At 29.5% G+C, this 53,042-nt stretch overlaps 3 protein-coding genes and 1 long non-coding RNA gene across 6 annotated transcripts; 3 read left to right on the forward strand and 1 right to left on the reverse strand.

The window, feature by feature from the left end:
• Positions 1–7,441: 7,441 nt before the first annotated feature.
• LOC114164343 (uncharacterized) lies at positions 7,442–10,252 on the forward strand. Its single transcript, XR_003599535.2, has 2 exons — positions 7,442–8,644; positions 8,805–10,252. It is a non-coding gene; the product is annotated as an uncharacterized LOC114164343 (long non-coding RNA).
• A 2,902-nt stretch (positions 10,253–13,154) lies between these two features.
• On the reverse strand, positions 13,155–22,154 carry TAF5 (TBP-associated factor 5). Of its 2 annotated transcripts, XM_028049130.2 has the most exons (19): positions 21,898–22,154; positions 21,716–21,797; positions 21,540–21,618; positions 21,340–21,437; positions 21,174–21,230; positions 19,573–19,660; positions 19,378–19,487; positions 19,099–19,206; positions 18,754–18,905; positions 16,914–17,024; positions 16,762–16,831; positions 16,617–16,656; positions 15,948–16,112; positions 15,780–15,856; positions 15,023–15,139; positions 14,370–14,635; positions 14,159–14,254; positions 13,602–13,674; positions 13,155–13,504 (listed from the first exon to the last, which is right to left on the reverse strand). In XM_028049130.2, the coding sequence occupies exons 1-19, from the start codon at positions 22,068–22,070 to the stop codon at positions 13,451–13,453; spliced, it is 2,016 nt and encodes a 671-aa protein (XP_027904931.2). In that variant the 5' UTR covers positions 22,071–22,154; the 3' UTR covers positions 13,155–13,450. The 2 variants fall into 2 exon arrangements, with proteins under 2 accessions (XP_027904931.2, XP_085523174.1); XM_085667048.1 differs by lacking the exon at positions 15,948–16,112.
• A 12,014-nt stretch (positions 22,155–34,168) lies between these two features.
• LOC114163924 (CBL-interacting serine/threonine-protein kinase 25-like) lies at positions 34,169–36,032 on the forward strand. Its single transcript, XM_028048316.2, has one exon. The coding sequence runs from the start codon at positions 34,460–34,462 to the stop codon at positions 35,804–35,806; it is 1,347 nt and encodes a 448-aa protein (XP_027904117.2). The 5' UTR covers positions 34,169–34,459; the 3' UTR covers positions 35,807–36,032.
• A 10,085-nt stretch (positions 36,033–46,117) lies between these two features.
• LOC114162480 (WRKY transcription factor 18-like) lies at positions 46,118–47,470 on the forward strand. 2 transcript variants are annotated; one of them, XM_085666313.1, is made up of 4 exons: positions 46,118–46,318; positions 46,431–46,757; positions 46,863–46,997; positions 47,077–47,470. In XM_085666313.1, the coding sequence occupies exons 1-4, from the start codon at positions 46,217–46,219 to the stop codon at positions 47,386–47,388; spliced, it is 876 nt and encodes a 291-aa protein (XP_085522439.1). In that variant the 5' UTR covers positions 46,118–46,216; the 3' UTR covers positions 47,389–47,470. The 2 variants fall into 2 exon arrangements, with proteins under 2 accessions (XP_085522439.1, XP_027902193.1); XM_028046392.1 differs by having other exon boundaries at positions 46,881–46,997.
• Positions 47,471–53,042: the final 5,572 nt, after the last annotated feature.

Genomic DNA, 53,042 nt, shown 5'->3' on the forward strand with positions numbered 1-53,042 from the left:
CGATAGTATCTCAAATTATTTCTAAAACACACATTTGTTAGTTTTTTAATATTTTTATTTATTGTTTTTATTTTCATCATGTAGAATAATATTTCGATATATTCTATCTAATTATTTTTTATTTTATAACTCATTATTAATCATAATATAATTTTTTCACTTTAAATTTTGTTTGAAGTGGTTAAAATTATATATATATATATATATATATATATATATATATATATAATTAATGATATTTAGGAATAGTATATGATAATTCACTACAAGAAAAACATGAAATGGTGACTGATTTAGTCAGTAACTCATATCAGTCACTATTTTTCGTCATTGGTGGTAGTAGTTGATTTATTGTCTGAATCAATGACTAAATTAGTGACTGATTCAATGATCAAATCGGTACTTGATTTAGTGACCAATTTAATTACTAATTTATTTGTAATTTAATGACAAATTTTTTGGTCACTAATGATATTTCTATTTATTTTTAAGGTTAAAATACCTTTTTGGTCCCAATTTTCGTCAAGTTTTTTGAAACAAGTCCTAATTTTGGTTTTGTGTTCAAATAAGTCCCAATTTTCGTCAATTTTGTTCAATTGGGTCCTTTTTTGCTAACACCGTTTAAATCATTAACGGCCATGAACAGTGACTGCCACGTGTCACTTCGTGGTTTTTTTGAATTTTTTTTTAATTTTTTTTAATTTTTTTTAATTTTTTTTAAATGTACACGTGTCAACCTAAGGGTGTGCCACGTGTCACTTTGTGGTTTTTTTGAATTTTTTTGAATTTTTTTAAAAAAAAATTTAAATTTTTTTTAAATTTTTTTTTAAATGTCCACGTGTCAACCCAATAGAGTGCCACGTGTCAAAGTCAATGTTCTAAATTCAATTTGGTCCCTATATTTGTTATTTTTGTTCAATTAGGTCCAAACATTAACCAATTTGGTCCCTCTCCAAATTAAAACCAAATTTAATTTTTATATTAAAATTCATATTTTTTATTAAATATCTTTATTTAATATATTAAAATTCACATCATTATAACTTTGATATAAAAATTAAATTTGGTCACATCTTCTATAGGGACCAAATTGGTTAATCTTAACAAAAATTAGGACCTAATTGAACAAAAATAACAAATATAGGGACCAAATTGAATATAGAATGTTAACTTTGACACGTGGCACACTACTAGATTGACACGTGGACATTTAAAAAATAATTCAAAAAAATAAAATAAAATAAAAAATAAAAAATTCAAAAAAACCACAAAGTGACACGTGGCACACTCCTGGGTTGACACGTGTATATTTAAAAAAAAATTCAAAAAAAATTCAAAAAAATAAAAATAAAAATAAAAAAAATTCAAAAAAACCACGAAGTGACACGTGGCAGTCACTATTCATGGCCGTTAATGATTTAAACGGTGTTAGCAAAAAAGGACCCAATTGACCAAAATTGACGAAAATTGGGACCTATTTGAACACAAAACCAAAATTAGGACTTGTTTCAAAAAACTTGACGAAAATTGGGACCAAAAAGGTATTTTAACCTATTTTTAACCACTTCAAACATAATTTAATAATTAGTTCTCTAAGGTTTTTTTCATTTTATCATACCTTAATTATACATTTGATTTCCTTTGTGCGATTTCTTTCGATAGTCTCTCAAATTATTTCTAAAACACACATTTGTTAGTTTTTTAATATTTTTATTTATTGTTTATTTTCATCATGTAGAATAATATTTTGATATATTCTATCTAATTATTTGTTATTTTATAACTCACTATTAATCATACTGTAATTTTTTTCACTTTAATTGTATAAATAACTTTTATTTATTACAATATAAAAATTTAATGTAATTTCTATGAATATTTTTTTGTCACTATCCAACATATATTGAAGTTCAAAAGATACAAAATCTATGTCAAAATTTTATTATTATGTTTATTATTTGTTCTTTGTGTCATTTTGATCAAGTGATGTATTATAACTTTTATTAGTGTATAAAAAAGAGATTCATTATAATTTAAAAAATTGAAGTAAACAAACATTTAAAATATATTTTAATTTGAATATTTGTTTTCCTTTTATTATTTGTTCTTTGTGTCATTTTGATCAAGTGATATATTATAACTTTTATTAGTGTATAAAAAAGAGATTCATTAGAATTTAAAAAATTGAAGTAAACAAACATTTAAAATATATTTTAATTTGAATATTTGTTTTCCTTTTATATTTTTTTGAAATATTTTTTAATTTTATCAACTAAGTTCGTCAATGTTGTAGTTTGCAAATTTAATAAATGTTTTAGTTCACATGAAATTTTATTTGGTATTCTAATATAAAATGTAAACAATTATAATTTATTTTAAGATATTTGGCATCGAAGAAAATCCTCCTAATATTGAATATTTCATAATATTATGTTTTCTTTACTGTAATTTTTTTTCTTTTATAAGAATTAATATTGAAGTAGTTAGAACACGGGTACGGGTATGGGTACGAGATTATACCCGTTACCCGATGGGGATGAGGATGAGAAAAAAGTTTGATACCCGTTGGATTTGGGTATGGGGATGGAGATGAATTTTTTATGCGGAGATGAGTATGGGAAAGCGAAACCCGTCCCCGCCCCGCCCCGTTGTCATCCCTAATAATAATACTATAAATTTGACTGAACTATTTTTTCCAATCTAATGAAAAATCTTGACTTAAAATAGGATTAAGAGAATCATTACATATAGCATTATTATGTTAGATGATGTATATAATCTGTCTACTCTTCATTCTCATTAATGAAATATTTTTCCACAGAAGATTTTTATGACTCAATAATTCACAAATCATTATAGTATGACATCATTTATTAAGGTGTCCCTTAATTAAAAAAAAATGGATATGAATTCTGGTGAACGTGGGTATTTAAGAGTAATGCCTGATTAAATTATCACTTATCTATTTATGCCATTTTTTTTCAATTAAGGAACAAATCATAACATTTTTTTTCTTCTCAATAACTGAAAAAAATTATTTAACATTTTTAGTTAACATCATCTTAATTGTTATATATATATTAGAGTAGTTAAAGTCTGTAATTCTATATGAATATTTTTTTAGTTTTTTTATTCAATACTTCTCATACCATTACTGTTTGAATATTTTTAGACACTTTGATCATCATAATTAATACATAGTTAAAATCAAATAAATTAAATAAGAAATATTATATGCATTGATAGTATAAAGGTTTTTTTTTCTTTATTTTCATTTGATCATAAATTGTTATTTGGGATAGTTTAATGACTTCTATAATAATTTTTTCAAAACTCACAGTAAAATTAATTTTCAATTAGTTGATAATACGGAACAATTTACATTAACAATACATATCTATTAAGCTATAACTTAAATTTATAAAATCTTTTAAATCATATTCAAAATATTATAATTATATTATTATACATCAACAATAAACAAACTTATATTTTATTCAGTAAAAGTTATGACCGGTGGTACGATAAAACTTTTAAATTTTAATTTTTATATATCGTGAATCCATTAAAAGTTATTTAAATATTAGTAGTTATTATAAAAATTAATAATCTCAACATATACACAATTTATAATAACATAATAAATTCAAATTAAGTAATTAGGTATCAAATTAAGAAATTTATTATCTTAAAAGTGATTGAGCCTTGTAAAATTAGTTATAAGTTGAGATTTGTACTTACTTTATATTTTGTAAACATATCTTTTTTTTCGGTTGATGTAAAATTTTCAACATACACTTCTTTCACACTAAAGCATATACATTGAATGTATGATTAGACATAATGGTGACATGATATATGTTCAACAAACAATAATTCTTCCATACAAAATAACATAATAAATCCAACAGATGACAAATATCTTTAGACTAGAGATTTTGAATGACTTTAATATCATCTTAGCATACTTTAAAATCTAATTTAATCCTAATGAAATAATTTATAAATGTTTGAGGTCATTTATATACTATAAATATCTTATTTTTAATATTGTAGAATCAATGTGTTCATATTAAGATTTTATGAATAATGGTCAAAATAATGAGATTAATTTAGAATATAAAAGTTTGGACAGAGAGAAAAGGGTAATAAATATGAGAGGAAATGCACATGGGGTTCCCTTTCATTCCTCCTTGTGTACGGATGTTAATGGATGGCAATTATGTTTGCACTCTTTTGCCATCAATTAATAGTGTCCCACACATCTCATCTTTTCTTTCTCTAAATTTACTTCTTCTTCCATATTTGAAGACTGCACCTGCTCATATTCATTGCACTCATGCAACTCTTGTTTTCAACTTGTCAGTTATGTTTCAAGTAACCATATTGTACAAGAGCTTTGGTAACATCACATAAATCAATTTCTATTCCATACTTGTTTCCTTTTAAGATTCTAAACAGTTTTTCTGATTTTGATCAAATCTACTTTAAAAATGTGTTTTGTTGTGTGTTGTACTCATATATTTAGTATATCCCACCAAACAAATCTATTGTTAGCTTTGTGCAAAGCAGCATATGTTGCTTTATGTCTCAACTTTTCTAAATTTTGGCTTACAGCATATATTTATATTGAATTTGAGGAAGGATATTAATGTCATAATCAAGAAAGATATGATAAAGTGAACGATAAGTTTGGGATTGATTGTCACAAGTTATATAAAATCAAATTTAGATTTTTATAACACAACTTGGTTACGTGCTAAATTTTCTATCACAATTTATGTATGTTTTCATCATACTATAGCTTAAAAAGTATATCCTTTTATACACACGACACCTTTACTTATGTGTGTGTGTATGTTCTGTCGTCAATGAAAATTTTGCTGTCATAAGGAACAATGTTCGTTGGTGTAGGGGCCTTGTTCACAACGTGTTGGTATGAGGTAGAGGGGTGTTCTCTAATTAGGTTTAGGGATGACTATGTTGTTCTATTGGAGTTTAACCTTATTGGTATTAGTGTTGATACACATTGAAACCAGTACAATTGACCTAGGTAGAAGTAGTCCTAAATTTTGTACATTTTACCTTTGTCAAAAACATGGAAACTCAATTGCACATGTATGGGTCTTCTTTGGCTCTTTGATCCTTAGCGACCAATGATAATTAGTTTAGAATTCTTTAGTTTCCTTTTAACTTGATTCAATATTTTGTCTAGTTATTATACTTTAAGTTGTAGTCTAAATTTAGTGTTACAGTTTTTTAGTTGCAAAATCGGATCCACCAAGCAGGGTTTCACGTTGATGCTCGTACAATTGATAGAAAAATTGAAAAGAAGGTAACTTGTTGAATTGTATTGAACTTTGAAAGTCTAAATTATGTTGATTTCAACAACAAATTGTATTGAGTTTTATAGTTCAATACATGTGTCATGTTTACATGGTCATGATTCTAAGAATTCGTGATTTGGGTTCTTAGAAATCAAGATTGGGAAAAATAATATTGGTAGAGTGTTTTTGTAACAAACAAAACTCTTAACAAAGACAACTCTTTTACAATTAAAACTCCTAATATAATGAAAGAACTTAATATCTTAATATCTTAAACTCAAATAAAAATAATATTATTCAAGTTTGTAGTATGTACTTGATTAAATATTTTTTTTTACTTTTTTAAATAATTTTTTATTTCTGACGAGAAGCTCTAATAACTCAATAAGACCTTCTTCTAATAGAGTCCAGAAATACTAAAAGAGAGGACGTAAATTCAAACATTAATTTCTCGATCCTTATTGTGTAATTAGAAGACATGTTGCCTGAATACGGAAACGGGTATGGATACAACACGGATACGAACACAAAAATACAATTAAATTGAAAAAAAGATAGGACACGGAATACGATATGTATATACATGTATATTTGAAACTGCTAAATAACATATTTTCAACTAACACAAAAATGAATTTAATCTATTTATCTATCTAATATCCAAAATGTCAAAAGTAATGATAATATAAAATTTGTTTCTTGTTTTAATAATTAAAATTATGTAAAAATAAAAGAAATATCTTTTAAATTGGACACAATATTCTAAAAGTATTGAATGAATGTTAGTGTCCGATAGATATTAAACATCGAACATATCATTTATGAGATGTGTCAGAGTATATGTATTAGAATTTGTATGATTGAAGTTAATTTAGTATGTATATTTGTGGGTGGTTGTTTGAAAAGGGGAGGGTAGCTGCGAGATTCATAAATTAGTAATGAATTGGGAGATTGATAAAGATTAGAATAAAGAAAATGATGGAATGAATGCATATTCAGGATTTGGATTAAAAAACATAAAGATAACGACTAAAGAAAAACGGTACAAAGTACCAAGGAACGGTCCCTGCTCCCTGCCTCTCCCTGCTACACTCTACGGCTAACATCATCATTATTATCATTTCTATTCTTTTTTTATTCATTCAATTAATAATATTAATAAATATATAAAATGGATGGCGCCTCAATTTTACTCCAAAGGCCAACCATTCCGTTTTGGGTCATCGTATCCTAGATTCGTAGTACATACACCTTTCATGTCTCTGTCTCTAATTAAATTAATTACTTTTTTATTTATTTCTAATTATCTCTCTTATAATAATAATAATAATAATAATAATAATAATATCACATTGCTTTCAACCTACCACCAAACATCTTCCTTAATTAAAAAGCGTCAACTTGTTCCACTCTTTATTATATAATTTGACTGCCATTTCAGTCAATGGATTATTTACTAAAATACTGAAAGGTGTTTGTAAGATCATGCTATTTTATTTTGTACCCTACTACTTCTTTTAATTCTTTATATAACTAGTACAAATATTAATGTAGTTTATTTCCTCAAAACATTAATTACTTTAAAACTCTCGTAAAAACTAAAACTAGTGTTTTAGTCGTCACAAATATTTATGTTATGATGCAAAATTATTTTATATTTGGTGATGAGGAGAGAAGGATAAAATACAACTCTTTATTTATTACGGTTCAGAAGATGGCCGTAAATAATGAAATTATTAAGGTAAGAAGATAAGATTGTGATGTAAAGTGAGAGTGCGAACAGCAGAGAGAATAGGAATAGGGTGAGTGAGGTGATGTTTGGGAAATGTTACAGTACGTGTGGTCGCAGTGAATCCTAATGGTTTTTTGTCTCCCCCAAATGTCGCAGGCCCAAAGTCCAATCAGCCCAATTTCCAATACCATCATTACCACCATAACAGCTTTGGTACCCACTCTGATCACACGGCAGGGAACGCCCCTTTCCTCATCAGACGCTCATCATTCCATCATATCATATCCAAACCTCTCTCTCTCTCTACTTTTATCGTGTCCTTCCTGTTCTCTTTGTCTTCTCCTAAAACGTCACATTCACTCCCCCATCACACACACTGGATTCATACAACACATAATAAAAGAAACATTTTTTTTTTAATAATTCTTTACTCTTATAAAATATATATGATGATAATAATCATAATCAGTTATGATGGTTAAAAAAATAAAAATACTCATTCATATTCATCTCTTATGTTGGCTTTGTCACACTCCAATCTTCCATCTCTGAATCAAAGAAAACTTAAAAATCTTATTATTACTAATATTAAGGTTGCTGTCTGGTAAATAATAATGATTTATGATGTTTTGGTTAGGGTGAAAAGATTGACAGATTTAGAAGGCAAAAAAGAAAAAAGAAAAAAAAAAAAAAAAGGAAATGAAGTCCAATGTCATTTGTGACATTTAACTATTTAAGAGTCTGTGTGTGCAGAGAAAAGCTGGTGTATGAGTTCCATTTTCTAGCTCTTCATCTTTGAAGAGAGTTAGATGCAGGTGTGTGTAACTATTCAAAGTTCAGAGTCTCTGAGGTGTGTGTGTGTGGGTTGGGATCTCATACGTGTCATTGGGACGTGTTGCATGAGTAAGGGCTTTCTCTTACCTTTCCCACAGTCTGTGCTTTCACCTTTCATCTTTCTTTTTTTTTTTTTTCTTTCTCCATTCCATCATGTTACTTTTCTTAACAAGTATTTTATATCAGTTAAAACATGTCTTTTTATTCTTTTACCTTTTAATTTAATACACCTGTTAGTTAGTTTTCCTTTTATAATTTTGAGATGTTCTTGATAGTTATGAATAATCAAACCCTAATGGATCTTCCAGTAATTGAATTGTGGATGAATAAGATGGTGTGTGGGAGGTGGCGTGGATCGTATATAACAGTCCTTGGTTTTTCCTTTAATGGGTGTCTCTCTATTCTTCCAGATCTGAATGAATTCAGATTTTTTTCCCCTTTTGATTGCTGAAATCCACTTTTCCTTTTCGTGAAGCTTTCCAAATTTGGTGAGTCATTTTGTTTTTCCGCTTTGTTTTTGTTTCTTGGAACATAGAAATTGACAGAAGAGAGTGAGCACACAGAGGCACCTGGTATAGTCATACACTGTTACTTTTGCGTGCTCACTTCTCTTTCTGTCAACTTCCAGTGCTGGAAATTACTTCCAATCTGGCTCTGCTTTGTTCCAATTCCCACCAAACAAACCCCAACTCAACCCCACACACCACCTCAACTCAACAACAACAACATCGTCATCCATGCCTCACAACAGGTTCGTCATTTATTAATTCATTATATCAAACAGTGAAAACCAGTGTCGTTTTTTCGGTTTCTTTGTTTCTTTGTTTCTTTCCCCTATTTCAATGTTTCACTTTCATGATTTTGTTATATATTACTCATGGTTCAATTTTATATTATCTGTAATGAAACAGAAAGCGTGACTTTTGATAGCGTGGCAGAACCAAGTCCCTCATCAACAGTGCAGGTTAATTAGCGGCAATTTTTTTAATAAGTATAGCATAGCATGGGACCATGGACCATTCACGTCATTTAGAATGGTCCTCACAGATTTTTTTCTTTTTCTAACATTGTCTTCCTGATTTCATGTTCATCATTCCCTATATTTTATAATTCTTCCACATGCGAACGAGGTTTATTAATTAAGAGTACTGATTCATGTTCACTAGTTTTTGTGCCCACCTCAGGTTATTAGCTAGATTCTAGTTTCGTGGACTTTTTTTCATGTGTGTGTGTTAACCGGTTTTGGTTGCTTTATCTGTTAAACCCTATCACCTTAACTGTAGTGTACGTTGTTTGTACTCAGCTACGACAAAGTTGTTTTTGAGAGTTTCCGAATGTCAACACTGTTTTGATTCCTTTTGCCTACTAACTATAACACTTTGATTCTCCCCTTCCTATATATGTCTTCAATATTTCGGAGATTTTCTTGTTAAGTTCTTTTTACTTTTGAACTTTGCAGTGTGTTTGAACAAGCTGCACCCTGATTTTTCTGAGTTTGATGCGGATTTAAACTTAGGCTTTCACCATTATTACTTCTTTGTAAAATGTTGGAAAAGAACCATGATTATGTTGTCTGTTAATTATTTGAAATAGGTTGTTCAAGCTAAAGCTGGTAGTTGTATGATATATCGTGAATGATGGAGAATTGAAGAGGTTAATGTTCAATCTCAGACATAGGCTAATCAACACCTTACTCCTGTCGTGTCTAATTAATGGAAATTCATTTCTATACATAAAATCAAATGATATTATAACTACTCTTGGTATAGTCTCCAACTACCACCTCTACATAGTGGTTTCTAATTCTACTATTCTGGATGTTAACAAATTTTCCCTTTTATTGGAAGTTGGAGATTACTCATCCATTTATTTCCTCCATGTTAAGGTTTTCGAAGAAAAAAAGAAAAAGTAATTTTATTTATATGAAGAAAAACTGTTTCGGTGATCTGGTTTATATTTATGTTAGTTTGTAAGCACTGGTATAATAATAATTATTATTATTATTTAGAATTTATAATGTTTAGTAAGGTTTTGCAGGTTTTAAATTGTAATTTTGTATATTTATTTAATAGTTTGAGAATTTATCTTTTATGGAGTTGTAACATGAAGCACCTATCCTTTTCACATTTATTTTGGTTTTCCTTTGATGGAGACAATATATATTCATTTGTGAAAAGAGAACATGGAATTGGTGGCTGTCTTAGAAGGAGTACGTCGTGGATATGCTTGCATTTCTATTTTATTTTATTTTATTTTCCTAAATTTCTTTAGATTCAATTGTATATTTATATTCTATATCTATATATATGATCTGAAAAATACGCTCCACAATTTCTATATATCACTACATTTATCACCACTTCTAAATATCTGTGATTCGATTTTACTTCTTGGTACTCAATTTTTTTGTCTTTCAATTTGCTTTGTAATTCTGAAGAAGTAAAGATTTGAGGGAAATGAAGTTATATTGTGAGCATTTGTTGTTTTATATAGCAGTGGTTTGATTCATTGAAAAACATTTGACTCATATACGCTATTGCTATTGTTTTTGTTTTTGTTTTTGTAGGTAATTGGTTACTACTCGTGATGTTTTTTGTCTTGTCATTACAGTATACAAAGTAATTGTTGTCTACCTAGGTCAGATAACCAAACATTTACGACCACCCCACAAGACTAATATATAAAAACCCTTTGGATTTGAGTAATGATAAGTGGACTCCATTTTTGTAGTGTATTGATGGAAAGAAGAAAAATAAAAGGAAACGTGATGAAATATGCGAGAAAGAAAAATGAAAGTTGATTTAAACGTTTTTTATTCCATGGCTTGAATTTTGCATAAGCCACAGAAATTTTGTTTTTAAGAGGTTAAAGATTGCACCAGTGAATCATTCTTGTATGTGGAAGCGTGTAAATTTCACTTTAAAATTGAAAGTCTGTTAGATTTCAGAAGGATTTCAATTTTTAACTTTTCAATTACAAAATTGACAGTCATGTTTACTTTTTTTTTTATACAATTTTGTGTAAATAGAAACTAAAATGGCATTTTTTTATTGGAAGTGAAAGTAGAAACCAAGTGGCCCTAAGTTTTAGTTAATTGGATTTCATTTTCAATTCAGAACTATAACTACATATTTTTATGTTTGGATTTTCCAAAGGGTTTCACTTCAAATTTGTTATTTTTTCTTATCAACTCCGAATCATGATAGCTCAAAGTGGTTGTTTCAATAATCTGTCCACTTATTTATGCTATTACAGTGTTCAGCTTCTGATTAGACATTCAAACAGTGATTGATAAGGCTAAAGTCTTAAATTCAATTGTCTAATTGTTTATACAAATGTTTAGGCTAATGATTCAGGCTTTAAAGTTTTGTTGTATTCTAAATCTTTTTCCAGTTAACAAAAAGTCTTTGTGGTTAAGCTTGCATCTTCATTTAACATTATATCCTTCCACGTTAACATTCTTTAGTGGAACTTTTCCAACAATTTAAGAGACTTTTAGAAGAGCTATTATACAAGCCTTGAGAGGTTACAAAGTGATTTATGTCATTTTACCTTATATTAATAAACATATCAGCTAAACTTGTAAAAAACAAGGATCAAATACAAACACATCCTGACACCATATGATACTCCAAAATGTGTTTGTATTTGATAGTTTTTCATGATCAACCATTTTCAAAGGACATTTTGGAGCTCAGTATCAAAAGTAATGAGCTTGTACGTAATTAGGAAAAAAATTGTATTCTTGACTTGTCTGCACTCGTCATCTTTATTGTTGTCCTAAGCTAGCAGAAGTTAATCATAGTGTGAGTGAGTTTTTATAAGTCATATACACAGTGTTTTGTTTTGGAGTTTGATTGACATGTAGTTAGCTTTGGGTGTGGTATAATGAAGAGGTGGATTCATCCTAATTACTAAATATGGATTGAGAATATTGTGATTTTAAATTTGTGTGTGAAAGCAAAAGGCAGCCTTGGATTGCAGTGGGGTAGCTGACAAAAGGCGAAACAAAGTACCTGTGCTCAACAAAAATCTGTTATCTGTTTATTATTATGTGAATTAACAAAACTAGTTGTGGTTTGGAAATAAATGAAAAGTTTCTTTGGTGATACAAAATACTTTAGTTGATAAGAAAAGAATCTTTCTTCCTAGGCGTTTACTTAGAAGCATGGTTTGTGGTTGTAATTGGTGTTCCATTCAAATGTCACTCACTGTACCATGAGACGGAGATATTTTTGGAACAACTAGTTTCAAGTTATGGTCAATATTAAACTACCAATCTTATTAGCCTCACTTTTAGGTTTCAGGAAGAAACTTAACAATACAGAAAGACTTGTAATATTAAATGCCTGCCTGCACAGACCTTATCGATCATCTTACTTCAAGCTCATGCTATTCATGTATGCCTTTTTCCTGTCAGATTCTGAAACTAAACTTTACGTTATAATTAATACAGGTTGAATCTAGTAAAAAAGATTATTCTCTTTTACGAACCAATATTTCAATTGTCTGTGTGTGTGTACATATACACACACCTGTGGATAACTTCAACACCACATGAAATCACTATTTAAACTAAAAAAGTTCCATCACTTATCACTTAATCTATACACATTTGGACCTTAAAATTGGCTTCAAATATTTCATGCATAATTTAACCATAAATGTCCTCTCGACGGTACGTGATTTGACAGAACTTTCTCCCTCGGTTGAGATATTTTTAGAATAAATTCAATGACAGCGTCTTCGTTTTATTAATAAAGTAATATATCCACTAATATATCAATTTATTTTTTCGCCAATATATCCCTTAACCGATAATCAGAGATTTGTTATTTCGAAATATAAAGATCACAACTACTTTCTGGCTCTTCGGACATAGATATATACATATATGTATATACATTCGCGCGTATATACATATATAAACAAATAAATAAATATATGCAAATTTCAATAAATTTGGGAGAGCTGCCGAGAATCAGGGTCATTTGATTATCTTTCTTGCAATTAAATTTTGACGCGTCAAGGCTCCTCCAACTACCACTCTTCGTGCGTCCGCCAAAAAAAAGTCTATCATTTCTCACTGATATATACATTGTACCTTGATTCATGAAGAGGTAAAAATATTGATGACAAAATTAACAGTAATATATAAAAAGGCCAGCATAGGAAATAATAATCAAAGGATTTTCTTATAAAATCCTTTTAATCATAAAACTTATGTTATCGAAAAACAATAAATATATTAGATCAATTCCTTACGTTCTCGTGAAAATATGGAAAGATTAATAGTAATAAGTGAAGTGGAAATACATCAATGAAATGAAAAGAGAATAATGTGTCAATAAATTTATGATTAACTATAAAAAATATACAAATAACTGACAAATTTAGTATCATTAAAATTTAACGGAACTTCTCAGCCCTTGTGAAGATTCCGTACATAAAGGACACGAGGGAGTACAAAACCACGATGCGCGTTGCTTTTTAGGCGATAAATTCAGCTACTACCACTTTGATCTGATCTATCTATTAGTAGACGTACTCAAATATATTAACCACTTTTTGATAGAGCCCCAGCCGCAAACAGAAGATTCCTTCGAGAAAACTGTTTCAAACAACACAATGCAAGCGTCAAAAACTTACATACATACATGATTGAATCCTACAAAATTATAACAACATTATTCATGAAGTCATCTTACCCGCAATGAGTAAACTGGGGTTGATTTGGTTGCCAGAGTTTTCAGCGACCTAAGTCTGTTAGCATTCCCACTTCTACCAACGTAACGGAAGATATGGAGTTCATGTTCAAAAATTCAACGGGGATCAATCAGAGTCAAAACAGTTTTAATACAACATTCATAGTATTAACAAAAATAAATTTATAAAAAAAAATAACATTACTGAAAATGCCATAAATATATCTGTTAGAATACCCAGCCACAAAAAAAAAAAAAAAAACGCTTCAAGAGCCAAACCAGTTATATATCTTAAAAAGTCGGTTTTCATAGTTTTTCCAATTTAACGGATTTTTATCCCGATTAAAATGAAATCCAGATTTTAAAATGTTTGACGTGGTAATTGAGTGTTAGTACAACTCTCAATGAGACTTCGTGGTAAATATATTATTTATTCCTGTAGAAGGTGAATACTAACCAGACACATTTTATAAATTTTCCCAAGAACTTGGATTAGTTAGAAATAAAAAACTTCCTATGACAAAAGATTCAAAAACAATTGTCACAATAGACGAACTTACTTTTCTTCAGCCCTTGAAACCTTGGTGCTCGTATTTACATCCCACAATTTTACAGTGCTATCAGCAGATCCAGATGCTAGAATAGAACCTTCAGAACTGATACATCCAACCATTATGAGTGGACCGTAAGTATTGTTACCAAATAGATAGCAACCTCAAAAACCTTTAATCCACTTCCTAATTGAGATAAAATATAGCAATAAGGGATCACCTGAATGCAAGGGACCAGACACAAGACGTGTGCCCAATCAAAGGTGTGAGACAGCGGCCACTAGAGAGGTCCCACATCATGATCGTGCCATCTTCATCCCCAGATGCCATATAGCGACCATCAGGAGACATTGCCAAAGACAAAATCATACCCCTGTGACCAACAAAAACCCGGACACACTCACCACTCTGCACATCCCATAGTCGAACTGTTTTGTCACTGGAACCAGTTGCGATGTAGTTGCAGTTGGCATGCCATTGTACACACTAAAAAAGAACACAAAATACGTAAGGATATTGGCTTAATACATAATGGTAAGAATAACTCAATTTTTACCTTCTAAGATTAGGTGGCAAAATATAGTTTTCTGAGACAAATACTTTGAACGTATATAACCAATTAGGAATTCAATTACACTATTATGAGTTAACAAGAGAAACAAAAGATAATTTCCCCTATTCAAAACAGACTTCACAAAAACCTGCTTGATCATAAACTTAAAGATGTACACCTAATTAAATCACGGGTATGAATCCGAAGCAATTAATATGTAAATATAAAACAAAATAAGCTAGAGGCAAATATGGATCTAAAAAAAGAACAAAATCTAAAAAAAACAGAAGCAACAAAGAATCTTGAATGCAATAACTTACATCAACATCAGACAAGTGCCCTGCCATTATTCTTAACGGCTGTATCCTGTCCATTGACCAAATCCTAGCAGTTCTGTCGTGTGAAGAGCTGGCAAAATAATGCCCTACAGGACTAAACTGCATCCACAAAAAGAAATAAATAACCCAGCCTTCCAGAATGTACATGCAGCCAAGAATGACGTCCGAAGGCAAGAAAAAAGGAATAAAGTATATTTGCACTAAAAAGCAGAATTCTACAAGCTGCAACTATTAATTTGAGGGTACAAAGCACAGCATTGACTCTTCAACAAATCCCATAGATGCATGCCCGTCATATACACAACTTTCTATTCGTAACAAACAAAAGTTCCATGACATCTTACCAGTAAAAACTGTGAAGTAATTTACAGAGGCAAAAATGGAAGAACTAGTTTGTATCATTTACATACTATACCACATTAAACAGGCAAGAAAATAAACAGGGTGGGATTGTATGTCCCTCACAAATATTATGCTCAAATGATAGGGGAGGCTTTGCTACATTGATGTCATTTGTTAGGCCACCTCTTTGCTTCAATCCTGTCTTGTTAAATTTATTTATTAAATAAAGTGGATCACATTAACAGACATTTGGAGCATATCTAACTTGCATATGCTATATTTGTTTAAGCAATTAAAGAAGTAGACATCATATTTTAATGCTTAAATTTTAAACTTTTATTCATGCAACTGGTACATTCACTATCAGAAAATAAAAGCTTGCAATAAATTGTTTTACCTGAACATCCCAGACAGGGTAATTGTGACCCTTATAACAAACAAGATTGGCATTAAGTTTGGTGCTCCATAACCGAACTGCATAAAGATTTAAGATACATAAGGTTCAGAATTGAAACTAATATTAAAGAAAAAAAAATAGATACGACACAAAAATGAGATAGTCTACTTGTTGAGTCTGCTGAGGATGAAAGAATAAAATCTCCAACGGGACTAAAAGAGGCTGCATAAACAGGTCCTGAATGACCTTGAAATAGTGTATACTGTCTTTTCCCAACCCCTAGCCCAAACATTTGATCATTTGGTGGTGTTTCATTCTCACCCTGCAAAAGAGCTAATGATAGCAAAATTGATAACTAGACTTTTACAGCAAGCAAAACCATTTGGTCATGGTCAAAATGCTCGTAAATTGCATGAGATTTCGTCCACCCAAGTTTGCCACGTTCATTCAACTCAAATCTCAATTTACTATTAGAGCCCGAAGTGCACTGGTGCCTATGCGGATCACATTCTTAAACCACCAAAACTTTATTTTTCTATGTGAATTAAATGCTCCTAGACTAACAAAGTCCAAGACAATAATTCCATCACTAGATGACTAGAAAGAGTGGTACTGCTAAGAACCTCTCTTCTCTTTATACATGAGGCAGTGAAAAGTATAACTGCTATACCACTGAATGCCTTGCTTAAATTAATTACAGGTTGATATCATCAGTGTATTCTTAAACTACATTTTCTCTGAACCATTGTACCTGATTGACTATATTCACATTTCTCACGCAATGATGCAACAGTAACAGTATGTCTAAACAAAAGAAATTTACAGATACAAACTTACAATTAGCAGCTGGTTGTCCAAGCTTTGCCATATCCCAAACCTGGGTATACAAATCAGAAATTACTTCAATCAATCTAGAACTCCATAGAAAGAGGGTTTTCTATTAAGAGGTGAATGGAAGAAGAAATATAGGGAAGAAAAAAACCTTGAGTGATGAGTCAGAAAATCCTCCAGCAATTAATGACCCATCATGGGATATCGATGAACAGCTTAAACTGAGATGGTATGCAAAAATGAATTCAACAACAGAAATCCAAACAATATATAGATAACAATAGTAAATGTGTCGGACAATACCCGTTATGTGTATTTATAAATGTGTAAAAGCTAACTGACGGCAATGCAACACTGCTGAGCTGTACACGGTTCCTTAAATCTTCAAGGATGGACTGTTCCACCTCAGTTGGGCTGCAAATTCAGCATTACAAGAATCAGTTAAATGAAGTTACAAAAAGTTCAATATTTTGGTGATTGAAATATTTACATCAATTAGTAATATTAATACTTTACATTACGTAGGTAGCATCATATGATAACAAAATATACAGAAGTGGAGAATTTAGAAAATTACGTACTTTTCGTCCAATAAATATGTTGAATAACTAACTACTTCAAGAACTCAACTATAATTATAGGATTTCGATAGAAACAAATAAAAATAGCCCTTTTACCCTTCAAATTATGAGAAATGTCGGATCTAAACACTTTATCCACAAATAGAAAGACAAGTAAATAGTTATGTACTACCAACCCATCCAATTAGCCAACTTAGGCTAAAAATAATCAGTAACAGAAGTTTAAAAATGACACAGGAGTGGTCTCATTGGCAGGTGCCAAACACAGAATTCCAATTCAAAGTATATCCAAACCTACTTTTAAAGTGTAGGATCATCTGCACATAGTACATGACCACTCTTTCCGTTTAAACAGGATTAGATGCACCATAGAGGAGTCCCAAATCAACCAAGTCTTAGACTTGGAACTCCTGTTTAAAGTAGAGGCTTACCCTCCTACATCTTGTCGTTTATGAATAGAAATATAGAGAAAAGAATGAATTCTTTGGATGAATACAAAAAAGAAATGTATCTCTATTTAGTTTGGATGAAGAGAAAAAAATAGAAAAGAATAAGAAATGTATACACTTTTATTCTTTTTTAAGGAACAAGGAGAAATTAAGGATAGAACTAAAGAGTTTAGAGCCCACACTAAAAAAGAAAAATGAGAAAAAGTTTTCCATATGAGAATATGTGTGACAAAATTCTCTTGCTCTTTCTATTGTGTCAAGCAAACTAAATGGGAAATTTCTACCTGATCTCCATTCTCTATTCCTTTCCACCAAATTTCCACAGAAATAAAGGATCAAAAAGTAGTGGGAAGGCTTGCATTCACAGAGAAACTTGGAAACCTAGCTGCATTCTTAACTTCTCCATGTTTATGGTGTATATTTAGAGTTTCCTTTTTGCAGGGTTTCTTATACTCCTACTATTTGATGTCACCCCCACCTCCTTTCTAGTATATTTTCTTCATTTTAAAACCCCCAAAAATACAAAAAACAGTCATGCCCAGACCTCAACATCATTATTTCAGGTTGAACTTTCTTCCTGTCTGATCTAAAACAAGCATTAAACCTACAGCTACATAAAGCAACACAATGCTAGAACATCTACAACAAAATCAAAAAATGCACGGACGGGACCCAGGAAATTTTTTTTATCACAAAAAAACCATTTAGAATTCAGTCCATTTTAGGTTCCACTCAACTAATTGCAGATATCATGCAAAACATTGCAAGCAATAGAGCCCACCCAGCCTCAGAATTCTGATAAACTCTGTAAGCAAAAGGACTCAAATTATAAGAATAATTTTAATTCCAACCATAACAGGAAGGTAGCCTTATTAAATTTGGTTTTGATAATATGTGAATGCTGATTTTTTTTATTTGGCTATATGTTTAAACAAAAATGACAGTATAAAATACTAAAAAAAAATCCCTTTTAGATAACATATGCCAATCAAATGATTCATTTGCTCCAGCTTTAATAACATCAATTATTTTAGAATTGTGCCATTCACATTAGCTATACAATTTCTAATGAAAAGAAAATGAACATAATATCTTATGGGATAGAGAGAATACATTAAGGGTAAGGGGAGTTCAGGCTTAACTCGAGGAGCTGCAGGTACAGTACTGGCTTCAGGTTTTGCACTCTTTCCAGTTGCGCTACCACCCTTGTCCTTTTTTACTTTTTTTACTGAACCACCCTGCTTTCCTCCTTCAATGGATCTTTTCTAAAAGAAAAATATTCGAAAACTAAAGTGAAAAAACACTCAAATAAGACATCCCAAATTAAGACACATGCACACACTCTGTTTGAAAGGCCTAAATACTAGAAATAAATGGTGCCGTATTTCCTCAAATTCTATAAGAAAAAGTGAAACTTAATAAATTGACAGGGTCATGTAAATATTACTACAGATATACCTTAGTCTCGTCATTCTCCCCCTCTTTTGTTTCCCCTTCACCCTTTTCCGAGTCTGAAAGCAAGGCCCCTGCCTTCTCTAGCCGTTCTTCAAGAGAATCTTCAAGTAACTACAGGAGAAACACATTGAGAATTAAATCAGATAGTTATTGGTGAAGCAGGGCATTTAAAAAAGTTTCAAGTGTCTCTCAAGCTATGAAGGCACTTTCTATTGACAGAAACAATATAACCAGGAAAACTGGTAATTTTTTCAAAATTAGTAGAAATACTAGTAGACTCACCCCCCAGTGAATTTCTTTTTGATTTATCCGGTTCGCTGCTTCCTGGCTACTTCCAGTAAGGGTAACAGCTTCCGGATCATCAGAAATTAAGCTAGGTTGTCCGGGGGAAACTATATTTACAACAAAAGACGATGAAGTGTACGCAATAATAAGTAGTTCAAATGAATAGATGCAATCTATAACGAATAAAAGTACCTTGAAAGTTAATATGCTCATTTATAATACCGAGTATAGTGGTGGATTGTGTACTGTGTAGATGTTGCAACAGAAGCTCATAGGAATACTGGCAAAACATCAACTGCTATCAGCTTTCCCCATGTATTTAGCTCCATTTTAATGGAAAGACATAAAGACCACAGTGATAAAAATTAAGAAACAAGAACCAAGGTAGACAAAGATATTGATGGTTCATGGGCTTCAGAAGAAAAATAAGTCATCTTTTTGAACATATTCCAGAGACATTGTGATAAATTTCATATATTTATAGTATAAAACATAAACTAATCTTGAGCGTAACCCCTGCATGATACTTCCATTAAGCCCTTGCATGAGCCAAATCCACCAAGATAAATGTAATCAATAGCAATGGCATACCATAAATGCCCACTGTAAATGCTGGGTAGCCAAGTGAGTCAGAGATTAGAAATTATGATACATCCCAAATTTTCCATCCCAATCAATAAGTTATCTGATGCCAAAGCTCCACACCTGAAGATGTGTGACACTATACAAAGATGATGATGAATAGTTGCCACCACTCATCCATGTGGTGTGCTACCTAAATCACAATCCCTGCAGTATGCAGTGCACATACATATAGGGGACATTGACTATAATTTGCAATTGAGAGGGTTTAAGGTTAAGATGGTCTTCTATTTTGTATGCCAGTATGGTCAAGGTTTACTATAATTATATCCAACTATATACACAGAAAATGATATAATTAGTATTTCTAAATGAGAGCAAATGTTAGTCGCATCTTAAACTGGAGAATACTAACTTTTTTATAATAAGTTTCAATTTTTTACATAACTATTTTGTAAGAAAGTTTCCAAAGTGTGTGTGCAATTTGGCTAAGCACAAATAAGCTAAACCCCAAAGAAAAAATACATTGAAATCCAGAAAGCTGTATTGCAAATGTGCGCCCTGGATGATGAGACCCTTGTCTCACTACAACCAGTAAAGTGTATCCAGGAAAAAAAAATTAGTAACTAAAAACTTAGCGGCAAGGTCAACTTCCACAACGAGAGATGAGTAGTTAAATATTTCATAGAATATTAGTATTTCGCAAATCTAAAATTGGCTTATAGGATGCAACATTATAGCACTTCCTGTCTGCATTAAGTTTGTCCACAACATAAAATGAGAAAATGAACATTAATTTCAATGTATACGATTAAGCAATGACTCACAAGTCCCCATGGCCCAGCACACAAAACCAACACATTGGAACAACTAGCAACAGAGAGTTAGACCTACAACAACTTAAAAGCTAAATGAAAACCAAATTGCTATAAACTGACTTGCATTTAAGTTAAAGGCATGACCCAATAACATACATTATGACTTGAAAAGTCCCAAGGAGGAAAAGCAGCACAAATAATGGTCCAAACAATAGCATACGTAATCGTCGTTAAACAGTAAGGGAAGAAGCCACAGAGGGGGCACGGAACTAGAGTTCTGAAGGTTGCAGAAAGTAGTTGACTGAGATGATTTAATTTGAATGCGTGCAAAATAAAAATAGGAAGTAATTACAGCGCAGCTGATAAACACATCTAGGAGAATCAATTCGTTACCTCACATATCTTTATGTTGAATTTGCTCTGTCTAAGCGAGTGAGCGAATTCCATTTCCTGCACAAGAAATTACATTACCGTAGGAATATTTTACACTAATTGCTAACGACCCAACAACCTCGACAAAAATTAAAAGACCAATACAAAACTTTAGACAGCAACCAACCTCAAGATGGGTAGGAGAAAGAACTCCTTCTAACTTCTGAAGGTCACGCAAGTGCATCATTTCGTGGTCTTCACGGAAAGTGTTGAAGAAATTCCGAGCTGAAAACAGCAACTACAGTGAAACACAAACACAAAAACAAAAACAAAACAAAACACGTGCTGCATTGCACAAGTGCCCCCATTTAGAACACATGAAATTACCTTCCTGAACGTGTCCTTTCGCCACGAGGTCCATAAAGCAGTGGATAAAAACGGGATAAAGCACGCGAAGCAACTCGTGCTGCAGGAATACGCCGAGAGACGTAACAAAAACGAGTGGAAACCAAACAGAAAAAAAGAAAAAAACGGATAAAGGAAAGTGAAAAGGCACGCGTTACCTTGTACAAATCCAGTGAAGAATAAGTCCATGTTCGCAGTTTGCTGTAGCCGTCGTGGAACCTAGCCGGACCACTCTCCAATCTGAAAAAGATAGGGTTTGAAAGAGGGGAAAAGTGAGTGCGGTGAGGAAACGAAGCGTGAGCGGAGGGTAACGATAAGAGGATGGAGAATGGAGAAGTACTGAGAGAATGCGAGGAGGTGGTTGGCAATGTCGGGTTCGATAAGGGAATTGCTGGAAGAGGAATTGGTGGTTTTGTTATGCTGAAACTCTTCCTGGAAAATCTTCTCCGTTTGCGTGAAACCTTTCTTCTTCAGGTACGCGGTAACATATCCAACTATTTTATCGTCCTCCATTCTCTGATCTCACACCACAACCCCTTCTTCCTCGTCTTCTTCTTCCACTGCGCTCTTGCTACCTCGCGAATGCACTTTTTTTTGTAGAAATTTTATTTTTCATTGGGCTTATTTCTGAAACGGGGTCAGTTACATGGGCTTGAGCCACCCTGGATAACCACCTTGTGGGCTTCAACCCGTTATTGGGTCAGACTAATTTTTCATTTTTTAAAGGACATTTCTTCCTGCACCTCCAAAGGCCAATGAAAAATACCATTTTACCCCTATCTCGTTCTGTTCTTCTTCCTCCACCATCTCTTCTCTCCCACCTTTTCTCTCTTCTTCTTCTTCTCATTATCTTTGATTCCCTATCCAGTTTTGAAAAAGATAAATGAAAGAAAATGATGTAAGTTTGATAGAAAAAATAAAAAATTATGATTGGAGACAAAGTTTGCACTCTCTTTCCCTCCCGCAAGTACAGCTCCTTCCTCCACTTTTCATTATTCTTCTTACTAAGACATGTTCTCAGTTCTACACTCCGAAATACAAAAATAAAAAATATATTTTAAATTATATAACTTAAAATATTTTTTATTTTTGTTGTACTTTGAATCGTGTAATTCAAAATAAAAAAAATTATATTTTGAATTGTAAATATTAAAAACACATTCTAAATTATATAATTTGAAATGAAATAAAAAATACATTTTATATCATATAATTTGAAATGTAAAGTTCGTATTCTAAAATTTAGATTGCATTTTTTATTTCACATTTTGAATTGAATGATTCAGAATATATATTTCGTATTTCAGATTATGTATTCTAAAATATATCTGAATTATGTATTCTGAAATTGAAAATGGAAAATAAAAAGGTAAAATTGAAATTTTCAAAATATACGGAGTTCCAGGGAAAAATGATAGAAGTGCAAGAAGAAATGCCTTTTTAAATAAAGGGGGAGGTGCATGAAACCATATCGTTTTTCTTTTGTTCAAATTAAAACAATCCATAATTGAAGCTAATAAGAATTTAAAGATTTTAAAATATAAAATACATTTTCAAATCAAAAATATGCACAAAACTATATAAATATTTCTATTCATATTTTTATTAATTAAATTTGAAGTTTTTAAAACATTTGAATATTTTTTTATATTTATATACAAAAACAAGATGAAAAACCAATATAAAAATCAAAATGTCACGTCCTTTAAATTGAATAATTTTATTAAATAAAACATCACATAAATATAATATAAAATGAAAAATCAGTATAAAAATCAAAATGTGACATCCGTTTAAAAGAATAATTTTATTAAATAAAATATCACATAAATATAATATAAATAAAGCACTGGACAAAAAGTATAAAGAAATTATCTATTATAATTATCCAATAATATATTGAAGAGGGATTAAGATACAAAACAGATGTCATAACCAGAATTTATACACATATTTATTCAAACTAGGAATTTGCTCACATAGCAAGAAATTATATTTAACATTATTCTTCAAAAAGGACTCAACGGTGAGCCAAAGTCCAACACAAGGGTTAGATTGCACAGCAATGTCCTCATATGCATGATGACCAACATGAATTTTCATATCTGCTCACACAAAAAATTTGGTAATCATTATAAAAAGAAAAAGGCAAACGTAAAACAGACATCAAACAGAAAGGTAAACTAGAGACAAAAATATTTTTTTAACATATTAACGAACAAACAAATATTAAAACAGGTTATGAACAAGCAAAATAGTAGACACCCAAAATATGTAATAGCAAACAATAAAACTTTATGACTCAATTATCCGAATATATATAATGAGATTGGATTCATGAGATGCTTATAATATTGTTCGATTAATGATGAGAACAAATATCAAAATCTTAGACAAATAAACAAAATAATAAATAAATTCATAAAAGAATTAAAGCATGACAAATCATTTAGATAATACACCATTTTTCAGTATTTAGTAAAAAAATTAACAAAAACTCAATTAAAAAACTCGTTTTTTTATAAAATTAAAACTTAATTAATTTTTTTAAAAGTTAATATTTTAAATAGTTCTGGAAAACCAAACAAGACAACTCTGGAAAACCGATGACAACTTCATTCCCAAGTGTACCAACGAAATTTCAATTACGTGTCTGTCTATGATTGAACTGAAAATGAATGATATGAAAACGAGAGCGTTAAGAGATGACAAGTGTCCATGTTTGTAGCTTAATTATTGGTTGTTTGATAGCAGTTTCGCGTTATTCCTCCTCGCACCATTGCTCAAACATCGCTGTACTGCAACGATTGGATGGCGACTTAGGAATTCACTCCAAAGAGACCAACAAAACCTAGAATATACTCCTGATCTTATTTGTTTTAATACATGCCTCTCAAATATAAAATTATTTAATTTTCCAATCTTCAATAAACCTCTCCCACAAATACCTTATTACACAACATTTTTAACTATTTAACTAAATTTATAATTTTTTACATTATTTATTCCTTCTTCTTTTTACTCCAAAATGAAATGTTAAAAAAAATGCAAAAGGTGAAGTAATGGGAAAGATTGGAAAATGGAGTGACCAAAAGTATATGGCAATAATCTATTCGCTACCGACTACTGGTTATGATGCTATGCAACTGAACCATGAAATCAGCAAAAACATAATGTTTCATTATTACCAAATTTTCTTTCGGATGTGACAAATAAAATTTACCTCCAATGCTCTCTAGACATGTATTTCAATAATTGAGTTTGAACTTTTCAAGTAAGGCTTCGGTTTCAAACTTCGTAAATAAAAATATCTTTTCGAAAGTTTTAGTCAATTTTGTTTTAATGAAAACTAGTTAAAGAATAAATGGATACATCATATACCAAAATAAAATTTTCATTTAATCATATTTTAAATATTTCGATTGTCTTGAGTTCGATTTCAATGTATTTTTATTTTGTCCCATCTTATTATTCCAACATTACATAGAGATGCCCATTAATTAAGACCTAATAAAAGGTGTATCTTTCTATCAAGACCTAAAGGGTGATTGATTCTATGGAGTAATGATCATAAGAAGGAACATTTTCATTCACAGTAAAAAAAAAAAATTAATTGTTAGATAAACATGTAACATATAAAAGCTTTGTACTATACTTAGGCAAATTCAGACAACTATCCAGTCTAATAAACTGTTTGTATATAGTCTTATTATAAAAAGAATAGACAGATGGTCAACTGAATAAAATAATATACATAATGGTCCAAGCCGTCTACCAATAGTGTATAATGAAAAACCATTAACTCCAAAACTTACCAAATTACAAGCGAAGCTCCTATTGTCTTCCCACATATACATAGGATTTGGGCTTGGCCCAGACCCATCTAGAATCTGAACATTGACCCAACATAACTAAAGGGGGTCCAGCCCATAAGAAAAGGCAGACACAATTAATGAATTTATAAATACATATGGACCCCAACAATTAAAAGGTAAGTTTTCATTCATTCACCAATATGAGATTTGATGTTTGAGAACCCTTGATGACTTGATCGTCCTTTCCGTAGGTAACCCCTTAAGGATTCAGACAACCAACATTAAGAAAAGACGCACACAAGTCAAGAGAAAACCAGTCCAAGAAATCAACGTTTGGGATAAGATATAATCTGTATTTCTGACATTCTGTTGTTGTTTTCCATAAACAAACCCTAAAGTAATTATTATATAAGTTTGAAAATCCATTTACAACCTTGTTATAGCGGATGATATCTATGGAAGTAAATACACATATTCTAACCCTAATCCCGACGAGCTCCTAAAATATCAATATACTATTTTTCATATATCAGAACACCATCTATTTTAAGATGTTATGTTATTAAAATGTCTTTTATTTATTACAAGCTGCCACGTGTTTGTTTTTTTTCTTCAGGTTGCTTATAAAAAGTATTTTATCGATAAAAATATTAAATGTTAAAAAGAAAAACTTATGTAATTTTCCTTTTACGGGAGATGGTCCTACAAAGTGCACAAATTTATTGTTTCTTATTATTCAAATTTGAAAATATTGATTTGATAGACATAACTTCATTGAAAAAAAAGAACATGGCATATTAATTGATGCGAAAATGACATAAAAAAGAGAGGTTAATGTAATGGAAAGGTTTTGAAGACAGTTGTGAGTGGAAGGGAAAATAACGAAAGATACAGTTATGGTGGTTTGAAGCGTGGTCCATGCTGCTGCAGCAAACATGAAAGGATAGCACCATTTAAATATGTAGGTTACACTTCAACTTCTCTCTAAATGTTTTCTTTTGTTTTATATTTTCAAATATTTAATACTAATAAAGTTAATTTACATGATATAAACTAATTTTATGAGAATGAACAATGTTTAAACTATTTCTTAATAGTTTTAATCACAACTACTTGTTGTGAGACACGATAATATTATTTAGATCGATACTTTTTTTTTTTATTATTTGGAAACATGATTAAGGAAAAGATAGTTTTAGCATAAAGGATACACGTGACATGTCGAAAAACATAAGAAAAAAATCAATATGGTTACAAAAAAATATCAACACTGCATACAAGTGAAGAGCCACGTGGAATGACATTTGTGCTACATTTTATGCAACAATAAAATAGAATAGTCGATTTCATGGTAATAATTTTTACTTTTTTAGAACTATATAAAAAGTAATAAAAATTAGTGCGATAGTTATATTTTTATTTTAGTTCTGGAATAAAACTCTAGTTTTTTTAAGGTATAATGCTCTTAGTCTAGAAATATTAATAAAAGTACACGTTTTTTATTGGATATTGTTGTTAGTACATAAGATAGATTAGTTAGAAAAAATAGATGAATTAAATTACGTAAATGTGTGAAAATAATATAACTATAAAAAAAATTCAAAACTATTTGTTTTAGTGATTTTAATTTTATATCTTTTTTATTAAAAAAACTCACATGCCAATCACTATTCCACCAACAGGTCAATGAAAGTGTAATCTATTATCGAATAATTATTAAAATACACATAATTACCCAATCTTGCTTAAAAAATTTCAACCATAGGAAGTATATTTTCTTACCCACCCAGTAACATACCTAACAGTATAAAATGTCAAAAGAAGAAATTTGGGTTTTTTTACTAGAACCACTATATGTAGTGGTTCTCCATGGCATCTTAATGCAAGGTTGGTTGGTGAATTCTTGTATTGCAACCTTGTTCTTGATTGTCCTAAGTAGATGGAAAAGGAAGATAGAATGTAGAAATCATCGAAAATTGAAGTTTGGTTTTAGAAAGTGATGTGATTATGTGAGGTTTGGAGGGATTAGCTCACCTTTTGGGACCAAACCTAAATCTCTTTCTTTCCACCTGTCTACACGAGAGGAGCGTGATTGGAGTCGCTGTCCTCATCCTTCCAAAAATTTTAAATTTTGTATATTAGAAATTTATGCGTGCATTAAATATAATAAAAAATAAAATTATTAATATATATTTTTACTTTCTATTTTTTTTAATTATTTACATTTTGTGTTTGTTTTCCATTTTCTTGTATTGTCTTCTGTTTATACAGAAAAAATAAATAAATATAAATTTATTATTCTCATTTTATTTTTTATGTTTTTATTGTTGAAAAAATTATATAACTTTATATTATCTTACGTTGATAGTAAAATATTATTTTTATAGTGCAATATTATTTTTATTTTATGAGTTTTTTTATTAATTATTCTATTAACATGAGATGAAAAAGTTATCTTTTATGTGTTTTTTCTTAATCAGATTTTAATTTCGATAATTTTCTTTAATTTTGAACTCTATTTTAACTAAGTATATTAATAAAAAATAAAGTAATAAAATTATTTTTTAAAAGTGGTGAAAGGGAACCTATAACACAAATTTAATTTTTTTTACCTCTTCAGAATTATAATTCTATATAATTATTCAATTGTTTAATTAGAAAAGTTTTTTATTAAAAATTAAAGAATAATATATAACAAATGTCATATTAATTCATTGGAACATGATTAAAAAAATATCCTTAAATATAAGAATATTTAATGAGTAAATTAAAAAAGTATATTTAAAATAGATCTATATCAAAATACAATTTTAAAATTATTATTTTGTTGAAAAAAAAAATATTCAACAAAATTTCAAAACTAAATTATGTAATTCTACTTTTGTATTTTTTTTAATGATAATGAGTTAGATATATAAAATTTAAATATGGCAAGATTCAGCCATCTTATATACTTATATGGTTATATGGAAATCAACTGAAGCTACCATGTTTTATAAGTATCATTCAAATAATTTATATATTCTAAAGATGGTATTTTAATATTTGTACGACTTTCTTCGTGATCTTTTAATTAAAAATATTTTATCCATCATCTACTTTTTGAAAATTTCAGTTAAAATATTATAAAGGTTGTGATCAAAATAATAGTTGTGAAAAAGTTTCTGTAGGACCACATTTTTTTTTATTCTTTAGAATTGGTTTGTCTCAATCGAATTATAGAACTGTAATTAATTATAGTTTTTTTAAAGACTTGATTATCATCTTCAATTTTGTATTATTATTTTTATTAAAATGTATGAATCCCAAATTATGTGCAACATGATGTCATTTAGGCAGTAATATTTATTAAAGACAAATTTGTTCCTCCACCATTATATTCTTAATTCTTATGTGCTATTATATCTTTTAACTAAACATGGTGATTAAAAGAAAACCATTCAAAACTACCAAATCAAGTTTATGCTAACTATAATTCATCGTGGTTGGATTTTATAAACTCAACTTAATGCAATTTTTATAAGCATCATATCTAGTATCACTCCAATATTCCCACCATAAGCTCACTTATCCTAATTCCTTATAAACAAATTTAAAACTTTAATGTGAAAATATTAAATTTTAGTTATTTTTACACATGACATGTATTGTATAGATAATACGTGTTTAAAATATTTAGGAGATATAAAATTATGTATAAAATTACATCTCTAAATTGTTCAATCTTAAAACAAGTTATAATTTTTTTTCCCAAAGTTTAGATTCAACAACAAAAACATAAATGATAAAGCACCAAAAACGAACAGAAGAGTCACACACAAAATTTTATTGTAAAGACAAAAATACATAAAGATGATTGAATTAAAAAATAAAATAATCCACCATAAAAGATTTTACAAAATTGATTTCCAAATCATATATAAAAGCGCGAGAACAATTGATAGAGTTTTAACTTCAACGAAATATTTACTAAAAGATGTGAATAATGGTTAAAATGTTTGCCTTTGTTCCGTATATTTTTTAATTGTTAAAATTTATTGAAAACTCTAAAGTTAAGAGAGAAAATAATTAAATGAAAGGTGAGTCTCACACTTTATTTTTAAGTTATCCAAATTAGAAAAATAAGCTTATAGTATATTTAATATTAAAATATTTTCGTATTTTAAATTTCATAAGTACTATTTATATATTATTTAGTTATTTTTAACATAATAATATTTTTTTTCTAACAATTATTGCCACTTATTGTGAGGGTGAGATAGTTTTGCACTTAAGCTTCTAATAATTGAGTATCCTATGGCAAAGAACAACCCTAAACTATTATGCCTTTTATTTTTGCCATTTTATTTATTTATTATCATTCTAAAACATTTAAATAATAACAATTATATTCTTATCAATTATGTCCAACTTCAAAAGGAAAAGAATATATGAAATGTTTGAGTAACAAACAAGATAAACGCAATTATTCTAAGACATTTCAATACAAACAAGAACATTTTATTATAAAAGAAATATATATATATATAAAGATGGGTCGGAGTCTATAGTTTAACTATTTGCACTTAAAATCTAAGCAATGGATGATCCTGTAAGTGAAAAACAACTCAAAACTCAGTATATATAGAGTTTAATTAGAAAAAAGACATTAATTAGGGCAATAATTTAAATAGAATGATGATTAATTATGGAGGTGTACCAGAAAGTCATTATTTTGATTGATGGCTCCACAATCCATGGAATAATTTCAGTTCACTTCAGTCACTTGCAAGCTTTATATAATACACCTACCTTTCCAACTGGACTCTTTCACACCGTTAGATTGATTCTAATTATTAATGAAATATTAAGTTTAATAATAATAATATAATAATAATTATTATTATTATTATTGAGCTGTGGTTCAAATTGATGGACTCATCGATGTTCTGTGGCTATTCAGGAACCAGACGAAACCTCGAATTTAAAAATAATATATATATATATATATATATATATATATATATATATTTTTCTTGCTAAAAAATACAACATAAAAAAGAACAGTGAAAAAAAGTATTCTAAAAAAATTAATGAGAAAAAAAAAACTATCTTAATTGGAATCTGCGTACTTTGAATTGTGTTTGAATTTACATTACAATTTTAATATAAATTTTAGTTAAAAAATCAGGAAAGAATCTTCTGATCAATTCATAAACTTGCTTATATACTGTGGTTCAGAAAACAAATTGTGTATTGAGAAAAATATTTAATAATCTTTCTGTAAAATCAATAATCCTTTGTTTGGACACTATGCAGAATTTCCATACATTGTAAACTGATTTACATTGTAAGTTCAGACGACAACAAATGTCATTAGAGTATTATAATATTAACCCCTACATTTACATGAAAAAATTGATTGTTCTGGGATAGAGTTAAATGATCACTTAAATAATTTTTTAAGCTTTTTATGTCTTTTATTCTGTTAGGTTGACTGATCAGATCGTAAATGTCAAAAGTTCTCAAGTCTGTATGAATTTTTTATTAAAGTAATAATTGTTGTAATTAATGTGATATGAAAAGATATAATAATTAGATCTATATTTATAATTTTTTCACGTATTATGATTAAGGTTGATATAATTAGGATTTAATTGTTTTTAATCTTGATTAATTATCCCTTTATGTTAATTAGATGATTTTGACGAATGTCATTTAATTTTACTATGTTGTGGATCAAGCGGCTTGACGCATGATCTGTATGAAAGACTTGCGATCAATCCAATTTGATGGTAATGGTATTGAGAAGGGCTTTGGCCTGTCTGAACTAGGCTAGTTCGTTAAACTGACAATACTTGAGATTAAGGCGTAACTAAGCGTCTAGTGATGTCTCTTAAAACTTTTTTAAAATAAACTCATGTGACCAGTGAATGCTTAATGTCATGTATGAATTTTCTTTTAAAATAATCTTACGTGGTTAAGGATGTAAAAAATATTCGTATCCGTAGATACTCGTACCCGCTATAACATAATTTAAATTAGAAAAAAATTAAAAATTATTATTAAAATATTAACACATTGATTTTGAATGAATTATTTTTTATCAATTGATTCTAAAAAATCTTCATTTTTTTGTAAATTGACATTCAACACCATTTAAATGAGTTATTTGAATTTTGTTTGAAATTTATGAATGATATGTATTGTATTTTATTTGAATTTATGGTTAAAATATGTTGTTAAATATTATTTTTTTTTTATAAATACCTGTAGGTACCCATGAATTTTAAAAAAATGTGAATAATGAATATCCGCACGAATATGGAGTCAGATACAAGATGTATATTTATCCACTAAGTAGGGTACCCTACCCACCACATTAATATTTCTACACGTGCTCAATCGATCAACCGAGCATTATAGTACAATATTCAAATGAAAGACAAACTATTGAAAAAACAAAAAAGTGAATAATCTTTGAAAAACCTTAAGTGTTTGTAGATAATTTTCTTGTAATAGTATTTTGTAAATTTGTTTATTAAATTTTCATATAATTTTAAGATTTTCCGAAAAGAAAAAATTGCAGGGGTTTTTTATGCATTTTATTGTGAACGATGAAATAACAGATAAGAGTTTATATTCACTGTACATGTGAATTGTTGAACATTCATATTTGGATGACTTTCCTACAGATGAGCTTTTATATTCATTCACTTTTAGTCAAATCTTAATCATAAAGTCAAGTTGTGTGTTGTGCCACTTTAACCTGTCTCCTTAGCGTTGCCTCACCGTTTTTTTGACCTAGTGCATTTACCCTTATATTGCGAATTAAATTCTTTATGCCATTAATTTACGCTTTCTACCATTTTAATGCCTTATTTTTCTATCCCTTAATTATCACTCTTGTTACCTAAAAACTTCAACCCTAGTACATTGATTTTTTTTTTTATTGACATTGCCTGGACGGTTTTTTTTTAGACTTATTTTAGAACATAAAAATTAAAAATATCATATTCTCTTTAAAATGTTACTATTATTGTTGTTTCTTGCTCCGAAATATAGAATTTTGTGAACAACTAAGTTTTTGAATGTCTTCAAGATAAAAGAAATTAATTAATAATGTCATTGCCGAAAAATTTTGTCATAGCGATAGCTATGGAAAAACAGTTATAAAATAATATTGATAGGTACGTATGTAAAAAGAAGTAGCAATGAGTATATTTGTCAATGTTTTCTCGTGAATATATTCATTGACAAATATTGATATTTTCAGCAAATTCATATATGTGAAAAATAAACCTCAAATTTTAGTAAAAATGGTGATGGAATATACTGGTCGAAATGCTTTGATAATATTTATTTTCATAAATGTTATTTTCTTACAAACAAACATAAAAATAAGATGTATCGTTCATCTCAACGATAAATATAAAATTAAATTATTTTATATTATCAAGTTTACCATTGTAAAGTTATAGAACATAGTTAAGAGTAATGTCGTTTTACAAATTTGAAATAATTGACATGGCAATCGCAACTATTGTATGAAATACACTGCTATATTTTCAAATAGGTTATTTTCATCTACAAATCATATATAAATTCTTGTAATTATTTTTTTCCAAATATATCTACATTTTTTTTCATTAACAGTCAACTGTATCATATTATTTTTTTTATAAAAATAAGATATATCTTGAAATATTATATTGTTCACGTAGTAACAGTATTTTAACTTTGTTGTTTTTTTTTGTCTATTTTTCTTTTCATAGGTTTTGACGAATGTTTGAAGTTCTTCCCGCTACCTTTACCCCATCCCTGGTCGGAGTGTTTTTTAAATAAAAAATTATATATAGACACTTTTTATTTTTGTTTTTTTATCTTTATTCAACATTTAATAAAAGTGATTTTTTATTTATTTTTTCTTAAAATATATTATAATATAAAATAAAAATTTAATTTTATTGATGATGAATAGATATAAAGTGAAAAATTAAGTTTACATATCATAACTATTTTAAATACTCTACCAACTATAAATCATATAAAAAGATTGCAAAAATTAAATTCTGAAACACGGAGTTGATCCGTGAACCTTAGAGACCATATTAAAATAAACAAATTGCAAAAATAAAAATCTTAGGAATAAATTATACTCCCAATATGAACAAGCAACTAAACCCTAACACATTGAATCGCAATCGCAAGTAATGAACCATCAAATCAGGCCCAACCAAACATTTTTCAGTCCTCCCTTATTTAATATTTTTAACAATAACAATAATAAAAAGTGTACCATTAATTTTTAATATGTATTTATATTTATTAGACGAGGAAAAGGAAGAGGAAAAAGTCAACAAATTTAGCAAAAGAATCTCATTGACTAGAAAGTAGTTGCTCAAAACCACAAAATTATTAAAAATAAAAACCCCTTAGTTGGTTCTAGGAGACCCGCAAAAAATTGCTCCTAACTTTGATGAGATTCACATAAAAGGAATCATGAGAAATAGTATATTTGTCTAAAAAAGCATAAAGAAAATTATTTTGCAAAGCAGTGAAGAGTTTTAAACAATGTAGAGAAGGTTTTAGTGATATTAAGATCTTAATACCCTGGATTAGGAAAAGAGAAAACAGCAGGGTAGTGAGAATTTGCAATTATGTTAGGTGGTTAATTGCTTGATGAGTGAATAAAAAAAGGTAGAAGATGGGTTTTGTGCAGTGAGATGAAGAAGGAAATGACACTTTAACCCCAATAATGCAAGGTGGCCCATATAGAGATGGGTGAGGTTATGGGAGAGCCATACATTTATCTATCAAACTATGGGTTTCGGTAAGCCCCACCAAAAGTAAATACCGGCACCTCCAATGGTTTCCACACCCTAAAACCAGTTAACCATCACTCACTTATAAGTGCTTCTCTCCTCCAAACATTTTTTTAACAAAAGCTTTCTCAAAAATCAAATCCACCCCTCTCTCTCTCCTAAACAAAATGGGGTTCCAGAATCCACCGCACAGCACCTGAAAAAGGAAGAAAAAGTGTGTTGGTGGGTTTGGTTTTGGAGTGATCATAATCATCATCATCGTCATCAGTGAGTGAGTGAGTGGATGATGGAAGAGTGTCAGACGGTGTTCGGAAAGTACGAGTTGGGGAGGCTTCTGGGGAAGGGGACGTTTGCCAAAGTGTATTATGGGAAGCAGATAAGCACAGGCGAGAGCGTGGCGATCAAAGTAATGAGTAAAGAGCAGGTGCGGAAGGAAGGGATGATGGAACAGATCAAACGCGAAATCTCGGTTATGCGTTTGGTTCGACATCCAAACGTTGTCGAACTCAAAGAGGTGATGGCCACAAAGACAAAAATATACTTCGTCATGGAATACGTCCGTGGCGGCGAACTCTTCGCCAAAATCTCCAAAGGCAAGCTCAAAGAAGATCAGGCCCGCAAATATTTCCAGCAATTGATCAGCGCCGTCGATTACTGCCACAGCAGAGGGGTCTCCCACCGCGATCTCAAACCCGAAAATCTCCTCCTCGACGACGACGAAAACCTCAAAATCTCGGATTTCGGTCTGTCCGCACTGCCCGAACAGCTTCGTTACGACGGACTCCTCCACACGCAGTGTGGAACCCCTGCCTACGTGGCGCCGGAAGTCTTGAGAAAAAAGGGTTACGATGGGTCAAAAGCCGATATCTGGTCCTGCGGCGTCGTTTTGTACGTTCTTTTGGCTGGCTTTCTCCCCTTCCAACACGAGAATCTGATGACCATGTATAACAAAGTCCTGAGAGCGGAATTCGATTTCCCACCCTGGTTTTCTCCCGAATCCAAGAGGTTGATCTCCAAGATTCTCGTCGCCGACCCTGCCAAGAGAACCACCATTTCCGCCATCACGCGCGTCCCCTGGTTCCGCAAAGGCCTCCCGTTGTCCTCCGTCGCCGACACATGTCAGGTCGACAACCAAGACACGGTTACGGAGGAACCTAATAGTATTCCCAAGGTTCCCAAGTTCTTCAACGCCTTCGAGTTCATCTCCTCCATGTCGTCGGGCTTTGATCTCTCTGGCCTGTTCGAGACCAAGCGGAAGACGGCCACGGTGTTCACCTCCAAGTGTTCCGCGGTGGCGATTATGGCCAAGATCGCCGCGGCAGCCAGGGGGCTGAGTTTTGCAGTGGCGGAGGTGAAGGACTTCAAGATCCGCCTCCAGGGGACGGCGGTGGGAAGGAAGGGGCGGCTCGCGATCACGGCAGAGGTGTTCGAGGTGGCACCGGAGGTGGCCGTGGTGGAGTTTTCGAAGTCCGCCGGCGATACCTTGGAATACGCCAAATTTTGCGAAGAAGACGTTAGGCCTGCGCTGAAGGACATTGTCTGGACGTGGCAAGGGGATGCCACGTGGGCTGCTAACGTGCCCGGCTGTCACGGTGAGGAGTGTCAAAAGGCGGTCGTTAGCACTGTATAATTAATTAGTTAATTAGTTAATTATAATTAGTGTGGCAGATAGATACTGTGACACGTGCTAACTAATTTTGTTGTGCTTTGGGCTTTGAGTTTGTCGCCTTTCCTCTTTATTCCCTGCCCAAATTTTAGAAAGTAGGGTTTTGCACCTCTTCAAGGTGAGACTGTATATAAATTGTAATTATTGTGGTGCTGTTACTTTTCAAATGCAAGCCATTACCCTCTCCCAAGCTATTCTCTCCTATAATTGTTCATATTCTGATGCAGTCATAAATTATATAAAAATCAATAATTGAATTTGTATAATAATTTAAAATTAAATAAGTATGAATTATTTTTATTTAAAAGTGATCACAAAACCGATTATAATATATTTTGATGCCATAAACGTCATTATCAAATATTGGTCGAAATTCAGTTAATGTTATTTTAGGTTTTAGAAAAAGAATTCAGACATTTTTTCTCTGCACATATTTGAAATTTGACCATTCATATATTGGAAGATTAATTGTCTGTGGTAGACAGAATCCGGATTGTTAGTCAAATTATGCTTCGATGTTTTGTGTGCTATCATATGATGTTTTTCCAACATATGGATATTAAGTGAACTGCTGCATAGTTCTCGCCCTTTTCTCCGAAGATTCATGTCCGAACATGTTATAAATTGCAGGTGAGAGATAATATAACTATTGTAGCGTTGTTTATTCCAAAAAGTATAAAAGTCTAATTTTATGTACTTACTTAGCAGAAGATAGGAAAAATTGAGAGTCTCAGTTCAAACTTTTTGTGCAGTTTTCAGTTAATTTCCCCCTTAGGCTCTGTTACTTCTCGTACATGTTGTTAGTCAAATTCAGAGTTCAAAATTTAAACCTAAATTACGAGAAATTGTGATGATGAGGTCAATTCTTACATATGACAAAAAGAATATTATTGTATTAAAATGAGCTAGGTTCAAGGCATTTTCAAATGGGAAGATGACAAGTTGAAGCAGAAGCATCCAAGATGAAGAATTTATACAAATAAGAGGACCCACAAATCTGACCCAAAAGTTTGTGGGTGAATTCATGAGATAGATGAGGATGAAAGCCAAATCCTTTGGAACAGTTACCTCAACAAAACATACATGTTTGTCCTTTTATCATTTATTGAAATTTGGTGACCGAAAGAACCTTTCAAGCACTGTATTTCTAAATTTCAAGCTTCCTCTCCACTCTCCCAGGTTCCCATTTCTGAGTTGGGTGAGTGCACCAACACCAACCTCCATTATTTCACTTAACAATAATTATTTTATCACTTCGTTTTAACATAATTGTCGGATCCTTAAAATACTCTCTGTCGTTGATGATGTTATGCTTTCTATTGTGGGTAGTTGCATAATTGACTATAGGTTGCTTAAACACCCATAACGAATAAAGAGAGACAGTGTATTAAAGAAACATAAAACATGTAGACATGTTCAGTGAAGATTTGAATAGGAAAGTGGAACACGGCACATGAAAGCGCACGGAACAAACTCTTATCTCTCTTTTTCAGCAACTAATAGCAGTAGAACAACAACACTTCACTTTCATCTTATTGTATTATATCTTAAGGCGATAATTGTGCAGTAATACACCATTATTAAAGCGATCAAAAGCCGAAAGAAAGGACCTTTTGTTTTTTGCTATCATCAAATTGTTGATTCACTCAATAACTCACCACTGTTAACATTACCATAACAAAGCAATATCTTTTCTGTTCCATTTCCTCTTTTCTTTCTTTTAAATTTTGTTTTTTATGCACGTAAGAGATAGAAGATTCCAAGTTAATATAAAGTGTGAGATAAACTTAAGTTGATTTTTTAACAAAGAATCATTTTTACTTCTACTATTAATTTGTATGTCAAACAAGAAACCTTTGACTTTCTCTGCTAGTTGTAAGAAGATTGATGATTATTAAAGTATTTTTAACGTAAAATATGCTGTTGCTGTAACACTAACATACAACGAAAACTGCATAAAACAAAATGTGATGTTTATAAGGATGACTACAACGTTTTATATTAGTTTCGAGTATTGTTTGTTAGGGCCACTTATCTTCTGGAGAGTAAAGTATTAGAAAAAATCCATGTGATGACATTGTCGTATTATTTTAATAGCACCAGAGAATCTAAACCCCAGTTAAATTGAAAAAATGAGGAAAACTAGTTAAATAGGAAAAATATAAATAAAATCAAAAGGGTTGCTAAATAAATACTCCCAAGACTCTATAATGGTCTACATTCAAGTTACCAGGGCTACAACATTGATATTCTAATTAATAAATAGGTTTATGATTTTAAAATTCAATAAAACGATGGTTCAAATTAATTTATATTTTTTTTACGACATTGTTGATCGACCCAAAACTATGTTTATTTCTTGCTCTCATAATACATATAATTATATAAAATGCTGGGGTGGGTGTTGACATATTTTTTGATACATTTAACTCTTTTTTTTTTTTTGTGTGTGTAAATAATTTAGTAGAAATAATTAAAATAAGAGAAAGTGTGTTGAAGAAAAAAAATGGTATATTTTATTGGTTAGTTGCATATGAATTGGAAAGGAATGTGAAATTAATTTTGTAGGATTCGTTAAATTTTTTTTTTTCTGTTAAAGATTGAATTTGTACGAAATTCTGGCTTTATTTTTGTGTAAGACTAAGATATACAATTTGTATTGTATTGTATGAGAAGAATATAGAAGAATTGTATATCAAATGTTCTTCTACATTCAAAGATTAATTATCATATCTCTTTTCGTTTATTTAGGAATGAATTAGGTTTTTAATTTATAAAAAAATTAAATAATTTATGCAGCATTCAAAATCTCTTTGATTCTTCCTACTCTTTCTAATTAAATTAGTAGTAATTTCTTACGTAATTGCGGGCATGTGAAATTGGCCCATGGGGCTTGTTATTTAAGTTTATGGGCTCTATGCATTTTTTTGTGTTGGGCTGCTAGCCCAGATGTTGTAATCTCCCGTTGGCAAGTGCTTCCTGCATCTCCTCAAATTTGTTCCTGTACCCCATCATTAATGTGAAGTGATAATAATAACCTCATGGGTTATTTAATTTAACCCTAAATCTTCACCCACTTTCTTCTTTACAATTTACCTCTGTTTATTTCATTTCTCAAACTAAAATATTTTTACTATCAATTTATTTAAGAGTTTAAGACATCTTTAAATTGTTATCTTTTCAATTACCTTTTACCTATGAATCTATGATGAATAAATATTTTACAAATATTATAAATGAGTAGTTTTAGAAGTATTTTCAATATAATTGAGATTATTTTTTTAGTGGTACTCTAGTTCTTCTGATAAGAAAATAAGTGGGAAAAAATGAAACAAATAAAAATGTATCACTGTATTTAAAATTTCATGGGAAATTGAGCTGTTTTGATCGGACAAACAATATTAAAATAGATGTCAACATTGTTGAACAAACAGTGTGGAAGGGAAAGTATAGAAAAAAAAAAAAGTGATTGTTGGTTGAAAATTAAAGTTTTGTATGGTGCAAATTGGAAGAATCTTTTGGAAAAATTATCAAAATACAAGCTTTGTGACACGACGATGTGATGATGAGAATAAGGACATGTATCAATGTCAACCATTAATTTAAAAAAGCAATTAGCAAAATACATTTTCTTGTCCCAGTAAGTATATTTTCTTTTTACTTTTATTCTCTGTTTTCTTTTTGTTAATCACCTTTTAGTATTTTTTTAATAGTCTTTTAATAAAAAAAGCAGCTCTGCTGTTAATAATTGAATATATTTACTTCTTCTTTTTATTTTAAGTAATTAAATTATTTTACAAAAATTAAAACATTCAGTTTTTCAAAAATGTTATTATCTAAATAATATATTTTATTATGAAATATTTTGAATTATATATAAAAATAATTATTTTTCTATAATTCTCCACGAATGTTAAAGTGATCTAATGTCCATAGTGTGAACTTAACCTAAGAAATAAAGGTTCTTTTTCTATCTTAACATATATGGACATGAACGATCTTTAGTGATTTATTTTTATAGTTGGCAATTGCAATTAATATAGTAAAGAATATGATTAAATTTAAAGACGTTGACTTAGCAAGCTAATATTATCCTAATTTATGTACTTAGTTATGCATATGAGAATTTGAAAATTTTATTGAATTTTTATATGTTATTTATCTGTGCATTCAAAATACACTAATAGATATTAATTTTAATATTCTAAAATATATTATTTTTTAATATGAAAATATTGATGTATTTTTAATGTTTAAAATAAGACAATACAACAAAATCCATAAAAAGACAAATACTTATACTTAAGTTTTAAAATAATTCAACACTGAAATCAGAAAAAAAAAAAAAAGATATTTACATTACCAAAATGTGTTGGTTATAGTGGTCTCAGTACCGTTAAACAAAAGCTTAATCAAATTCGAGCCTTATGGTTAGAAACATTATCAAAAGTGCTCATTCAATTTTTTTTCAATAAAGTGTCGTTTATTGAAACTTCTACAAGCCATTGATAAAAAGAAAATCTCAATTAATTAAAATTACTTTTAAAATGATATAAATTGAATAAAAATAATTTAAATTTTGTTACAGTTGATTCCAGTAGTTCTAGTGTTGTTATTTATAAGCAAATTCCAAAAGACCATTTTTCAAAATAAAAGTACAAAAGAATAACACTTACAAATAATATTATAATTTAAAATAACTCTTAATTGTCATTTTATTTAATAACGATATGTTAAGTAACAGTTTGAAGAAAGACAATACATGTATTGTGCATTTGAAATGAATGCACATAGAATTTAAACATGACATGAATCTTAAACATGTAAATGTTTTTTTATTCTTCAATGTTAATAATGTGGAAGCAAAGCTAGTTATAACTACAAGCCCCTCTTCCTACAAAATGTTAATGTTATATATAGAAGGTCAACTGAAATAAAATATGTTAAACTTTGAAGCCCATACAATTTTAACGAGTTGTTGGATAATATAAATCTAATTAATACTATAATTCAATTAAAAGCTTTTTTTATATATATAGAATTATAGACTATTGTGTTATTTTGACGAATATGTAATGAACAACTGCATACCACTAGTGGATAATATACCAACTATTAAGTTAAAATCATGTGAATTTTAATATACATATATAATGACAATAATGTTTGGAATTTAATATCAATTATCTTGTCTCACGAGATATCAAGTCAATGTCTCTGAACGTGAGTGATGAAGTACTAAAAAATGGAAATGGTGAATTCTTTAGTACTCAACCAAACAAGTTGGGCAGTTTCAGCTTTGAACATGTCTCTAATGAAATTCCTCAATAATCTGTACTAATTTACAGTTCACATTTTACATTTTCTACATTTTTTTCAACAAATCCATCTCATATCATGACCAAGTTTGTGGGTAGACTAAATTCCCCTTTAAAATGAAGAAAACTATAATTTTTATATTAGAAATCGTAATGAAGTTTCAGATTTTAGCTTAGACAACGTGTTAGATATGATATTGACGCTAATGATATTATTTCAGATTGGAACATTAACCTTGTTTGTTATAATGGAAACTATCGTAACTATTAACTGAAGGTTTGTTCGATTTGTTTGATACATTTAATAATTTCACATCGCTTAAAAGTCAGGACAAATGACAGTTTAAATACATATTGTTCCTTCAATCATTTGAAACGCGTTCTAAAAATAAAACTGACAAAATATAAAATTTTAAAATAGACAATATCTCAAATATGATGAGAAAATCTAACAACATTATCCGTTAGACTCAAGAAAAATAAAATATTAAAAAATAAATTTAAATTTAAAAGATAAAAATTCTCCTGTTTATATCTAAATGTAAATTAATTTTATAACAGACGAAAAACTTAACACTTGTATAAGGTGTTGGTAAATTAGATAAGAGAAGATATAATTAAATAGAAAAGACGAGATGATAGAGACGAAAACCTAAACTAGAGCGTGTAGTGTCTGTGACAATCTTAAAGTTGGAGAATTTGAGGCACATGTGTTCATTAATTGGTGAGACGCAAAGTTTGAGTTTTTGTGCATCCAATAGGATAATTTATTGCTAAGGAAAGTTCCAAAAAGATTACCATTAATATATTTCATTCAAGTCAAGGTCTAGGTCAATTTTATCTTCAAACCTCAATTTTAGAAGAGCCTTTCTTTCCTTGAATTTGCGTCTATGTTTTTTTCTTTTTTGTTTTCTTTTTCTTCTGACAAATGCACACTTTTGAAAATCTTACATTGTCCTTGCCGACGTAGATTTATGATCGTGTAATCTCTGCCACTTATTGCTATCACACTACAAAACCCTAATTTTGTATAGATGCTAACTTTTTAATTATTTTTAACCATTTATATTTGAAAAACATGAACAACCGTGTATGAAACATAAAAAATAAAACGAATATTTGATGATATGAGTTACGATACACTCATACTTTAATTTAGATTATATATTAATATTTGACATATATTTATGTATGGTGTTTTAGGATATGTTATCGATATTTATCATTAAAATATATAATTTATAAAGTCGTAATAATTTTGTGATGACTATAATTTCTAATTTTTAATGTTAACAATTTTAGTATATATTATTTTAATTTGAATTCATACAATTATAATTATATATTTATTATATTTTTATAAAAATTATTATATATTTTTCAATATGCATATACATCATGTATTATATTTTATTATTTTTAAAATAAATATATCAGTGTATTAGATACCCGTTATATTAGGTACACGTATTTATTGTATATCATAACATAAATGAAAAATTAAAATGTATTATTATATAAACAAAATCTTAAATGAGGTTTTAACGGAGGAATTAGATTTACAATTTTTTTTTTCAAATTATGAGAACTGAAGATTGTTTTAAATTTGTGTGAATAAAAACTTACATCAAAAGATTAAAATTATAACCATCTAAATTATTTGAAAACATAAAATTAAAATGTATTTTCAACCCTGAATGATCTAACTGTGAATTTACTCATCTAGTGTTGGTGTAATACCGAGGTTGACGTATTGAATTATTCATAATTATCTTTTGAGGTTTTGATATTTTGTTTTTTTAAAATATGAGATGTACTTTAGAAAATAAACTAAGAAATAATCATTTACTTAATCAACAGTTTAAATTGTAATAAAACACATTCGTAGATTTATGTAAGAAAAAAAAAAAAAAACTAAATAGTGTGACTCTACTAAAATCTTAAGTCTTAAATTATCGATTATCCAACAGCTATAATTTCGTACTTTATTTATAAACTTGTTATCTAGATCAAAAACGCTTTTATTATAAATTAATTATAATAAAAAAAACATGTGCAGAAATAATTTATATGGATAATTGTTAACTTAATAATTACTATTTTACGTTTTGAAAATGCTCATTATTTTATGGAGGCAGAACCTTCTAGAAGAGGGTACATATTACTTGAAAGATGATATCATGCAACGTAATTACGCATGAAACTTAGTGGACTTTCCGATTCCGTGTAGGAAGTTCTTTGAACTTCGTACGACACGTTTGGGAGTAGCAAAATTTTTTGTTATAAAATAAGTTCCACATTTTTTTAATAAAAAAAATAATGATAACTGCTTTAATTCCAAATTAAGTATGTTTAGAATGAGTACAGATTTTTTATTAGTTTATATATATATATATATATATATTATGTTGGTATTTTAAATATTTTTTTAATATATTTTAAAATATTAAAATTAGTGATAATCAATGTATTATAGAATTGTAGTAAAAAAATAACACAACAAAATTTAATAAGGAATCCAAATTGGTTTAAAACTTCTCCTTATGTGGCAGTATTCTTAAAACAAACAATTTACATATAAATTTAATTAACTCATCAAAATTTTCTTATTAGATGGAGGTTCAGTATGTAATTGGTTAGAGGAACCATAAATAAAGTTTACTTGTTTATTCATAAGTAAAGTTAAATGTGACAATTATCCAATACTATACATCCATGAAGTAAATATAGTTCTCTAAAAAAAAATTTAAAAAATAGGGAGAAGTTCAGTTTACCATTTCCAAATTGTATGATAAATATTACCTAATTAATTAATGTCATCAGTAACTTGTGAATAAATTATTCAGTTTTCACATGCTAGTAAATTTGAAATGTAAATTTTTAGTGTAACGTCTAGTTAGTGAGCCAAATAATAAAACTAGATAGAACATCCCATTTATACGAGAATACAGAATATTCTTGTATTCCTAATTAAAAAATTGACAATATGATAATTTTGATTAATTTTTTTATTAAGTTTGTGTTTTTCTTAATGAGGAATAGTGTAGATAAAAATATAAAAATGATTCGAATAATGAAAGTATATTTTGCTCGAACAAATATTATTAGTTTGGTTGAATGAAAAAAAAAAAAATGAACCAGCAATGCTTTCAAGGTATGGAATTGAAATGAAGAGAGTCATGACTGGAGCACAGTAGAGTCTTGACGAGTGGATCCGCACATCTCTTCTTTGGAACCAGATCTGTTTTTGTGGGTATAACCATACCTGTTTTTGCATAGCTGGAATGGAACCTATTCTCTTTTTGTCGAATCCGTTTCCAACTTTGTCATGTTTCCATTTTAATCGGTTCCTTTTTCTTTTTTTTTAACCTATTCCATTCCATTTACGGTGTTTGTGTGTCGGGAATTCCTATTCCATTCCATTTTTAATATTTTTATTTATGATAATAATAAATGAAAAACTAATTACAACTTATTCAAATATAATTTTATTATACTCTTTTAACATCAAAGATAATTAGGTCATGTTACATTTTTATCTATTAAATTTAAATTTTTTTTAATAACATCAGTTAGATCCTTTCCAAACTTTTACAAAAATTATTTTCAAATCCACTTCGCAATCACCCCTAAATCTATAAAAAAAAATAACATAAACATCACCGTCTAATCAACCCAAATCAATCATCTTCCTCTCAAATATCATTCACATAAAAACACATCCTAAATTTTCTCCTTTTAATAATTTCAACTTTTGCAGTGGTCCCTTTTTTTTCATGAAAAAAAAAGAAAGAGTTTTCTCGAGTAATTAAGAGTACTTTTTTTTTCAAATGATCCACCTATTTTGTCAACATAGAAGTTCTTACGCTATCAATTCATTACAAGTCATTTATGCACTAAGACTAAGTGAATTGTTGTAAAAATGAACAAATTTAATCTAAACCAGTCAAATTTATTTTTGTCTTACTTAACATCAAATGAAAAGAAATATTTAAATAAAAAAAATAAGCAAAATTTTCCATTTAAAAAAAAAAACAAAATTTAATTGACACATTCATCAAACTTATGACTTGTATTTTGTTCACCATTGAATCACGCTGAAATATTTTTCCAAATACATAATTTAAGATATAAGTTTCACGTTATTGTTTTTGTTTTGTGTTTCCTTTTCACTCTTCAAATTTGAAAACAATATTGTTTTGATGTAATGACTTGTAGTAGACATTTGTTTATATGTTTTTCTTATATGACTTTCTTTTATATACATATATTTGGATATTTTTTGGTGTTGAATTTGTTATCTCATTAAATGCATGAAGTATATAGTTTGGAAAGAAATGCATCTAATGTTTACTTTTGAAATAGATATTAACTATGTGATGTTGAATTGAAATACGAGAAATGGAGAAATAGAAAGAGTAGTGGGAAAGATGATTAAGACGTAGTAGAGTGAAACAAGAAAAGGAATCAGAAAAAGTGAAAGAGAAGCCATAGACTTGGTGCTCCGGTTCACATGTAATAACCAAGAAAGTGTCTAAAGGACGGTCAACACCCAAGAAAACTAAGAAGAACCTACTCCAATCTATATGCATATTTTTGTTTCCTTTTGCATTCAAATTCTGCTCCAATACTGAATCCTCACACGCAATCTCATCGATAATATGTAACCATATATTCTGGTCAACGTGATCATTTTACGGTCAATCTCACAACATCTAAATGCAAAACTCTCAGATTCACCACTCCATCAACATAAGAGTCGTAATATATTTTTGTTATTATTATATTATTATTTAGGAGAAGCTTCTTTTTATCTGCGGAATGCGCGTCCGTGCTAAACTAAAGACAACATGGGAATGAAGAAAGTGTAGGAGACTGTTAAATCGTGCTCATTTTCGTGCCACTTTCCTCGCAACAAATAATAATAAAAGTCTTCAACTCGCTATCTCTGTATATAAATAGTTCCGTGTCTCATTCTCTTATATCCAATTAAACTAATCTATCTCATCACTCGTTTTGCATCAACCAACCATTTTATTAGCTTCTCTAATTCCCTATGTCTCTTGATTCAGAACCAAATCTTTCTTCCATGGAACCAACTTCTGTCGACACTTCCCTCAACCTTAACGTTATTCCCTCTTCACACATACACCTCGCGGTTAGTATATCTATATATATATACACGTAAACATGCACACTGTAACACACTGTAACAGCAACCATCGTATAAAATTAATGAATCTTTTTTGCGTTGGAAATTGTGTGAGCAGGGAGAAGTTTTGGTTGAAGAGTTGCAGCGTCTGAACAGTGAGAACAAGATGCTAACCGAGACGCTGAAGCACGTATGCGAGAGCTATGTTGCTTTGCAGAAACATTTGAGTGAGTTCAACAGACTGAAGAACGCAAATTTTGAGAGAGAAGAAACAGCATCGCTGAAAAGAAAGGTGGAGAGTGAGAATTGCTCGAATCTGTTTTGCGTGAACGCGCATACAGAGTGCAGCAGTGAGGAAGAGACATTCAAAAAGCCTAAGCAAAGTAGCACCACCCCAAAGGTTCAAAAAGTTTTTGTACGGACCGATGCATCTGATACCAGCTTGGTAAGTTCCATCTTCAACAAACAAATACGATGTTTTCAGATTCATCTGCTACTGTTACTAAGTGTTACAGATTTTGATGAGGTTCTAAGAACTAACTAATTAAAGATCCTTGATATGTTGAAGTATGTGAGGGACGGATATCAGTGGAGAAAATATGGTCAAAAAGTGACGAGAGATAACCCTTCTCCTAGGGCTTACTTCAAGTGTTCCTATGCTCCAGGGTGCCCAGTGAAGAAGAAGGTAATGAACTGAAGATTTAGGCATGAAAATGTTGATTTGTTTTGTGTAAGTAACACGACAAAGATGTTTGTTAAATTAGGTGCAGAGAAGCGTGGAGGATCGAAGAGTGTTGGTAACAACGTACGAGGGAGAACACAACCATGGGGAAGAACATCAAACGGAGATAACGGCGAATTCAGGGAAAAGTGAAAGTGGGAGTGGTGGTCGAATTGAAGCGCTAGAATTGGTCCAGTCAAAAGTTGTTGACATGAATGCGCAAAAGTCATTGATGCAGCAGTTTTTAGTTCAACAAATGGCTACTTCTTTGACCAGAGATCCTAATTTCACTGCAGCACTTGCTTCTGCCATCTCTGGAAGAATTCTAGATCACACTTCTACGCCAAAACGTTGAATTAATTCACGTATAAATATATATATTCCTGTATTTCAACTAAACATATTGCTTTTAATTTTTTATTTTTCTTATTTATCTATTCTACGCGATCTCTCTCTCTCTCTCTCTCTCTCTCTATATATATATATATATATATACATACATATATATATATATATATATATATATATATATATATATAAACTATATTGCCCACCAATTTTTATTTTCAAGATATATTTTTCTTGTGTAAAATTATAATTAACAAGATACGAACATCACAATATATTAATTTATGTAGATTTTTTATTTGACATAATTCTTTAAAAAAAGTAAGATATATAGAAAATATGTTGAACAGTGTAGTGTCATGATTGATAAAATTGTTATAATACATAGACGTTGCGATGTCTTTAATGATCGTCGCTCAAATATTTAAACAAATATATTTATTTTTAACTCTTGGTTAAAAAGCACCGATTTATATTGCTTTGTTCCGCTTGATGCATACTAAGGATCATAGGTAAATTCGGTTTATTCAGGTTTATCTTTCTTAAAGCAAGTTATCATAAAATTAATTAATTAATATATCTAATTAAATAAATTTTGTAAGTATATTTAAAATTACTCAACTAAAATCATGTTTCTCCAGGAGTTTGGTTTGATACTTGTTCAATATATTTTTTGTGAACAAATCAATTTGATGTTGATTTTTGATCAACTAGACTAACAAATAACTGTTTTTCCATCTAAATTTGAGTACGTTGATTTAAGATTCCACAATTAAAATAAAATTGATACGTAAACTTTTTATATTGTGGATCAACTTCATAAATATATTCAATTCACTTAATTCTCTTTTAATATGAATTTCAATTATGAGTTCATACATTTTTTTCCAATAATATTTTTTTTTATTATAAAGATGGATGGTGTATAGGGATTAAATACAGTGAATAAGAATAAAAAAGATGAAGATGAATTCAAGTGAAATTGTTAGACAAACTCGAAATGTAAAGTACAATAATGTAAATGGTAAAATACTAAATTATCAAAAATGAAACACAAATTAGAAAAGAAAATCTACAAAAGCACGATAACCCAAATTGCAACTATCATAATTGAATTTTTGGTGTTTTTGTTCGTGACATTCTCAAGATGTTTGAATTGCAACAACAATTTGTCTCCCTTTTTCTTTTTTACATTAATAACATATTTTTATTCTTCCCTTTCTTGTGATAGTTAGACAAAATAAAACAAAGGAATATTACATAAATTATGATAACTGCTTCAAAACCTTCCAGGTTGGGTCCCTTATACTCTAAGCTCATGTTTTGCAGTAATTATTGTATGTTAACTTTCCTATCAATTTGGTATTGTTCATCTTTTTTATTCTGTATTAGAGTACACACGAGCGTTGTCGCGCATATGTATATACATTTTTTAAATATACGTGATATTATATTAACAAGTGATGATAATGTAATGTTTTTAAGTTAATATATAAAATAAAAGATGAGAGAATAACGATTGATAAATAGAGAAAAAGAGAAGAAACAAAGATAGACGATTTTTAAAAAATCCTGTAAAAGTAACCGTCAATTTTCAAAAATTTAATAAATAATTATATTTTAAAGGATAAAATTGATATTTTGATATATGAACACAAAAGAGAGAATCGTCTTTATATATTACTAGCGTACACATCGCGTCTGTGTGTACGTATTTTTTGAATAAGTTAATCAACAAAATAAAAGTATATTTATAAAAAATAAAGTGAAATATATGGAGAAATTATGAGAAAAATAACTGTTGATGAATAGTAGGAGAAAAAAAGAAGAAGGAGATAAGTAAATAGTTTTATAAAAACTTGTAAAAGTGACCATTAATTTTTAAAAATTTAATAAATAATTAAATTGTAAAGGGTAAAGTTGAAATTATGAAATGTGGACACAAAAGATGAAATCTCTTTATATATAGTTATAGATTATAAATATCCGAACGAACGTCTTTCTTTGTGCCCTACTTGAATTTTCAATCCTTATTCTGTTTTTCTCCTTAATATCTTTGTCCTTTGATGTATTATTAATCTTTTCACTCTCTTTCAATCTCTCAGTTTGGATACCCTCAACAAATCACTAATTAAAATTCAATTTATAAATGTTCATAATTAAATTATATTATTGTTATATATATATATATATATATATATATATATATATATATATATATATATATATATATATAGGAAGTTTACTCATACCCAGATTCTTTCATATCATAGGAAGCTTCTGCATTCTTATGCAGATTTTCTTCGTTGCAGGAAGGTACGTATAGGTCTTCTTTCTTAAACCAAATACTGATAATCACAGTATGAGCTTTGTTTTTCTCTTCATCTTGCATTGTAGTTTTATCTTTAAAATGTGTTTCGTATTTAAAAGGGAAAGAACATGATGAAATGCTATTATTCTCAATTTCCAAGTCGTTCAAGAATTTTCAACCTATACAATAAATCTGACATTTTCTCCACGAGTTACATTCCCACTCACCTTCACATATATTCCATCCAAACTACACAAATTTAAAACACAGTTAAGAGTCGATGACGAGTCAAAATTACTTTCACAAAAATTATAAGATCAAGCTTTGCTAAATTATTTTAAACGTATCTAATATGATAAAATTGCTTCACCTATACTTTTATCCCATGCATTGAGAATTTTAAGATAAAGATTCATTTATACATAGAATTGAAAAATGTTTATTATGCTTTTTATATGAGAAATTTTAAAAGAAATTAAAATTTTAGAGTTTTATTAAAATAATTAGATTAGTAAAAATTAAATAGTTTTAAATTTCATGTAAAACAAGTAGGAATTTAAATCTTTTATATTTTTAAATTTCTTTCTTCTTTTTCAATGACTCTTTTGTTCTATTTTGGTTGAGATATTAATTAAGAAGTTTGATTAAATCTGGACATTATTGATTTCGTCGAAGTTTGAGTGTTATGATCTTAATCTATTGTGGTTAATTTTGTTTTTAAGTTTATGCAGATTTTTTTTATCAATTACATTAATTTATTTTTTATAAGTAGTTTATTAGGATTTTCTTTTAATATTGATTGGGAAAGCTTTTGGACAAGCTAGGATTTTTTTTATCAATGTTACGTGGGAGAAATGCAATATACATTAATTAAGAACTATAAAGGAAAAATAACCCAACATAATATGGAAAAAAGCAACGTTGTTAATGTTGATAATTGCTGTGGAAATCAATTAAAAACAATTTCAATCACATCAATCAATATTTTGTTTTCAATTCTTTACCACTGCATGTCAAAAGAAATGTGGTGAACTTTGATAAAAAAAACAATATCAACTAGATTTAACCAAAAAAAAATATTATTTTTAAATTATTAATAATTATTTAATATTTAAATTATTTGATGATTGATATTCTCCTTTTTTTTCATCACGTGATTTATTTTTCTCAAATCGATTTCTTATCTTTAAATTTCTTCGAAAAAATATTTTTGTTAACGTGTATATTTTCTATTTCAGTTCTCATTCCTTATCTGTATATTCATCCAAACAAAATATTAATTAATTATCAAAGGCAATCACAACCAAAGCAGGTCTTGGTCGGTCAACACATTAGTGCTCAAAGCAAAAGTATACCTTTTGCAAAAATATTAGGCATGTAAGAGAAAGAAAAAAAAGGTGAGAATAATAAATAATTGTCTGATATGAAAAGAAAGTTCTAGAAAATCATACATATATATAATAGAAATGTTCAATCAGTAATCATTACTTATATATTTAATGAATTTTTCCCTTATAATTCAATTTTGGCCTTAACTAACTATACAATCACGATGACCAATACTTTCAATTAAATTATTGAGAAACTACATAAGCGCGTTGTTTTTCTAATTGAAAATCTCACTCAAACCCCACAATATATTCCACCAATGCACACAAAAACTCCAAACACAATTTATCGTTTTAATCATGTTGGACAATTCTCCTACTCACATTGTAAAATTCTAAATTGTTTGAATTTGGCAATCACCGTATAAGAATTTAACAATCGCAAGTTGATTTAGTCACCAATGTTAAGAATAACTCATTTAAAAGAATATAGCACTGGAAGCTACTTTATGAGTTTATTCAGCAGTTTGAGATGAGATTGAAGGATCGAAGATCAATCCTTTCTACGTTTTGCATTTTGGTTCATAGAATATAAATTGAGTTGATCCGTCCCACAATTTGAAAACGAGTTTATTTTTTGGGAGCTTCTCCCTCCACCTTCAATAATCTCTCCTGTACCTTCAAAACTTAATTTTTTTCCATGTTTGTCCATGGTAAAAAAAACAGTTACTCCATCTTTCACCGCTTTGTACCCCCAAAACCATACACCCCTAAAACACACCCCAAAACGCATCCCCAACCCCAATAATACTGTGCATGTGTATTTATATTTTAATTGATTTAATTATTTTTAGCAGTAGATTAGAAGATACATAATTCACAATTATTTTTAGCAGTAGATTAGAAGATACATAATTCACAATTATTTTTAGCAGTAGATTAGAAGATTGGAAGGTTTAACTTTTTTTCAGGAAACGGAATGTGGAATCCGTTTCCCACAATTTTTTTTTAAGGAAACGGATTGTGGAATCCGTTTCCCAATTTTTTTTTTAAGAAAACGAATTGTGTAATCCGTTTCCCATATTTATTTTTTTTAAAGAAACGGATTGTGGAATCCGTTTCTCAAATTTTTTTTTTTTTTAAGGAAACGGATTGTCCAAATAATTTTTTTTACCACACTCTCTTGGCTTCACTGTTTCAGGATCTCAAACCAACTTTATTTTGTCTTTTGACATAATTTGACATGGCATTTCACGTTAAATAAAAAATGTTAGAGAATAGCATAACTTGACAAAATCATATGATCTTTTCACTCTTACGTTAAGCGTAGTTTTTGTTCTCCTTTTTATAATCTAGATTTAAGTGATAAAGATTGAGGACTGAAATGTGAATAAAAGGGAAGAAAAAAGAGAAGCAACTATTGGAGTAATCCGTTTCCTAGAAATTTTTTCTTTTTAAAGGAAACGGATAATAAAAAAACATTTTTTTTATTTTATTTTAGGTGAAACGGATTGTGGAATCCGTTTTGGGATGTGTTGTTTGGTTTTTCAGCGAATGTGAAATCCGTTTTGGGCGATTCTTTTTTATTTATTAATTTTTATTTTATTTTATTATAGATATGGTTAGGACACAAAAGTAAGGTTTAAAAGTAATGGGGTGAGGTGTAATTTTGTAATGAATGAGAAAAGCAAAATGTATGGGAAACGGAATACAGATTCCGTTTCATAACACTGTGAAACGGATTCTGTAATCCGTTTCAGAAAAAAAATTGCATTTTTTTTTCTAAAACGGATTACAGAATCCGTTTCAGAGTGTTATGAAACGGAATCTGTATTTCGTTTCAAAAAAAATTGCAAATTTTTTTACGAAACGGATTACAGAATCCGTTTCACAGTGTTATGAAACGGATTCTGTAATCCGTTTCGTAAAAAAGTTTGCAATTTTTTTTACGAAACGGATTACAGAATCCGTTTCATAACACTGTGAAACGGATTCTGTAATCCGTTTCGTGAAAAATTAAAA

This window comes from Vigna unguiculata, chromosome 9 (assembly GCF_037176805.1).
Source record: "Vigna unguiculata cultivar grain cowpea cultivar isolate G323 ecotype 2 chromosome 9, ASM3717680v1, whole genome shotgun sequence".
Lineage (NCBI taxonomy): Eukaryota > Viridiplantae > Streptophyta > Magnoliopsida > Fabales > Fabaceae > Vigna > Vigna unguiculata.

What these genes read in the sequence shown, in the direction of transcription:
- TAF5 (XM_028049130.2), bottom strand. Translation starts at nt 22,070, where the DNA reads ATGGAGGACGATAAAATAGTTGGATATGTTACCGCGTACCTGAAGAAG. An exon ending in ATCCTCAGCAGACTCAACAA is followed by an intron (nt 15,857 to 15,947) that starts GTAGACTATCTC and finishes ATCTTTATGCAG; the next exon opens with TTCGGTTATGGAGCACCAAA. An exon ending in GTCTGGTCCCTTGCATTCAG is followed by an intron (nt 14,255 to 14,369) that starts GTGATCCCTTAT and finishes TGGATGTATCAG; the next exon opens with TTCTGAAGGTTCTATTCTAG.
- LOC114163924 (XM_028048316.2), top strand. Translation starts at nt 34,460, where the DNA reads ATGATGGAAGAGTGTCAGACGGTGTTCGGAAAGTACGAGTTGGGGAGG.
- LOC114162480 (XM_085666313.1), top strand. Translation starts at nt 46,217, where the DNA reads ATGTCTCTTGATTCAGAACCAAATCTTTCTTCCATGGAACCAACTTCT. An exon ending in ATGCATCTGATACCAGCTTG is followed by an intron (nt 46,758 to 46,862) that starts GTAAGTTCCATC and finishes AACTAATTAAAG; the next exon opens with ATCCTTGATATGTTGAAGTA. An exon ending in GGTGCCCAGTGAAGAAGAAG is followed by an intron (nt 46,998 to 47,076) that starts GTAATGAACTGA and finishes TTGTTAAATTAG; the next exon opens with GTGCAGAGAAGCGTGGAGGA.